This window comes from Aphidius gifuensis, linkage group LG2 (genome assembly GCF_014905175.1).
Source record: "Aphidius gifuensis isolate YNYX2018 linkage group LG2, ASM1490517v1, whole genome shotgun sequence".
In the NCBI taxonomy this organism is placed as follows: domain Eukaryota; kingdom Metazoa; phylum Arthropoda; class Insecta; order Hymenoptera; family Braconidae; genus Aphidius; species Aphidius gifuensis.
Genome location: NC_057789.1, coordinates 22,864,427 through 22,936,515, shown reverse-complemented (window position 1 = coordinate 22,936,515; position 72,089 = coordinate 22,864,427). Strand labels below are relative to the sequence as shown.

General features: G+C 27.6%; 1 protein-coding gene and 1 non-coding gene across 2 annotated transcripts; one reads left to right on the top strand and one right to left on the bottom strand.

The window, feature by feature from the left end:
- The first annotated feature begins 49,882 nt into the window (after nucleotides 1-49,882).
- LOC122850545 (SET and MYND domain-containing protein 4-like) lies at nucleotides 49,883-50,830 on the top strand. The gene has a single exon (XM_044149676.1). The coding sequence runs from the start codon at nucleotides 49,883-49,885 to the stop codon at nucleotides 50,828-50,830; it is 948 nt and encodes a 315-aa protein (XP_044005611.1).
- A 1,033-nt stretch (nucleotides 50,831-51,863) lies between these two features.
- LOC122850755 lies at nucleotides 51,864-51,959 on the bottom strand. The gene has a single exon (XR_006373662.1). It is a non-coding gene; the product is annotated as a U6atac minor spliceosomal RNA (small nuclear RNA).
- Nucleotides 51,960-72,089: the final 20,130 nt, after the last annotated feature.

Below are 72,089 nucleotides of genomic sequence, written 5' to 3'. Positions count from 1 at the left end.
ACACACAAGCATATAATGTAGCTGTGTACTGTACTTGCTTGCTAGCAGTTGTGTTAGTGTCTGTCTGTATATGCACGGACACACTTAAAAGCCGGTTTTTGAGACAGAAGCGCAACAAAATTTTGGGTACCCGGGCATGAAATATAGCGTTACGATAAACGGGCCCCTCAAACTACAAATATTGGTTCGACGATGTCTTTTACAAACAACCTTAAGAACAAAATACAAATTTATATAAGGAATTTATTCATCATAATTGGTTTTTTATTTAATAATAAAATTAATGATTGATTATTACAAAAACAGCTTATTTTAATAATATATTTTTAACTGGAAATTAATTTAACACACATCTATGCATAGTGTTTTATTGAATACAGTAAACGTTTGTGGTTTGATTAAATTTTTTTATTCAATAATTCACTACTTCCAAAACTGTAATATGAATTTTTTTAAAAAAAAGATAAAAATAATTATTATTTAAATTTTCTTGCACCTTTAATTTTCTTTCTTCAATGGTTTACAACCTTGAGATGAGAGAAATCTTACAAAACCTGATGCCTCAGCAAGTGCTCAATAACACCCGTAAAAAAAAAATAAATTATTTGACATAACAGCTTGTAAATTTTTTTTTATAAATTCTAAATATTTTATAGTCCATTTTTTGAGATTATATCTATCAGAACAAACAAGTGTACTTGCAACATTATCAAAATTTATTGTTTCGCAAACTGATTCTTCAGAAACTTTTTCAAGACAAGCCACCTGATATTTTTCAGCAGCAGCAAGTAGTTCCATTGGCAAGTAGTTCATGATCAAACATTGCAAAAAAAATAGGACTGCGTGCTCTCAAAATGCCTTTGATGGCATGAAATAATTTTTAACCCACGTGAATGATAACATCAGCTGATTTTTCACTTCAGTCTTAAGGCTGATCTTTCATTTATATATTTTTTATATAAAATTTTTTCTAGAAATTTACCGGCTTTGTATTCTTTAGTTTCTGCTTTTCTATTATTCATTGATATTTCACACTTTGCTTGTAGAGGATTATTATGAATGCATGAATTTGTATCTCCACCGAAACATATCTGTCAACTGATTTAGAATCGTCATATTTAGAACTACAAAAGTGAGTATCAGATTCAGAAACAATAAACTTATTGATGAATTGATTAATTAATTAAAAAATCTTTGTAATGGATCCATTTTATAAACGTTGATGATTATTAATGATTAATTGAGATAATAATGTATAACATTTTCTAACGTATTATGAACATATTTATTGAAAAAAAAAAAAATATATTTCTTCGTGAAAAATGAACAAATCATTTTTTTTTTAATTTTCAGGTTTTAAAACCTAAATCATTCTATTATTTAATTAATAATTATTCACTTTTTTATTTTAAGTTTTCAAATCGATTTGGAGCTTTAATCATTTTTTATTATTTAAAAACCAATATTATAATAAATATTTGATATTTATAAATTAATAAGCTAAATAACTGTGTCACTCACAAACCAACATAGTACACTAGCTAGCTAGCAAGTAGTCGGTAATGCTGGTTTCATTCCATCATTATAATCTAGGTACTATATATTTAGCATATTGACTTTCGTCAATGTCAACTATAGCTAGTGAATGCAACGTAAAAATTATTCATTATTATTAATTCGATAAAAAAAATAGAAATATATATTAATTTTGTTATTTAAAATTTGTTTTAGGGAAAGAAATAAAGAATGAATGAAAATATTAATTAATTGCAAGTAAATATTAAAACTAAAACTGTTTTTTGTTGTTTATTAAATTAATATAATAACATTTTTCTTATTTATTTAACTCTAGACTCAAAAAGAAAAAAAAACATTATTTAATTCCACTAATGGTTTGAAAATAATCAATCATTATTTTTAAAAGAATGATGTACTTTTACTGGTTTTTCACGTTGTTTTGTTAATTTATATATTTCTTCGACAGCTGGACGAGTTACCTTTGTATTTTTAACATATAAAGATCTCAAATTTGGTAAATTTTCCACAAGTTTAAGTACTGATTTATCAGTAACATTAATGCAATTTGATATATTCAGCGTTTCCAATTCTTGATTAAATAAACATTGAATTGATTCATCAGTGATAAATTCATTTTTTGCTGATCGCGGATCAAAAGAACTAAAAGTTAAACCAAGATCAAAATCATGTAATTGTTCTAAATTATTAATTGCTTATATCAGTGCTACTAAGTTGTCAAAATTTTAAAATTACCTCTTTCCATCACAATCAATATGTAAACTCCATAGATTTTTCATATTTCCAATTGGATACATATTGATTCTTGTATCAAACATTGGATGATTTTTTGGCCAACGAGACTTTAATGATAGATCACGCAAATTTTTTATTTCACTTATCGACTGGATTAATAGTTGACTTAGTCCAAATTTCCATATTTTTAAACATCTCAAAGCAGTGAGCCGTGGACATACCTAAAAAATGAATAAATAATTTATTAAAAATTTAATAACATTTTTTTATTGTAATGTAATATTTATTAAAAATTTAAACATACTGAAGCCAATGAATCTGGTGAGAAAATATCATTTCCTTGTAGTAAGTAACATGAAAGTTCTAAATTTGTCAAAGTTTTACCAATTTGTTCTAATGACTTGGCTAAAGTCATTGGTAAAGTTGAATTTTTACATTCCCATTCAATTGACAGCACTTCAAGCTTAGACATATTAGAAAAACAATTTTCAAAATCTTGACTCATTATTTCTTCAAATTCTAATGCGACGTTCCAAAGATTTGGACAATTAGCATTGATCATTGGCATTAATTGAGAAGTAGGATAAGTTGATAAATCTAGACTTGTCAAATGACTTCCACAGAGATTAATTAGGTACTTTATATCATTTGTTTTTTCATGTATTTCATCAACTGAATCATTTTCATTGCTTCGAAATGTATATTTTCTAAAGGATGAAGAAAGAACATCGTTCTTCCAATCTTTACATACTGAAAAAATAATTAAATATTTTTATTAGTATATTTAGAGTAATACAAAATTTTGTTTTTATCATTACAAATTATAGTGTTGGTATTTTCTTACTTCTTTCGAGTCGTGGTTGACTAGCAAATAGAGGACTCGTGCGAATCATACGCAAATAATACTGTGCCCTTTGTCGTTTTTTATATTTATTGTAAACTTCATCATTATCATTATCATCATCATCATCATCGGTATCATCATAATCATTTTCATCTTTATCATCAGAATCATCGTCATCATTTTCAGAATCATCTTGTCCATAATCATAATAATCATCATACTTCATTTCCATAGATTCTATTACTTTATCATCTAAAGGTGGTTCTAATAACTCATCCTATATATAAAAAAATTAATAAATCATTATTTTATTCAATTTACAATAGACAATTACCGTAGCTACATAATACAAAACTTACTTCTTTTTTTAAAAATGTAATGAACTCTTCATGCCAATCGGAAGGAATTAAATCTGCACTCTTTACATTCATCCCATTTGAATTAATCCCCATTTTTTATTTTTGGTTAACTTAAAAAAAAAAAGAAAAATCACAATCAGTTATTATACTGGCAAATATTAAATTTTAAAAATTTAATGGAAAAAACTTGATCTAAATTGATTGCACTTTATGTCTTTTTTCTAATGCAGGCGAATGGAATAAAATAGTATTTAACCTTACATACCTTATCAAGTCTATTGCCACGTGGTGTGTAAACTTGCTATCTGTTGCTATCTAACTGATCTGCAATACGTGCAATACTGCAACACGCAGCGTTGCCAACTCTGAAAACAGCAATATGGTATAAAGTAGGAGAAAATATGGTAAAATGGACGGCAATATGGTAAAAAAAAAAAAAAATTTAGATTTTTTATTGAAATCAATTAAATGAAACCAATTTTTTTTTTTTTTATTATTATTTATTTATTCAGTCATATTTATTTATTTTTATTATTGATATTTTTCAATTTAATTTTTTTCAAATTCTTTTTTGTTTAACTTTTATCATATCAATTTTTGTACTTTCTCAATGCAAAATATATTTTTAAATATAAAACAATATATTGTTACGTTTTAGGGTTAAAATAAAAGATATCTCTTTTCTATTTAAATTAATAGGTCTTTATTCATTTGCTATTCTATTGCAACTGCCAACTTAACTCTTTCTCTCATCTCTTTCCCGTCATTTGTTCTTAACTAATTCTATTGTCTGCCTCTGTCTATCATAAGGGAGGAGGGAGCGATCAACTTCATATTCGTAACACTACTCTCCGCCCAATGAAGATTGTCGTCCCGACAATCCGTAACCTACAGCTCAAGAATGTTCAACAATCCGATTGTATCAATCAGATCCTTGACCACTGGGGATTCTCGAGTTATCCTAAGATGTTGTACACTGAGAGAAATATTAACTAAGAATTACAAATGTAAAAGAAAAAATTACAAAATAAATAGTAAAAACTGCGTTCCCCCGTCATTTATAAGAATTATTCGTATATTGATAGATAATTTTTACAATAAAATTATGTAAAAAATCTGGCCATTGACTATATACAATACTAAGCCATAAAATTTACACAATTTTATTGTAATTTCTGTTTAAAAAAATGACTAAATTCACGACACTCACAAGTAAATTCTAGCAGACTGAGAATTTACCCACTACCGGTTTTAGAATTTACTAAATTTTATTATAAATTTTATTTAAAAGTTGGACATTTTTTGTGTTAAGTTCGGCAGTTTGTGCTAGATTCACGGAGAATATCAATCAATTCCCGGCAACATTTTTTCTTTTCTGTTTACACGCTCAAAACTCGAAAACTAATTGTTAAATAGAAAAAAGTTATTCTTGATAAATTGTTTAAAAATAAATAAGCAATAATAAACCTCGCTTAACCCCATACCTAGCTTCAACAGATAAGGCTGTAGAAATGCTTGAAATTACATGACAGTTTAATCATTTGTTCAATCGGTCGGCCATCTTTGTGTTATAAAGCTATATAGTAAAAAATATTTAAGTCTATGCTAACTTTTATATGTCTACATGATAATTTTTATTATATATATAAGAATATTTATTAAATTGTGCAGTATTTTTCATTCAAACATATAATAATTTTTATTGTTTTCACTAAACATGTATGTTCTTTATTTAATTAACTCATAACTCATAATCTAAGAGATTAATCAAAAAAAGTTATTCTTCATAAATTGTTTAGAATTGAATTTTCAATAATAAACTTCACTCAACCCCATGTCTATCTGCAATGGATAACGATGTATAGAGGCTTGAAGTAACCTAGCAATTTTTTGACATTTTACACATTTTACATAATTTTATTGTAGAATTCCAACTCTCGCGGCCAGTCCCAGAATTAAAACAAAAATTACAAAGTACTATAGTAATTTCTATTCAACCATGATTTTAATTTTTAGTTAAAATTTCTCTCAGTGTACAGTATTCACTCATGGTTCAGGGGAAAACCCAATGTAAAAACCCTGAACGAACAACATTTACAATTATATTTAATATCTACAGTCAATTTTGTTCAGTCAATCGAATATCTTCATTCAATTTATCTTCTTTTATTGATTTATTCTTCTCCTAGATACCTGACGATTTGCTGTATTTATCATTGAGATTTAATTGTTCCTCGAAGTAATAATATCAACCTAAATAAATAAATTAAGAAAACCTAAAAAAAAATTTGAATAATTACAGTTATTATTATTTATTTATTTTCAAAGCGTCCCTTGAAAATAAATAACATCAACCGTTATTTTCACAAGTATTTTAATCTGTGGTGTACACCCATCAATAACCAAGTCACATTCATGCTCTTATACAGGCCATTGATGAGAATTTCTCATCAAAGGGACAACACGTCCGCCATGATTCCAAGGAATCATGCCAAGGCAGTGACTAAAAATTTTACCTAGGATTTTTATTTATTTATTTCTCAACCTTGTTTCCTACTCGAAACAAGGAACCTCAGTCCATCGAGGGTCATTTTTTTAAATTCCAAAATTTACTTCTAATTTTTATTTCATGTATGCATAAATTCTGTTTACATGTAAACTATTTAGTTCATTTTATTTTAATGATTCTTTTTATTTTTATCACAACTATTTGCATAGTGGCCGAATTTTTTGCATTTGAAACAAACAACTCCAGATTTATTTTTATCAATTTTTTCTCCATTTGTCTTGTTTTTATCACAATAATAATTATTTTTTAGAATAGTTCTTTCATATTTATAATGGTACTTATATTTGTTTATATTATAATTATTATTTTCTTGATGTGAATTATTTTCTCTAAATAACTGTATTATTTCTTCTCTCATTATTTTTCTTGATTCTTCTAGTTCCTTTCTGATTAAATTTCTAAATGCATTTAATTTATCGTCAAATTCTTGTAAATTTTTTGCCATTTTAATTCAGATGTTTGTCACTTTTTTAATATTGATTCAAATTAATCACTTTTTTTTTTTTTATTAATCACGTTATTTTCTTTGTATTTTTATTTTTGATATTACTTCTGTGAGCGTTTCACTATTTCAAAAATAAAATAGAATTCAATTCAAATATCTTAATGAATTTATATTTTTTATTTTATTATTTAATATTTTTTTTCTATTTTATTTTTAATTTTTCTTCTGACACCAATGTTACGTTTTAGGGTTAAAATAAAAGATATCTCTTTTCTATTTAAATTAAAAGGTCTTTATTCATTTGCTATTCTATTGCAACTGCTAACTTAACTCTTTCTCTCATCTCTTTCCCGTCATTTGTTCTTAACTAATTCTATTGTCTGTCTCTGTCTATCATAAGGAAGGAGGGAGCGATCAACTTCATATTCGTAACAATATATTGTTTGATTTTAATTATAATAATTAGTTTATATCAAACAAAACCTCCTGACTCATCATCATCAATATAATTTTCTCTTTCTTTAATATTTGGTTTATCATATAATACACTAGTAGTTATACGTGAAAGCATTTCTTCGGATGGCTTAAATTAAATGAAATTTCCATTGGGAAGAACATGTTGACTAGCTAATAATATTCCACGCATTGTTGGTACAGCTAATTTATTTCTAATTTTTTTTTTGGCCAAGTTAATTTTACTGAAAGCTCTCTCACTATCAGCATTTAAGTGTGGGAGTGCCAAAATATTTAACATACCTCAGATAAATTTTCAAACAAATATTCATCACGATCATTTTTGATTTTTTGGTGGAAAAAACAAATTATGGTATATGGTATGGTCGTTATAGTATATGGTATGGGAGATCAAAATATGGTAAACATACCATAATTATGGTATGGTTGGCAACGCTGGCAACACGTGCAATACTGCAACATTGCTTGGATTGCTTGACTGCTACCACCCTCACACATCGACAGGTACACAAATACACACCAACATTAGGTGTATTCTTTCATGGCGGATTTTCTGGCGGATTTCCACCTCCACTAGATGTCCCTTCTTTTTTTTACCCCTTCTTTGAGCGTTTCAGCATAACTAGTTGAGAAGGGGAGCTCAAACGCTAGAAGAGATGGAAATCCGCCAGAAAATCCGCCGTGAAAGAATATACCTATTCTGTTTCAACTTTTACTCTCTCTCTCCCTCTCTATGTCTCTATGCCTCAAACTTCTGGTGATGATTTAAAAAAGAAAAGGAAACAGAAAGCAAAAATATTATCCTTCAATTTGTAAATGAATAAAATTTATTAATTTATTGTCCTGTTAATGATGATGATGACTGCATTTCAAAAAAAAATTCACATAAATTTAAAAAAAAATTAAAAATTCAGTGAATATTCAGGGTGATAATATTTTTCAAGGTGGTGTGGCTGAAAAAACAGGTGCATTAACTGCTGAGGATCCGTTTCTTGAAGTTCATGAAACTAATGGCACTCGTATGTCAAGGATTCAGGCATGGTCAATCATCCAGAAATTAATAAAGGATGGACAAGTTCGTCTTTGAGCCAGGCACCCAGCAACCAAGTCATGTAAATATATAGTCAATTTATATATATTTGAAAACAAAAACCATCCAAAAATGTTTAAAATCTATATATAGTAAAAGTACATCATTCTTAATATTAGATTTAAGATATATTGCCTAAATTATTTTAGTATTTAATTATCAATTGTTGAACTTTTTTTTAAAAAAGTTTTTATATTAATTCAGAGCAATATAGTCCTTTTTGATTATTTAATAATTAGTATATTATAACAAATATTTAATATTTATTACCTAATAAGCTAAATAACTGTGTCAATCACAGACTAACTTGGTAGACTAGCTACACTGAAAAAAAATTTTTCTATTTTTAAGACAAAAAGTTCTTAATAATAGAAGTTTTCGTCTTGCAAAAAAATGGATTTGGATTAAGAAAAAGTTGATTTGGATTGAGACAAAGACTTCTTAATCCAAATCATAAAAAACTTCTTGAATCATGAAAAAAACGTCTTGGTTCAAAACAAATTGTTCATGTTTTTAGAAGTATGCTTCTTGGATTATGAACAAAAGTGTCTCGGTCCAAGGCAAATTGTTCATGTTTTCAGAAGTATGCTTCTTGGATTATGAACAAAAGTGTCTCGGTTCAAGGCAAATTGTTCATATTTTTAGAAGTATGCTTCTTGAATTATGAACAAAAGTGTCTCGGTTCAAGACAATATTGTTCATGTTTTTAGAAGTATGCTTCTTGAATTATGAACAAAAGTGTCTCGGTTCAAGACAATATTGTTTCTATTTATGAATATAGATTCTTGATAAGATAAAAAATTGAAACCAAAAAAAAAAAAAAATTTTTTTTAATTACAAACTTTTGATTTTGTAATTATATTTCCTACAATTTTTTTTTTCTTTTTTTGGTGTCTTACGCGGTAAGCTAATTTTTTTTCCTATTTTTTTTTTTTTTTTTTTTCTACCTAACGCGGGACTCGAACCTATGACCGTAAAAACCTATCTAAATCTAAACCTGTGCCTTAGCTCGCTTAACCACGGGCGCGATATGAAAACAGGAAGTTATTTGTTTTACTTTAGTGACAAGATATTTATTTTTCTTAAATTCATTACATGAACAAATATCAATGAAACTACTATATATATATTTTTATCAACAAACTTCAATAAAACAATAAAATAATATCTAAGATAATTAAGGTGTTATTAGAGTATATAATATTTGTTCAAAAAATTAAAAAACGTTTTGCCATTATAAGAATGATGTATTAGTAATTAATTGTTATTTTGAATAAAGATGAGAAAAAAAAATATGATAATTTACTAAAGTTATTGTGTATTTTAATAAATTATATTTAACGTTGCATATACTTTAATTTATTTCTCGAATGTACTCATATAAACTTTTATATAAAATAATGATAACTTTCTTTAAATTTTTCATTTTAATTTAGTTTTCCTTTAAAATCCGTAAATTTTGAATATTTCAACTATTATAACTATTATATTTATATTCTTAAATAATAATAATGATGAAATGTTATTTGAATGTTTAATAATTATTTGGAAAACATAAAATATTTTGAAATAACAAAAGAATGTTGTTATGGTAATTTAGTAATTTATTATTTTATTGAAGTTTGTTGATAAAAATATATATATAGTAGTTTCATTGATATTTGTTCATGTAATGAATTTAAAAAAAATAAATATCTTGTCACTAAAGTAAAACAAATAACTTCCTGTTTTCATATCGCGCCCGTGGTTAAGCGAGCTAAGGTTCATAAGGGGTTACGATCATAGGTCCCCGCGTATTAAAAAAAATAGAAAAAAGAAAAAACATAAAATTACAAAAAAAAAAAAATAGCAGAAAAAAATAGCAGAAAAAAATTGTAGAAAATATAATTACAAAATCAAAAGTTTGTAATTAGAAAAATTTTTTTTTTTTTTTTTGGTTTCAATTTTTTATCTTATCAAGAATCTATATTCATAAATAGAAACAATATTGTCTTGAACCGAGACACTTTTGTTCATAATTCAAGAAGCATACTTCTAAAAACATGAACAATTTGCCTTGGACCGAGACACTTTTGTTCATAATCCAAGAAGCATACTTCTAAAAACATGAACAATTTGAACAAATTGATTTGGATTAAGACAAAGACTTCTTAATCCAAATCAAAAAAATTTTCTTGAAACATGAAAAAAAAGTCTTGGTTCAAGACGAACTGTTCATGTTTTTAGAAGTATACTTCTTGGATCATGAACAAATGCGTCTTGGACCGAGACAAACTGTTCATGTTTTTAGAAGTATACTTCTTGGATTATGGATAAATGTGTCTTGGATCGAGACGAACTGTTCATGTTTTTAGAAGTATGCTTCTTGGATTATGGATAAATGTGTCTTGGACCGAGACTGTTTTTTTTTACCTAACGCGGGACTCGAACCTATGACCGTAAAAACCTATCTAATCTAAACCTGTGCCTTAGCTCGCTTAACCACGGGCGCGATATGGAAACGGAAAGTTATTTGTATTACTTTAGTGACAAGATATTTTTTTTTAAATTTATTATACAAATGAACTGAAACTACACGTATATATATATTTTTTTATAATTAATTATTAAATTACTATAATATCATTCTTTTGTTATATCGAAACATTTTATGTTTTCCAAATAATTGTTAAACATATAAATAACATTTTATCATTATTATTATTTAAGAATATAAACAACAATAATATAATAGTTAGAATTATTGAAAGATTTAAGATTTACTGACTGTAAAGAAAAACTAAATTATAATCGAAAATTGAAAAAAAATGTATTATTTTTTTTTTAAGTTTTATATCAGTAAGTACATTCTAAAAATAAATTAAATCAAATAAATGTTAAATTTAATTTATTAAAATACAAAATGTGTCAATATTGAATTGACTCAAAATACTAGCATTTAAATTGTTTATATTCTTAAATAATAATAATAATAAAATATTATCTAAATGTTTAATAAAATTTAGAAAACATAAAATAATACAATAGTACACTAAAGTAATACAAATTGATACGTGGTAGTTTTAGTTCATTTGTTCATGTAATAAATTTAAAAAAAAAAAAATATCTTGTCACTAAAGTAATACAAATAACTTCTCGTTTCCATATCGCGCCCGTGGTTAAGCGAGCTAAGGCACAGGTTTACATTAGATAGGTTTTTTACGGTCATAGGTTCGGGTCCCGCGTTAGGTAAAAAAAAAAAAAATTGTAGGAAAAAAAATTATAAAATAAAAATTGCAGGAAAAAAAAAATTACAAATTACAAGTTTGTAATTGAAAATTTTTTTTTATTTTTTTTATTTTCAATCCTATTAAGAATAAATGTTCATAAATAAAAACAATATTGCCTTGAACCGAGACATATCGATTCATAATTCAAGAAGAATACTTCTAAAAACATGAACAGTTTGTCTCGGTCCAAGACACATTTATCCATAATCCAAGAAGCATACTTCTAAAAACATGAACAGTTCGTCTTGAACCGAGCTAGAAAAGAAAAAGAGCTTTTGAAAAAAAAAAAAAGATAGTCAAGTTCCCCAAGGTGCACTTTAAGTGTTCCGTAGGATTTTTTATTTTTTTTCTTGCTGTTTACAAAAATATTGTAAAAAAACAGTTTGTGACACTACATATCGTTAAATAAAAAAAAAATAAACGACCGAAAAATTTGTAAAAAATATCGTAGAGTCTACAGACGAAGCGTCGTCGATTAAAACATTGCGGGAATTAATCGATCAATATTTGGAATCGCGCCATGTCCAACAATGGGCATATTAAGTCTAATAAGGCCCAAAAAGTTGAAAAAAAAATCATATCTGTTTTTGGAAAAAAAAAAAACCTAAATTTGTTTTAACATTGACTAATTCGGTTCAGCGGTTCAAAAAATATTGTAAAAAAACAGTTTGTGACACTACATATCGTTGAATAAAAAGAAAAATAAACGACCGAAAAATTTGAAAAAAATATCGTAGAGTCTACAGATGAAGCGTCATCGATTAAAACATTGCGGGAATTAATCGATCAATATTTGGAATCGCGCCATGTCCAAAAATGGGCATATTAAATCCAATAAGGCCCCAAAATTGGAAATAAATATGACCATTGCTTTTGGCCAAAAAAAATAAAGAAAATGAGCATCTCACAAGCCAATTCGATTCAGGACTTCTCGTTTTATCTCAAAATAACAAAAAGTTACAGAAAAGCGAAAACATAAGTGTCCTACGGAACACTAAAAACGATTTATATACGGCCCAGGTAGGATCCCACAAGGGTGAACGGCCGTGCCAGGCTTGTTACAAGCTTGTGTTTCCTAGCCTTGGTGGACTAGAATGTGCCTAGCTTGGCACAAAGAATTTTTCTAGTCATTGCACAAGACTTGTTAATCTAGGCTTGTACCAAGCCTGTGTCGATTGTTATTTCCAAGCCTCACACAAGGTTAAAAATTCCAAGCTCGTGTCAAGCTTGTATTTACAGTCATTGCACAAGACTTGTTATTCCAGCTTGGCTTGCCAAGCCTGTGTGAATCGTTGATTCCAAGCCTCACACGTGGTTAAAAATTCCCAGCTCGTGTCAAGCTTGTATTTACTGTCATTGCACAAGACTTGTTATTCCAGGCTTGTACCAAGCCTGTGACAATCGTTAATTCCAAGCCTTACACAGGGTTAAAAATTCCAAGCTCGTATCAAGCCTGTATTTACAGTCATTGCACAAGACTTGCTAGTCCAGGCTTGTACCGAACCTAAATCAATCGGTAATTCAAGCCTCACACAAGCCCCTTGATTTTTCCCGCCCTCACACGAGCCTCGTAATACAGCCTTGTTTCAAGCTGGTGCCCATTGTTTCACCAAGCCCGACACGAGACTTGACTTATGCATATATTTAACTCAAAAAAAAAAAAATTATAGTAATTAGATATATAAATTTAATATAAATTTCAAATAAAAATTATTAGGCTTTGACTATTGTGTAAGGCATTCGCGAGGACTGTGTGTTTAGTCTCAATAGAATTTATTTATATAAAAAATTTTGACGACCACTTTTATCAATACCCCGATGGTCGACATGATAGCGTATTGGACTTCCACGTGAGAGGCCCCGGATCGATCCCGCGTCGCGTCCCTAGTTTTTCGTTTAGTTATTATCGTTTAATAGAATTGTCTGAATTAAAAAATAACAATGTCGGAATTATTAAATTAACAATAAACATAGATTAACCATAATAATTTATTTTAATATAAATTAGAGAAACAACGTAAGAAACCATTGAAAGTACATCATTCTTTTGAAGATGATGTTTAGTGGAATCAAATAATGTTTTGTTTTTTTTTTTTTTTGTCTAGAGTTGAATAAATAAGAAAAATTGTTATATTATATTAATTTAATAAACAACACTAAACAGTTTCAATTTAAATATCCACTTGCAATTAACTACTATTTTTATTTATTCGTTATTTCTTTTCCTAAAACCAATTTAAAATAAAAAAAAATAATATGTTTCTATTTTTTTATCGAATTAATAATTATGAATAATTTTCATGTTACATCTATCAGCTAGTTAGCATTGACGAAAGTGAATAAGTTCAAAATCTAGGTATAATATATGTACATATTATGATACCTATATTATAATGGTGGATTGCAACCAGCATCACCAACTGCTTGCTAGCTGTAGCTAGTTTTCATGTTAGTTTGTGACAGACACAGTTATTCAGCTAATTAATTTATAAATATATTAAATATTTACTATATTAGTTATTAACAAATAAAATGATTTAGTTTATAGATTGTAGAAATTTCCAGACCAAGACCTAGTGAATCACTACTTTACAAAGAAACATGGGATTGTGCAAAAAAAAAAAAACATGATATTCAATACATTATATTTCATACGTAAATCACGATACTTAGGATAAATATTTTTAAAATTATATATTCAAATATAAACTGTGTTGGGGCTAGTATACATAGACAATTTTCTTTTACTTCATTTTTTTTCATAATCACACGTAATTACTGATTACATGTCAACTTGATGTATGTTATTGTTACTGAAAGTTTAATTATTAAGAGCAAAAATAAAACAACTGAGCCCCCCTCAAAATGCCTTACCCGGGATTTCAATAATAAGTACTATTTTTTTATAGTTCTTAAGGATACAAGAATACGTTTTCGTTGTTTTTTGAAAATTTCGATTATTTTAATTATTATTAATAAATGAATTTTTTGCTAATGTTAATTGAAAAAAATGATATCTATTGATCTGCTAGAAGGAAATAAATAATTTTTATACAGAATATTGAAAATAAACCGATCTTGTTAAAAAAAATAAAATAATAAATTTAAATCAAAAATTAGCAAAAGTTATTAACAATTTTTATAAACAAATGGAAATTCTACTACTTTCTCCCTCTTTTTTTACATTTTTTTATTTTACCTTTTTTATTCTCCATTTCATTACGCAACTTTTCACGTTAAAAAAACTCATTAACATTAATATTTAAAAAAGTTATCAATATTTTTCTAGTGCGTCGCGCGACCATTAGTAAGGAAAGTACTGCGCGCGAGCCTAACGGTGGCTCTCACTTTGTTGTTAAATTAATAACTCAATAGATAATTAATAAAATACCCAAAAATTTGCATAAAACTTCTTGATATACTGCTCAACAATATTGCCACTGACAAGTTACTCGATTTTAAAATTTCTTCGACTTTTTTTTCATTCGAAGTTAGACAAATTAAATTTTCCATCAGCACAATACAATAAATAAAAAAAGTTAAACAATATAAATAAATAAGTTTTTTAATATCACTATTGCCATCGCGAGCCTATAATAAAGCTACAGTCAAATTTTCAAGTCAATTTATTAATTTTTAAATAAGTTATCACGAGTTATATGTTTAAAAAAAAAGATTTTTTTCAAAAAAAAAAATTTTGTTTTTATTTTTTATTGCATTAACTAATTATGATACAAAAAAATTTACTTGAATGAAAATGTATATTTTTTAGTTTTATATATCACTGTATTTTTTTTTTTTTCGATTTTTCAATTTTAATTTTCCACCGAAACAACGTCGCGTTTTCATGTCTTCGAGCGCTCAACGTGTTATTGCATCTAGACCCTCAATTATCGCGCGACGCACTAGAAAAATATTGATAACTTTTTTAAATATTAATGTTAATGAGTTTTTTTAACGTGAAAAGTTGCGTAATGAAATGGAGAATAAAAAAGGTAAAATGAAAAAATGTAAAAAAATAGGGAGAAAGTAGTAGAATTTCCATTTGTTTATAAAAATTGTTAATAACTTTTGCTAATTTTTGATTTAAATTTATTATTTTATTTTTTTTAAAAAGATCGGTTCATTTTCAATATTCTGTATAAAAATTATTTATTTCCTTCTAGCAGATCAATAGATATCATTTTTTTCAATTAACACTAGCAAAAAATTCATTTATTAATAACAATTAAAATAATCGAAATTTTCAAAAAACAACGAAAACGTATTCTTGTATCCTCAAGAACTATAAAAAAATAGTACTTATTATTATAATCCCGGGTAAGGCATTTTGAGGGGGGCTCAGTTGTTTTATTTTTGCTCTAACAAAAACAACAACAAGAGGTAATTAATTGTTTGACTACTTGTTGGTCTTTTACAAAGAACAATATTTAATATCGAAGTTAATTATAAATATCACCTTAAATTTTTATTATAAATTACCAAAGCCAGGATGTTCGTCGGTGAAACTGGTCGGCTGAGGGTGCCATGGTTACTAGTAACTTAGTTCGTTTATTTAAAAAAAAAAAAACACTTACAAGTTCAATTAGTACGAATAAACTATGGCCGTTTTTTTTTTTTTTTTTTCATAAATTTTATTAACTCCGAGAGATGTCATCAAATGTCTTTTATTTCACATTCAAATATATATTGATAAAATGAATTCAAATGTAGATATATAACCCTGGTTGATAAAATGTTCGGACTTAATTTTTTTTTTTGTGTTTAATTTATTTATGCATATTTTTTAGAATTTATATCAAGAAAAAAAACTAAGTATTTAAATAATTTAATTTAACAACGCTTTATAAAAAAATAACTTTTTAAACTATATTTTCTGTTAAAATAAAAGAGTGTTAATTTTTAATATTTTTATTAGTGTAAAAATAATGTTATTTGCACAATAAATTCAACAAAAATTTCAAAGACTTTTTAAACAAAAATTACACTACTACTTTTACTAGAAAAAGTTCTAAGAAAATTTCTACAAAAAATTCTAGAAAAAGTTCTAAAAAAAGTTCTCAAAATATTTCTAGAAAAAATTCTCAAAAAAGTCCTTAAAATATTTCTAAAAAAAGTTCTAGAAAAAATTCTCAAAAAAGTTCTAGAAAAAATTCTAAATAAAGTTCTAGAAAAAGTTCTCAAAAAAATTCTAAAAAAAGTTCTCATAATAGTTCTCAAAAAAATTCTAGAAAAAGTTCTAAGAAAATTTCTACAAAAAATTCTAGAAAAAGTTCTCAAAATATTTCTAGAAAAAATTCTCAAAAAAGTCCTTAAAATATTTCTAGAAAAAGTTCTAGAAAAAATTCTCAAAAAAGTTCTAAAAAAAGTTCTCAAAAAAATTCTAAAAAAAGTTCTCATAATAGTTCTAAATAAAGTTCTAAGAAAAGTTCTAGAAAAAATTCTCAAAAAAATTCTAAAAAAAGTTCTCATAATAGTTCTCAAAATAGTTCTAAATAAAGTTCTAAGAAAAGTTCTCAAAATACTTCTAGAAAAAATTCTCAAAAAAGTTCTAGAAAAAGTTCTATGAAAAAGTGTATTTTTTAATATGTATTTTTTTAATCCAAAAAATGGATTATTTTCAGGTAAAGGTTTTATTGTTTAAAAGAATGTTAAATTTATTGTTTAAAAAAATGTTGAATTAAATGTTTAAACAAATGTTTAAATTTCTGTCTAAATAAAAAAAAAAAATTAAGTCCGAACATTTTATCAACCAGGGTTATATATCTATATTTGAATTTATTTGATAAAATATATTATTGACTGTGAAATAAAAGACATTTAACGACATCTCTCGGAGTTAATAAAATTTATGAAAAAAAAAAAAAAAAACAACCGGCCATAATTCATTCGTACTAATTAAACTCGTATATCTGTTTTTTTTTTTTAAATAAACAAACTAAGTTACTAGTAACCATGGCACCCTCAGCCGACCAGTTTCGCCGACGAACATCCTGGCTTTGTAAATTACAGATCATATTATTGTTTAAAATATATATATGTTCCATAAATTCAAATTAAATATTTTGTTAATATATAAATATATACTTCCTGATTTTATTTAAAAAAAAAAATTTCATTCATTTTTTTTCCAGCTGATTCGGTATACCACCTTGAAAAAAAAAAGCAACAAAATAATGTTTAATCGTTTAATTATTTAACATAAATTTTTGCTTTCTGTTTTTTTTTTCCTTGTTAAATCATCACCAAGAGTTGAATATTTTTTTAGATACTCATCGACTCAATTTAGCCATCATGTTGTTTTTGTTCAATTAAACTTGAAGTTTAAAAGAGAAAGAGAGAGAGAGAGAGAGAGAGAGAGGGAGTGAAAGTTAAAACAGAATGTTTGTACCTTTCGATATGTGAGGGCCGTGAAGGCAGTTGCAGTCAAGCAGTCTAGCAGTATTGCAGTGTTGCACGTGTTGCAGTTTAGTTGGATAGCAACAGATTACATACGGTCTTGACGGCAAGGTTACAAACCACGTGGCAATCGACTTTATAAAATATGTAAGGTTAAATATTATTTGATTCACGTGCATCGGAAAAAGCAAAAAAAGTGCAATCAATTTATATCAAATTTTTTTAATTAAATGTTTTAAATTTTGTATTTGACAGTATAATAATTCATTGCGATTTTTCTTTTTTTTTTTTTTTAAAGTTAAACGCAAATAAAATATGGAGACTGATTCAAATGAGATGAATATGGAGACTGCAGATTTAAGCGATTCAAGTCCTGCCGAATGGCTTGATGAATTCATTCTAATTTCGAAAGAAGAGGTAAGTTCTAAATTAAATATATTATATTTTTATAGCTATACTGTAATTGTTTATTGTTGATTAAATAATAAATTGAAACAATAAAAAAATAAATTAAATAATAAATTATTAATTTTTTTTTATGTAGATTGAGTCAGAAATAGCTGCAGATGAAGGATTCGTAGAATCTGTGGAAATGGATTATGAAGACGATGCAGAAGATGATGATGAAGATAAAGATGAGGATGATGGTGACGATGATTATGATGACGGTTATGATGATCCATGTGAGAAATTGACCTTATGTATATATAATTTTTGTATTGATGTTTATAATGTTTTGATGAATCATAGTATTTATCTATTATCAAAGATTAATTACAAAATACAATAACATTATGAAGTTTTTAGATAAACTTTATTAGATTTTGTTTTTAAATAGTTACTCTTATCATTTTTTATGATTTAATATCTTAACAAGTACATGCTTTGATTCAAAATATATTTATATAAAATATTTTAACAATTTATCCAGTCATTCTTGTATTTATTTATCAACTTGTTTAATTTATCAAAACGTGTATTCATTGTAAAACGTAAATTTTTACAATAAATTATAAAATTAATAATCAATAATAATAATAAATTTGTCTGAAGTTAGACACTTGTCTTTTTCTTATTTTTTAAGTTTAATTTTATAACTTGGAGTAATTAATTATTTAACAAAATGACGAATGTATTTTCCTTTACATTTTTTAAGTTAAATAAAAATTAAATAATTTATCTATAACTCTTATTTTTTTATTTTTTCGGTTAAAATATTATAATTATTCTCGACAGTTATCTTCGTATATAAACTATTTTTTTTTTTCAAAAGCTCGCTCTCTTTTTTAACCACGTTTTAATTTTCTATACTCGAAGGTAAAATATATTTTTTTGATGTGTAAATCTTTATCAAATATTTCAGTTGCATGAAGCATGAAAAATAAATAATTGAATAATTTTTTTAATTACGTAATTAAAAAAATTCAGTTGTACAATACTAAATGAAATTTTTTAATTTTTAGTCATTAAAGTAAAGGTTTATACAATTATATGTACTACGGATTTGTTGGACATGCACTAAATTACTTAAATTATTTTTATGGAAATAAAAAATAAAAAAACATTATTTAAAAAAAATGAAAATTAAATCCATGGGAAATAAAAGATTTCAAGGTTTCACAAACTTGTTCTAATGACTTGATCGAAGTCATTGGGAAAATTAAGTCTTTACTTAGCTAATGAATTATTAATTTTTAAAAATGAGCCATATTAGAAGAAACATTATCAAAATCTTGGTATCAGGTAGGCCCAAGTCTGAGATTGCTGTCGACCGTACAGTGTATACCTGTCCATACCTGCCGATATGTAAGGGCCGTGAAGGCAGTAGCAGTCGCAAGCAGTATTCCAGTATTGCAGTGTTGCAGTTCAGTTCGATAGCAAGTAGCAACAGATCGCAAGATACAGTCTTGAAAGCAAAGTTACGAACCACGTGGCAATCGACTTTATAAGGTTAAATACTATTCTATTCACGTGCATCGGAAAAAGCTATTATAAAGCGCAATCAATTTATTGTATAATTTTTTCCATTAAATTTTTGAAATTTAATATTTGCCGGATTAATAAATTATTGTGATTTTTCTTTTTTTTTTAAGTTGAATAAAAATAAAAAATAGGGATTGAATCAAATGGGATAAATATGAAGAGGGCAGATTTGATTCCTTCCGATTGGCATGAAGAGTTCATTACATTTTTAAAAAAAGAAGTAAGTTTGGTATTATGTAGCTACTGTAATTGTTTATTGTAAATTAAATAAAATAAGGATTAATTAATTTTTTTATATATAGGATGAGTTATTAGAGACATCTTTAGATGATGAAGAAATAGAATCTATGGAAATGGAGTATGATGATTATTATGATTATGGAGAAGATGATTCTGAAGATAATGACGATGATGATGATAAAGAAGAAACCGATAATGATTTTGAAATAGATACCGATGATGATGATACTGATGATAATGATGATGATGATGATAAATATGAAAAACAAGAAAAGGCACAGTGTTATTTGCGTATGATTCGCATCAGTCCTCTATTTGCTAGTCAACCACGACTCGAAAGAAGTAAGAAAATACCAACACTATAATTTTTAATGATAAAAACAAAAAAAAAAATGTTGTTTTACTCTAAATAGTAAATATTCTAATGAAAATATTTAATTAATTTTTCAGTATGTAAAGATTGGAAGAACAATGTTCTTTCTAAACGCTTTAGAAAATATACATTTCGGAGCAATAAAAATGATTCAGTTAATGAAATACATGAAAAAACAAATGATATAAAGTACCTAATTAATCTCTGTGGAAGTCATTTAACAAATCTAGATTTATCAACTTACCCTACTTCTCAATTAATGCCAATAATCAATGCTAATTGCCCAAGTCTTAAGAGCGTTGCATTAAGATTCAAAGAAATATCAAGTCAAGATTTTGAAAATTGTTTTTCTAAAATGCCTAATCTTCAAATGTTGTCGATTGACTGGGAATGTAAAAATTCAACTCTACCAATGACTTTAGCCAAATCAATAAAACAAATTGGTAGAGCCTTGATAAGTTTGAAACTTTCATGTACCTTAAAAGGAAATGATATGTTCTCACCAGATACATTGGTTTCAGTATGTTTAAATTTTTAATAAATATAACTTTCCATTAAAAATGTTATTAAATTTTTTATAAATTATTTATTTATTTTTTAGGTATTTCCACGGCTCACTGCTTTGAGATATTTAGAAATATGAAAATTTGGACTAAGTCAACTATTAATCCAGTCGATAAGTAAAGCGAAAAATGTGTTTGACCTAGAATTAACGTCTCGTTGGCCGAAAAATCATCCGATGTTTGATACAAAAATCAATATGTATCCAATTGGGAATATGAAAAAACTCTGGTATTTAAGAATTGATTGTGATTATGGTGTTAGAGATGAATTTTTGATTAATCTTTGTAACAATGCTAAAAAATTAGCACTTTTAACTATAACTGGCACAAATATTAGTGATACTGGTATGAGTGCAATTAATAATTTAAAAAATTTAGACAGTTTCAATTTTGGTTTAACTTCTAGTTTTTATGTTCCGCGGACAGCGAAAAAAGAATTTATCACTGATGAATCAATTCAATGTTTATTCAATCAAGAATTGGGAACGCTGAATATATCAAATTGCATTAATATCACTGATAAATCAGTACTTAAACTTGTTGAAAATTTACCAGATTTAAGATCTTTATATATTAAAAATACGAAGGTAACTCGTCAAGCTGTCGAAGAAATATATAAATTAACAAAACAACGTAAAAAACCCGTAAAAGTACATCACTCTTTTAAAAATAATGATTGATTATTTTAAAATCATCAGTGGAATTAAATAATGTTTTATTTTTTTGAGTCTAGAGTTCAATAAATAAGGGAAATTGTTATTATATTAATTTAATAAACAACAATAAACAGTTTTAGTTTTAATATTTACTTGCAATCAATTAATATTTTTATTCATTCGTTTTTTTTTTTTTTTCTTAAAACTAATTAAAAAAAATTTTTAGTAACGGATTCGTTCTATTGAAAATTGAAAATTTTCAAAACTCCGGCGAAAGCCCGTGTAGTTCCTCTTGATTATTCCAAATTCATTTTAGTTTTTAAATTATATGATTAAATATTTTTTGTTTTTTTCGCGCTGTTTTTCACCTGTCAAATTATGTACATAAATCAAAATACAGATGAAAAAAATTTGAGGTTATACCACTTGTAATTAATAATTTTATTAGATTCGTTCAAAAAAGAAATCAATACAAATATAAAAAAAATAAATCGTTCAATTTACTTTTTTTTTAACTAAACAAATCTTTTTTAGAACCATTTTGTTTATTACTTTTATTTATAAAAATTTGTCCATGGTAGTTTTTTTTTTTCTTTTTAATAACATGGTAATATAAATAACTATTTTATCGATCAAGCAAATTGTAACCACAGCAAAGAAAGTTTTACGCATGCGCTTTAAACTCTTTTTTGAAGAAAAAATGTTTAAAATAAAAATCGGTAATTGTTTATATTTTGGATAACTTTTGAACAAATTAACATAAAAAAGTTTTTTTGAGCTCAAAAAATTCGATATTAAATTCCTGAGAGCCACCCTGTCTTGATAAAAATCGCTAAAATCACTCCTTCGTTACTATTTTTCAACTGTAACATAGAGGATGATAGTGATTGTTATAAACAATTGCTGATATCTAATTAACAAATGATCAGAGCAAATTTTATCAAGAGAGGGTGGCTCTCGGTATCGAAAAGACAATTAATTTGAGCTATAAACAAAGCTTGTCAGTTAAAATTTTAAAGAGTTATGCAAAACATAAAAAAACAGCAATTTTGTTTTTTTGTTTATTAACAATCTTCCAACGACATTAAAAACAATTTTCAACTCGATTATTATAAATTCCGTCATTCTTAATATCCTGGCAAAAAATCGCATCCATGATTTGTTCTTAGTTTTCTTATTATTTGACTTTGAAAATTATACGGTGATCGTTTTTTGTTAATAACAAATTAACTAACAATTGAAATTACTTTTAGTAAGTCCCCGGTTTTAGTATTTTCATAGACAAATAATTTGGTCCTAATACGATTCTTCTAACTTTATTACTTTACAAGATATGATCATTTTAAAAAAAAACGTGTATGAATTCAATACTATAGGCTTTGCCTACGTAATAACAAAAATAATATATTTCTATAATTTTTATCGAATAAATAATAATGGAATGTTATCAGCTAGTTGACCTTGACAAAAGTGAATAAGTTCAAAATCTAGGTTTAATATATAATATTATATTACCCAGATAATAATCTATAATCTATCATTATACATATATATAATATTATATATTATATTATATATACCATATGGTGGATTGCAACCAGCATCACCGCCTACTTGCTTTAGCTAGCTAGTCTACTATGTTAGTTTGTGATTGACACAGTTATTAAACTCATTAATTAATAATTATTATATATTTATTATAATATACTAGTTATTAAATAATCAAAAACGACTATATTGCTTCAATTCGATTTGAAAAATTTATAAAAAAAAGTTCAACCATTGATATTTAAATAATAAAATAATTCAGGTAATATATCTTAAATCTATAGATTGTAAACATTTTTGGATGGTTTTTGTTTTAAAATATACATAAATTGACTATATATTTACGATGACTTGGTTGCTGGGTGCCTGAGTAAAAGATTCTCCATCCTCGATTAATTTTTTGATAATTGACCATCCTTCAATTCTTGACATACGAGTTACATCAGTTTCATTAACTCGAAGTAACCGATCCTCAGCAGTTAATGCACCTGTTTTTCCAGCAGCACCCCCTTGAAAAATATTACCACCCTGAATATTCACTGAATTTTTAATTTTTTCTGAAATTTATGTTAATTTTTCATTAAAAGACAGTCATCATCATCATTAACAGGACAATTAATTAATTAATTTTATTCATTTACAAATTGAAGGATAATATTTTTGCTTTCTGTTTCCTTTTCTTTTTTAAATCATCACCAGAAGTTTGAGGCATAGAAACATAGAGAGGGAGAGAGAGCAAAAGTTGAAACAGAATGTTGGTGTGTATCTGTGTACCTGTCGATGTGTGAGGGCGGTAGCAGTCAAGCAATCAAGCAATCCAAGCAATGTTGCAGTAATAGGTGCGTTCTTGATTTCAGGAGTCCTCATTTTCTCTCTACTCTTTTTCCCTTTCTTTTTCTAACTTGCGTGAAATTTCGTTATTGCGCTTCCAATTCCACGCAAATCAGAAGAAAAAAGGGAAAAAAAGTAGAGTGGGATCGTTAGAGGTGGGGATACCCGCAGGCTCCCGCTAGCGAAAGAACGCACCTATTGCAACGTATTGCAGTTCAGTTGGATATGTAGCAACAGATATCAAGGTTACACACCACGTGGCAATCGACCGAGTAAGGTATGAAAGGTTAAATACTATTTTATTCACGTGCATCGAAAAAAAGCTATTATTAAACGCAATCAATTTTTTGTAAAGTTTTTTCCCTTAAACTTTTGAAATTTAATATTTGCTAGTATAATAACTCATTGTGATTTTTCTTTTTTTTTTAAGTTGAACGAAAATAAAAAATGGGGATCAATTCAAATGGGATGAATATGAAGAGTGGAGATTTAATTCCTTCCGAATGGCATGAAAAATTCATTACATTTTTAAAAAAAGAAGTAAGTTTTGTATTATGTAGCTACTGTAATTGTCTATTGTAAATTGAATAAAATAATGATTTATTGATTTTTTTACAGATAGAATAAAGTATTAGAGACATTTTTAGATGATAGGGTAATAGAATCTATGGAAATGGAGTTTGATGATTATTATGATTATGGAAAAGATGATACTAAAGATGATGACGATGATTCTGATGATGGAGATGAAAATAATTCTGATGATGGAGATGAAAATGATTCTGATGATACCGACGATGATGACGATAATGATAATAATAAAGTTTACAATAAATATAAACAACAACAAAGGGCACAGTATTATTTGCGTATGATTCGCACGAGTCCTCTATTTGCTAGTCAACCACGACTCGAAAGAAGTAAGAAAATACCAACACTATAATTTGTAATGATAAAAACAAAATTTTGTATTACTCTAAATATACTAATAAAAATATTTAATTATTTTTTCAGTATGTAAAGATTGGAAGAACGATGTTCTTTCTTCATCCTTTAGAAAATATACATTTCGAAGCAATGAAAATGATTCAGTTAATAAAATACACGAAAAAATATATGATTTAAAGTACTTACTGAAACTCTGTGGATTTAATTTAACAAGTCTGGATTTATCATGTTATCCTAATTCTAAATTAATGCCAATAATCAATGCTAATTGCCCCAAACTTTTGAATCTTTCATTCAGATTTAAAGAAATAATAAGTCAAGATTTTGAAAATTGTTTTTCTAATATGTATAACCTGCATATGCTGTCGATTTACTGGAAATGTGAAGAAACTCTACCAATGACTTTAGCCAAATCATTAGAACAAATTGGTGAAACCTTGGAAGTTTTAAAACTTTCATGTTGCTTACAAGGGAATGATTTGTTCTCACCAGATTCATTGGCTCCGGTAAGTTTGAATTTGTAATAAATATTATATTACAATAAAAAATTGTTATTCATTTTAATAAATTATTTATTTATTTTTCAGGTATTTCCTCGGTTAATCGTCTTGAAACGTTTAGAAATATACAAATTTGGACTAAGTCAACTATTAATCCAGTCGATAAGTGAAATAAAAAATTTGCGTGATCTATCATTAAGGTCTCGTTGGCCGAAAAATCATCCAATGTTTGATACAAGAATCAATATGTATCCAATTGGAAATATGAAAAATCTATGGAGTTTAGATATTGATTGTGATTATGGTGTTAGAGATGAATTTTTGATTAATCTTTGTAACAATGCTAAAAAATTAGTGCTTATAACAGTAACTGGCACAAATATAACTGATATTGGTATGAGTGCAATTAATAATTCAGAACAATTACATCATTTCGATCTTGGGTTAGCTTTTAGTTATTTTGTTCCAAAATCATCAAAAAATGAATTTATCACTGATGAATCAATTCAATGTTTATTTAATCAAGAATTGGAAACGGTGAATATATCAAATTGTATTAATATATAACTGATAAATCAGTAATTAAACTTGTTGAAAACTCACCAAATTTAACAGAATTATCTATTAAAAATACAAAGGTAACTCGTAAAGCTGTCAAAGGAATATATAAATTAACAAAACAACGTAAAAAACCATTAAAAGTACATCATTCTTTTAAAAATAATGATTGATAATTTTTAAATCATTAGTAGAATCGAATAATTTTTTTTTTTTTTTTTTTGAGTCTTGACTTGAATATATAAAAAAAATTGTTATTATATTAATTCAATAAACACCAATAAACAGTTTTAATTTAAATATTGACTTGCAATTAACTATTATTTTCATTCATTTGTTATTTCTTTTCCTAAAACCAATTTAAAATAAAAAAAAAAATATATATTTCCATTATTTGTTATCTAGTTAATTATAATAAATAATTTTTATGTTGCATTTATATGCTAGTTGACATTGACGAAAGAAAATGAGTGCAAAATCTAGGTACATATAATATATAAATATTTTATTACCTAGATTATAATGATGGATTGCAACCAGCGTCACCGACTATTCGTTAGCTGTATAGCTATTGTACTATATTAGTTAGTTATAACATAGTTACTGTACTATGGCATTTTATACTTGACACAGTTATTTAGTCAATTAATTAATAAATATTAAATACTTGTGATAATATTATTTATTCAATAATAATCGAAGATGGTTGAGATTAATCTATAAATTATTTTGTCCTCTTAAAAATTACAATATTGCATTTAAAAAATAAACGACAATTACAACAAAGCATATTATTTTTCAATATATATATGTTCTATACATTCAAATTAAATATTCTAATAATAAATAAATATATATTTTCTAATATTATTTTCAAAAAAAATTACATTCGTTGTTTTTTAAGCTGATTCAGTAAACCACCTTGAAATAAAAAATTACAAAATAATGTTTCCCAGGTAGGAAGTGACGACGGGCACAAGCCTGGGACAAGCCTGATTACCCGGCTCTCGGGCCTGTGTCGGGCCTGAGACACAAGCCTGTGTCAAGTCTGGAATGTTCACGATGTATTTGCTGGTGTCGGACTAGTGTATCGGGCTTAACACAGGCTTGTGTTCCCAGGCTCGACACAGTCTTGTGTTCCCAGGCTTGACACAGTCTTGTGTTCCCAGGCTTGACACCGGCTTGCAAAAAAAATTATAAAAAAATATAAATAAACAATTATTATTAATTTATTAATTTGACATTATTATTTTTTACGCGATACAATTTGAATTAACGATGATTATATGAACGAAAATAAACGGCGTAACGGGGGATCGATCCTAGGTCTCTCACGTGGAACTCCAATGCTCTATCAAGTCGACCACGGGGGATTCATGAAAGCGTCAGTCAAAATTTTTTATATGAATGAATTTATTCGAGAGTCAATACACAGTCCTTGTAAAAGCCTGGCACGATAGTCAAAACCTAATAATTTTTATTTAAAATGTCTATTTACAATTTATAGATCTAATTAATTAATTTTTTTTTTTTAATTGAATATATGCACAAGTCAAGTCCCGTGTGAGGCTTGGTAAAACGGGCTTGACACAAGGCTCGTGTGAGGCCGGGGAAAACAAAAAAAACAGGCTTGACATCGGCTTGAATTATCGAGGCCTGTGTGAGGCCGGTTAAAAACAACGGGGACAGTCTTGTGTCAAGCCTGTGTTAACGAGGCTCGTGTGAGGCCGGGGAAAACAAAAAACACAGGCTTGACACCGGCTTGAATTATTGAGGCCTGTATGAGGCCGGTTAAACACAACAGGGACAGTCTTGTGTCAAGCCTGTGTTAACGAGGCTCGTGTGAGGCCGGGGAAAACAAAAAACACAGGCTTGACACCGGCTTGTATTATTGAGGCCTGTGTGAGGCCGGTTAAAGACAACGGGGACAGTCTTGTGTCAAGCCTGTGTTAACGAGGCTCGTGTGAGGCCGGGGAAAACAAAAAACACAGGCTTGACACCGGCTTGAATTATTGAGGCCTGTGTGAGGCCGGTTAAAGACAACGGGGACAGTCTTGTGTCAAGCCTGTGTTAACGAGGCTCGTGTAAGGCCGGAGAAAACAATGGGCACAAGCTTGTGTCAAGCCTGTGCTCCCCAGGCTCGATACACGACCCTCGCACAAGCCTGGCACAGTTGTTCAAGCCCGAGAACTCCTACCTGGGTTAGTCGTTCAATTATTTAACATAAATTTTTGCTTTCCGTTTTTTTTTTTCCTTTTTTAATCATCACCAGAAGTTGAATATTTATTTAAATACTCTTTGACTTAATTTAGCAATCACGTTGTTTTGAGAGTGAAAGTGAATTTTGAGGGTGAAACAGAATGTTGGGACTTAGTAGCCTCAAGTCTGGGACTGCCATCACCCGTAGTCTCTACATGTGAACTCACAGTACGACGAGTGAGTGTACCTCAGTGTACCTTTATACCTGTTGCAATCGTTGCAGTGTTGCAGTTCAGTTGGATAATTAATATCAACAGATAGCAAGATACGATCTTGGAAGTAAGGTTACATACCACGTGACAATCGACGTTATAAGGTATGTGAGGTTGAATACTGTTTTCTTTACGTGCATCGTAAAAAATCTATAAAGTGCAATCAATTTAGATATCAAGTTTTTTTCATTTTTTTTTTTAGGTTAAACGAAAGTAAAATATGGGGATTAATACAAATGAATTGGATATGGAGACTCCAGATTTAAGTCCTACAGAATGGCATGAACAATTCATTACATTTTCAAAAGAAGAAGTAAGTTTTGAATTGTATATTGTATTTTTATAGCTATACTGTGATTGTTCATTGTTATTTGGATTAAAAAATAAATTATTAATTTTTTTTTTATATAGTGTGAGTTATCAAAAACATCTTTCGATAAACTTATGGAAATTGATTATGATGATTATGAAGATGATAAGGATAAATATGAAAAGGAACGAAAAGCACAGTGTCATTTGCGTATGATTCGCATGGGTCCTCTATTTGCTAGTCAACCACGACTCGAAAAAAGTAAGAAAATACCAACACTATAATTTTTTAATGATAAAAACAAAATTTTGGATAATACTCTAAATAGTGAGTATACCAATAAATATATTTTATTAATTTTTCAGTATGTAAAGATGAGGAGAACCATTTTCTTTCTTCATGCTTTACATCATACATATTTAGAAATGGTTCAGTTAATAAATTACATGAAAAAGCAAGTGATCTAAAGTACCTGTTGAATCTCTGTGGAACTAATTTAACGTGTCTATATATAAATAATTATCCTAGTTCTCAAATAATGCCAATAATCAATGCTAATTGTCCAAATGTTTGGAACCTTACATTAGAATTCGAAGAAATAACAAGTCAAGATTTTGAAAATTGTTTTTCTAATATGTCTAATCTTGAAGTGCTGTCGATTCACTGGCAATGTAAAAAAACTCTACCAATGACTTTAGCCAAGTCATTAGAACAAATTTGTGGAACCTTGAAAAATTTCATACTTTCATGTGGTTTACAAGGAAATGATATGTTCTCTCCAGATTCATTGGCTTCGGTAAGTTTGAATTTTTAATAAACATTACATTACAATAAAAAATTGTTATTCATTTTTAATAAATTATTTATTTATTTTTCAGATATTTCCTCGACTCATCGCTTTGAAACGTTTAACTATACGGAAATTTGGACTCAGTCAACTATTACTCCAGTCGATAAGTGAAATAAAAAATTTGGATCATCTAGAATTAAGGTCTCGTTGGCCGAAAAATCATCCAATGTTTGATACAAGAATCAATATGTATCCAATTGGGAATATGAAAAATCTCGAGTATTTGAATATCGATTGTGATTATGGTGTTAGAGATGAATTTTTGATTAATCTTTGTAACAATGCTAAAAAATTAGAGCTTTTAACTATAACTGGCACATATATAACTGATATTGGTATGAGCGCAGTTAATAATTTAGAACAATTAGAAGAGTTCAATCTTGGTTTAAATTTTAGTTTTTATGTTCCGCGATCAGCAAAAAATGAATTTATTACTGATGAATCAATTCAATGTTTATTTAATCGAAAATTGGTCTGTTTGGAAATATCAAATTGCATTAATATCACTGATAAATCAGTACTTAAACTTGTTGAAAACTTACCAAATTTAACAGATTTATCTATTAAAAATACAAAGGTAACTCGTCAAGCTTTCGAAAAAATATATAAATTAACAAAACAACGTAAAAAACCATTGAAAGTACATCATTCGTTTAAAAATAATGATTGATTATTTTTAAATCATTAGTGGAATCATCATTTTTTTTTTTTTTACTTCTAAAGTTGAATAAATAAGAAAAATTGTTATTATATTAGTTGAATAAACAACAATGAAAAATGTTCTAATTTAAATATTGACTTGCAATTAATTATTATTTTTATTCATTTCTAGTTTTTTTCCATAAAACTAATTTAAAATAACAAAAATAATATATTTCTATATTTTTCAACAAATTAATGAGTATATGTAATTTTTATGTTGAAAATATATATTATTAAAATTAGCTGTTTTCGTTAATAATCAATAATTAATTTTATTATTAAATAAAAAACCAATTATGATGAATAAATTCCTTGTATAAATTTGTTTTTTTTTTTTTTTCAAATAAAAAATTAATCAATAAATTCTATAAATAATTATTCAATGATATAATTATTGATGAATTATTGATATATATATTTACATAGATTTTCATCAAGTTGAAAAAAATAATAATAAAAATAAAAATAGACATTAGAAAAAAATTATAGAATGGTAAAAGGCATATTCATTGTTCTCATATGACACTTGTGATTAAGTTGACAAAAGTAATAATAATAAAGGGGTTTTTCGAGAGGGCGATGAATTTGTTGTTGGTAAAAGGTTTTAGCATGATGCACCAAACAAAAACAGGTAATGCAGTAACGTCTTTAGGGGATAAAATGATACACGTGAAAAATTGACCTATATATATATTTTGTTTTAGTATTTATAATGTTTTGATGAATCATAGTAGTTATTTATTATCAAAGATTAATTATAAAATACAAAAGCATTTTCAAGTTTCTAGATAAACTTAATCAGATTTTTCTTTTAAAATAGTTACTTTTATCATTTTTTATGTTATTTTTAATATCTTAACTAGTACATGCTTTGATTCAAAATATATTTATATAAAATATTTCAGCAATTTAGCCAGTCGATCTTGTATTTATTTATCAACTTGTTTGATTTAGCAAAACGTGTATTCACTGTAAAACGTAAATTGTTACAAAATATAATCAAATTAATAATCAATAATAATAATAAATTCTTCCAAAGTTACACTTGTTTTTTCTTAATTTTTTAAGTTTAACTTAATAACTTGGTGTAATTAATTAATCAAAAAAATGACAAATGTATTTTTCTTTAAATTTTTCAAGTTAAATAAAAACTAAATAATTTATCTATAATTCTTATTTTTTTATTTTTTTAGTTAAAGATATCAATTATTCTCGACAGTTATCTCCGCCCAGGTAGGAGTAAACGATTGTGCCAGGCCTGGCACAAGCTTGTGCACAAGGCTCACATGCTTGTGTCTAGCTTGTGCTACAAGCTTGTGCCAAGGTTGTTAAGTGATTGGAAATGTGCCTCCCAGTTAGGAAGTGACGACGGGCACAAGCCTAGGACAAGCCTGATTACCCGGCTCTCGGGCCTGTGTCAGCCCTGTGACACAAGCCTGTGTCAAGTCTGGAATGTTCACGATGTATTTACTGGTGTCGGACTAGTGTATCAGGCTTGGCACAGGCTTGTGTTCCCAGGCTTGACACAGTCTTGTGTTCCCAGGCTTGACACAGTCTTGTGTTCCCAGGCTTGACACCAGCTTGCAAAAAAAATTATAAAAAAATATAAATAAACAATTATTATTAATTTATTAATTTGACATTATTATTTTTTACGCGATACAATTTGAATTAACGATGATTATATGAACGAAAATAAACGGCGTAACGGGGGATCGATCCTAGGTCTCTAACGTGGAACTCCAATGCTCTATCAAGTCGACCACGGGGGATTCATGAAAGAGTCAGTCAAAATTTTTTATATGAATGAATTTATTCGAAAGTCAATACACAGTCCTTGTAAAAGCCTGGCACGATAGTCAAAACCTAATAATTTTTATTTAAAATGTCTATTTACAATTTATAGATCTAATTAATTAATTTTTTTTTTTTAATTGAATATATGCACAAGTCAAGTCCCGTGTGAGGCTTGGTAAAACGGGCTTGACACAAGGCTCGTGTGAGGCCAGGGAAAACAAAAAAAACAGGCTTGACACCGGCTTGGACTATTGAGGCCGGTGTGAGGCCGGTTGAAAACAACGGGGACAGTCTTGTGTCAAGCCTGTGTTAACAAGGCTCGTGTGAGACCGGGGAAAACAAAAAACACAGGCTTGACACCGGCTTGAATTATTGAGGCCTGTGTGAGGCCGGTTGAAAACAACGGGGACAGTCTTGTGTCAAGCCTGTGTTAACGAGGCTCGTGTGAGATCGGGGAAAACAAAAAACACAGGCTTGACACCGGCTTGAATTATTGAGGCTTGTGTGAGGCCGGTTAAAGACAACGGGGACAGTCTTGTGTCAAGCCTGTGTTAACGAGGCTCGTGTGAGGCCGGGGAAAACAAAAAACACAGGCTTGACACCGGCTTGAATTATTGAGGCTTGTGTGAGGCCGGTTAAAGACAACGGGGACAGTCTTGTGTCAAGCCTGTGTTAACGAGGCTCGTGTGAGGCCGGGGAAAACAAAAAACACAGGCTTGACACCGGCTTGAATTATTGAGGCTTGTGTGAGGCCGGTTAAAGACAACGGGGACAGTCTTGTGTCAAGCCTGTGTTAACGAGGCTCGTGTAAGGCCGGAGAAAACAATGGGCACAAGCTTGTGTCAAGCCTGTGCTCCCCAGGCTCGATACACGACCCTCGCACAAGCCTGGCACAGTTGATCAAGCCCGAGAACTCCTACCTGGGCTATGTTACAAGCTTGATGACAAGCCTTGTGCCAAGGCTCGTGTCCCAGCCTCGTGTCAAGACTCGTATTCCAGCCTTGTGCCAAGGCTTGTGCCTCGGGCTTGACTCAAGCTTCCAAAAACAATTTAAAAAAAAATATAAATAATTGCAGCTTATAATTTTAAAAATATATATACTAATTATCGTGATTCACGTGTAAAATGTAATGTATTTAATATCATGTTTTTTTTTTGCACATTCCCGTTTCTTTATAAAGTAGTGATTCACCAGGTCTTGGTCTTGAAATTATTTATAATCTATAACCCAAATCTTCTTTTTATTCAATTATCAATTGTTAAACTTTTTTTTTTTTAAAGTTTTCAAATCAATTTAGAGTCTTAATCATTTTTGATTATTTAATAACTAATATTATAATAAATATTTAATATTTATAAATTAATTAACTAAATAACTGTGTCTATCACATATTAACATAGTACACTAACTAGCTAGCAAGTAGTCGGTGATGCTGGTTTCATTCCAAGAAGCGAAAATAAATATAAAATGAAAAAAAATAATAATTAATTGCAAGTATTTATTTAAATTTAAACTGTTTATTGTTATTTATTCAACTCGACCCTGGTAGAAATATTTCTCCAACTTTTTCCAACTTTCTCCGCCTTTTTTCCAACTTTCTCCACCTTTTTACGAAAATGACCCATGGTTGGAGAAAAGTTGGAAAAAAGTTAAAGTATATTTTTGGTTGAAGAAAGGTTGGAAAAAACTTGGAAAAAAGTTAGAGTACATTTCAGGTTGGAGAAATGGCGGAAAAAAGTTGGAGAAAAGTCGAAAAAAGTTGGAGTAAATTTTTGGTTGGAGAAAGGTTGGAGAAATTTGTCCGCCATTTCTCCAACCATGGGTCATTTTCGTAAAAAGGTGGAGAAATGGCGGAGAAAAGTTGGAAAAAAGTTGGAGAAAAGTCGGAGAAATATTTCTACCAGGGGAGAATTAAAAAAAAATATATATATATTATTTGATTCCACTAATCATTTAAGGTATAACCTGCCAAAATTTTTGGGGGCGTGTCCTAAATATACTGCCTATGCTTTTACATGGACAGTTTTTGCGTTGCCAACCCCAAATAACTAAAAAATGGATCTTTCTCGGTGGTTTGTGGCTTATTAATAATACTTTTTGCTAGAGAATCTTATCATTTCGTCTATGTTATTGCATAATAAATCATATTCTTGTAATTTAAACAATTTTAATTAGTTTTTATTTTCTCGTAATGACCCCGGCAATAGTGCTTTTTTTGTCAGTTTGCAACACTGATCTTGACGCCATCTTAATATCTATTTTATGAATGTATATGTGTGTATACTGTATGTCAGCTGTGTAAATTTTAATAAATTTGCTGTTTAAATTTTCCCGCTTCAATGCGCTGTTGCCAGAGCCTCAATACTCGTTCTCATAAAATTGCTAAAAATCGTGTTTTTAGCTTATATTTTTATTAATTACGCGAGAATTAGTCTTATAAGCCCATTTCATCCTGATATCAAAAAATTCCTTATTTTTTTTTTTATTACCTATTAGTTTTTGGGAAAGATCTCTTCATTACAAGTATTGTTTAGTTAAGTTCGTAGATATTTTCTAACACCTCCTCCCATAAGAGCCCATGTTTAACCTCTCTAAATTATGTCAACTTTGAATAATTATTTAAAAAAAAAAAGTCTTATAACATAAAAACTGAATTGACAAAAAGATGCATTATTATTTCATTTATCTAAATTATTAATTTCATAAACTTCCCTTTATTTTTCATTTTGGCAGGTTATACCTTAAAAATAATAAATGATCATTTTTTAAAAAATGATATACTTTTATTGGTTTTTTACGTTGTTTTGTTAATTCATATATTTTATCGACAGCTTTACGAGTTACCTTTGTATTTCTAATAGATAAATCTGTTAAATTTGCTAAATTTTCAACAAGTTTAAGTACTGATTTATCAGTAACATTAACGCAATTTGATATATCCAAAGAGTCCAATTTTCGATTGGATAAACATTGAATAGATTCATCAGTGATAAATTCATTTTTCAATGATTGCGGACCAAAAAATCTTAAAATTGATCGAACTTGGAAATGGTGTAATTGCTTTAAATTATTGATTGCGCTTATACCAGTATCTGTTATGTTTATGCCAACTATATCTAATTCCGTTAATTTTTTAGCATTATTACAAAGATTAATCAAAAATTCATCTCTAATGCCATAATCACAATCAATAACTAAACTTTTGAGATTTTTCATATTTCCAATTGGATACATATTGATTCTTGTATCAAGCACTGGGTGATTTTTCGACCAACTAGTCATTAATTGTAGGAAATGTAAATTTTTCATTTCACTTATCGACTGGATTAATAGCTGACTTAGTCCAAATTGCAATATATTTAAATGTTTCAACGCGATTAGTCGAGGAAATACCTAAAAAATAAATGAATAAGTTATTGAAAATAAATAACATTTTTTATTGTAATATAATATTCAATAAAAATTCAAACTTACCGGAGCCAATGAATCTGGTGAAAACAAATCATTCTCTTGTAAGCTACATGAAAGTTTTAAAACTTCCAAGGTTCCACCAATTTGTTCTAATGACTGGATTAAAGTCATTGGTATAGTTGAATTTTCACATTGCCATTTAATCGACAGCAATTTAAGTTTAGGCATATTAGAAAAACAATTTTCTAAATCTTGACTTATTATTTCTTTGAATCCTATTGCAAGATCCCAAAGTTTTGGACAATTAGCATTGAGTATTGGCATTATTTGAGAATTAGGATAACAAAATAAATTTAGACTTATTAAATTAAATCCACAAAGATTCAGTACGTACTTTAAATCATTTATTTTTTCATGTATTTCATTAATTGAATCATTTTCATTGCTCCAAAATCTATATTTTTCAAAGCATATAGAAAGCAACTCGTTCTTTCCATCTCTACATACTGAAAAATTAATTAAATATTTTCATTACTATATTTACTATTAAGAGTATAATACAAATTTTTTTTTGTTATATATATCATTGAAAATTATAGTGCTGTTATTTTCTTACTTTTTTTTAGTCGTGGTTGACTAGCAAATAGAGGACCCATGCGAATCATACGCAAATGACACTGTGCGTTTCGTTGTACCTTAAAATTATAGGAATCTTCATCATCATCACTAGAATCATCAGAATCATAAGCTTCATAATCACTATAATCCATTTCCATAGATTCTATTACATCATCATCTAAAGGCTTTGCTGATAACTTACGCTATATATTAAAAAATATTAATGATTTATTATTTAATTGAATTTACAATAAACAATTACAGTAGCTACATAAATATAATGTATAATTCAAACCTTACTTCGTTTTTTAATAATGTTACGAATTTTTTATGCCATTCGGTAGGACTTAAATCTGCGCTCTCTATATTCATCTCTTTTGAACTAACCCCCATTTCTTATTTCGTTCAACTTAAAAGAAGAAAAAGAAAAACCGCAATGAATTATTATACCGACAAATTATAAATTTTAAAAATTTAGCAGATAATATATGAATAATTGATTACACTTGTTAGCTCTTTACCGATGCACGTTACATACTTTATGAAGTCGATTGCCACGTGGTATGTATTGTTACTGCCAAGTTCGTATCTTGCTATTTGTTTCTATTCAACTGAACTGCAAACCTGCAATACTGCAACAGTGCTACCACCCTCACAGCTATCACCTATTGACGGTCACACTGATACACTGAGGTACACTCCAGTACAGTCACTTGTCGTATTTTCAGTTCACATGTACATATAGGTAATACGAGTGATAGCAGTCCCAGACTTGAGGCTACCAAGTATCAACATTTTGTTTCACTCTCTATTTTTCTCTTCTAGTTGAACAAAAACAACATGATGCGGGCTATATTAAGTCATAGAGTTTTTTAAAAAATATTCAATTTCTGGTGACGATTTAAAAAGAAAAAGAAAACAGAAAGCAAAAATATTCTTCTTCAATTTATATATGAATAAAATTAATTGATTAATTGTCCTGTTGGTGATGAATCGCCAAAAAATTCCCATAAATTTCAGAAGAAAAAAAACATTCTTGTTTTATATTTACAACAGCTTATTAAATAATTAAAATATATATTTTTTTTTTGTATCAATTTCTTTTTATTCAATATTAAATTTTCTACGAAAAAATGTTTTTCATAACATTATCAAGTTTTTTAAAATTTGCCTAATACCAATATGTCTTTTCAGGAATTCGATCTTCTTTAATTCCCATTTTTTCAGCTTTGAAAGTGTCCTTTGGTTGATCATTGTAAAGATGAAGATGCTTGTTGTAAGTAAGTTTATGTAGACTAGCCCCCACACTGCTTATATTTGAATATATATTAATAATAAAAATATATAATCACTATCACGATTCACCAATAAAATGTATAATGTATTTGTCATGTTTTTTTGTAAAGTGTTTCACCAGGTCTTGGAAATGTTTACTAAGTTTTTAAAATGATTTGAAGCCTTAGTCATTTTTGATTATTTAATAACTAAATTATAATGAATATTTCATACTTATTAATTAATTAACTAAATAATTGAGTCAGTCACAAACTAACATGGTGAACTAGCTAGCTAGCAAGCAGTCGGTAATGCTGGCTTCATTCCATCATTATAATCTAGGTAGTATATCTTTATAACATATTCACTTTCGTCAATGTCAACTAGCTGATAAATGCAACATAAAAATTATTCATTATTAATAATTCAATAAAAGTTATAGAAATGTATTATTATTTTTTTTTTAAATTAGTTTTAGAAAAAGACATAACAAATAAATAAAAATAATAACTAATTGCAAGTAAATTCTCAAACTAAAACCGTTTATTGTTGTTTATTAAATTAATATAACAAATTTTTTCATTTATTCAACTTTAGACTCAAAAAAAAAAAAAACATTAGTTGATTCCACTAATGATTTAAAAATAATCAATCATTATTTTTAAAAGAATGATGTACTTTTAATGGTTTTTTACGTTGTTTTGTTAATTTAGATATTTCTTCAACAGCTTCACGAGTTACCTTTGTATTTTTAATAAATAATTTTATTAAATTTGGTAAATTTTCAACAAGTTTAATTAATGATTTATCAGTGATGTTAATACAATTTGATATATTCAAGGAGTCTAATTTTTGATTGAATAAACATTGAATTGATTCATCAGTGATAAATTCATTTGTTGTTGATCGCGGAACGAACCAACTAAAAGTTAAACCAAGATCGAAATCCTGTAATTCTTCTAAATTATTAATTGCACTCATACCAATATCAGTTATATTTGTGCCAGTTATAGTTAAAATACATAATTTTTTAGCATTATTAGAAAGATTAATCAAAAATTCATCGCTAACGCCATAATCACAATCAATTCTTAAACACCAGAGATTTTTCATATTCCCAATTGGATACATACTGATTCTTGTATCAAACATTGGATAATTTTTTGGCCAACGAGACGTTAATTCTAGTTGACTCAAATTTTTCATTTCACTTATCGACTGGAGTAATAGTTGACTGAGTCCAAATTCCCATATTTCTAAGCGTGTCAAAGCGATTAGTCGAGGAAATACCTGAAAAATAAAGTAATAATTTATTAAAAATAAAAAGCGTTTTTTTATTGTAATATAATATTTATTATAAATTCAAACTTACCGGAGCCAATGAATCTGGTGAGAACAAATCATTTCCTTGTAAGCGACATGAAAGTTTTAAAACTTCTAAGGTTTCACCAATTTGTTCTAATGACTTGGCTAAAGTCATTGGTAGAGTTCCTTTACATTTCCAGTAAATCGACAGCAATCTAAGTTTAGGCATATTGGAAAAACAATTTTCAAAATCTTGACTCATTATTTCTTTGAATCCTAATGCAAGGTTCCAAAGTTTTGAGCAATTAGCATTAATGATTGGCATTATTTCAGAAGTAGGATATGTTGATACATCTAGATTTGTTAAATTAAATCCACAGAGATTCAGGAAGTACTTTAAATCATTTGTTTTTTCGTGTATTTTAACAACTGAATCATTTTTATTGTCCCAAAATGTATATTTTCTGAAGCGAGTAGAAAGAACTTGGTTATTCCTATCTTTACATACTGAAAAATTAATTAAATATTTTTATTAGTAAATTTACTATTTAGAGTATAATACAAATTTTTTTTTTTATGTATATCATTGAAAATTATAGTGTTGTTATTTTCTTACTTTTTTTTAGTCGTGGTTGACTAGTAAATAGAGGACCCATGCGAATCATACGCAAATGAGATTTTGCTTTTTGTTGTCTTTTATATTTATCGTAAACTGCACGAGCTTTAGCATTATCATCATCATCACCATCGGTATCTGTATCTTCTACATAATCACCATCGTTATCTACTACATCATCATCATTATCAGCATCTTTATCAGCATCATCATCATTATCTTCATAATCACTATACTCCTTTTCTAGAGACTCTATTACTTTATCATCTAAAGATTTTCCATATATATTTAACTGTATACATAGAAAAAATTAATGATTTATCATTCAATTTAATTTACAATTAACAATTACAGTTACCTCAAAATTATAATATATAATTCAAAACTCACGTCATCTTTTAAAAATGTAATGAATTTTTCACGCCACTCGGTAGGACTTAAATCTGTGGTCTCCATATTAATTCCATTTGAATTACTCCCCATATTTTATTCTCGTTAACTTATAAAGAAAAAAAAAAAAATTGCAATGAATTATTATACCGATAAATATTAAATTTCAAAAATTTAATGGAAAAAACTTGATATAAATTGATTGCACTTTATAGCTCTTTACCGATGCACGTGAATAAAATAGTATTTAACCTTACATACCTTGTAAAGTCGATTGCCACGTGATATGTAATCTTGCTTTTAAGACTGTACCTTGCTATCTGTTGCTATATCCAACTAAACTGCAATACTGCATTACTGCTCGACTGCTACCATACTGCCTTCACGGCCCTCACATATCGACAGGTCCAGACAGGTATCGACAGGCCCGGACAGGTATCGACAGGTACACAGTTTGGTCGACAGCAATCCCAGATTTGAGGCTACCAGGTACCAACATTCTGTTTTAACTTTCTCCCCCTCTCTCTCTCTCTTTCTCTTGAACTCTAGTTCTCTAACTAAACAAAAACAATATAATGGCTTAATTGAGTCAAGGTCTATTAAAAAAAATATTGAACTTCTGGTGATGATTCACAAAGGAAAAAAAGAGAGAGCAAAAAATTATGTTAAGGTGGAAGGTAAATAGAATTTCTAACTATATGATTTTCGAATTTTTGGTCTCATATGAAAGCCAGAATAATTATCTATTCTGTTGAATTTTTTTTAGAATTTTGTACCTCGGTTTTTTTTAGATAATTAATGTCAAAGTTGACAACTTTAACACATAGGGACTGAACACATATTTTCTTATGTAACTCAAAAAGTTTCTATACGATTTTTCTCAATTTACTATCAGTTTTCACTTCTTTACAATACGGATTTTTTAAGCCCTCAATGATCATTTTCTACCTCGGATTTTAGAAGATATTCAATTATTAGGATCAAAATTTTCTATCATTAGCGGTCATTCTCTTTCTTTTATTCGTCGTTCTGTCTCATGTTTCTTGGCTATGTAGTATGTGTGTGTCTATTCAGATAGACTGCATACACACATACTACCAAGAACCTGCCAGTATAGTGAATATATTTTGGACATAGGGGCACTGAAAATATTTTTTATAACAATATGTAGATGCGCACCCTCTCGGGCCCAAACTTCGTCCACCGATGGGACTTACCTTCCACCTTAAATGATCAAACGATTGAACATTATTTTGTTATGTTTTTTTTTCAGGTGTGGTTAACTGCATCAGCTTAGAAAAACAATACATGTAATTTTATTTTTTAAATAATAATAGCTGAATATATATATTTATATAAGTATTATTAGAATATTTAATTTGAATTTATAGCACATATTTATTTATATATATTTTTTCAAGAATAACATCCTTCGATTTAATTGTCGTATATTTTTTTTAAATGTAATATCGTAATTTTTAAAATGACAAAAAGATTCAAAATAAAAATTCAAGATGATGTTTATAAATTATTATTAAATTTCGTGTATTGAATATTGTGCGTGTGAAATTTGTATTTGTAATGATTTCTATAAATTGTAAATATTATCATGTATATACTCGACATTTGAATTTCCAAAAAGACGCAATAACTAAAAACAAATAATGAGGTTTTCAAAAAATTAAGTCTATTGGTTCGTCTTAAAAAGTTGTAAATACTTACCACAACCCAAGTGGAAAAAATATATTTAATGAAAATATAAATTAAATTTAAAAGATATACAGTTTTGGACATACTAAAATTAAATTTAGAAAAAATTTAGAACAAATATAAATTAAATCTAGAATATGTACAAGTTTGGACATACTAAAATTTAACTTGTTCTAAATTTTTTCTTAATTTTTTGTAAATTTTTTACGGAAGCTAGGAGCCAAAAGGCTTAGCCCAAAAAAAAAAAGTTCATATCTTCTAAACTAATTGTCGTAAAGACTTCAGATTTGGCTTAAAAGAAGCGGCTCTGAAAAGTCTAATGCCCCTAATAAAGAAAGGCATTATCTATTCGACCATTTTTTTTTTCTCCAAAAAATGAGAAAAAAAAAAAAGTGTTTTTTTTTACAATTGAACAATTGAAATTTATTATCAACAAATAGAATACAACACGGCCCTAGCCGGAGTATTGAAAATTTTTAATTTTCAAAGGTAACGCGGGCCACACGCCCCAACAAACGTTACCAGATCTTTTTCTTTTTTTATTTTTCAAGCTGGTTGTTATTGTTGTTGTTGTTATTATTTTTTATATTTTATTTATCTTGCTATTTTTATTTTATCTGGATTTTTTTCTTGTGTATTTTTTTTCTATTCAACGATGAAAAGTATGCCTGAGCATTAAGCCTGTCCGATACACACTATTTTTTTCTATTTTTTTTTCTATATAGTCTTTTTTCATTATTTATTGTTACTATCATTATTATAAATTTTTTATAATGACTCTACATTAATCAATATACTGATATCAGACTATAAAAAGTGTCAGCTTTAACCACCATGTGAATTTTTTATCAGGTTTGTTGCAAGATTTTTTATTTTTTTCGGCTTTTTCTTCAAGTACAGATTTCAAGTTTTTTTTTTTTAATTTTAAATTCATTATGTATTTATATTTTTTTTTTCGTTTAATTATTAATTTATAATGAGCATTTTTTTTATTTTTACAGAGTTTACAAATTGTTTATAATTATAGTGGTTAATTGTTGTTGAAATAAAAATTAAAAAAATAAAAATATCGAATAATTTTGTTGACCTTGAAAATGGAGATATTTAAAAATAATAATATAAAAAAAAATAAATTTACTTTAGTTTAAACATTATTTTTTTCCGATATCTCATACAAAATGTTATTTTATTTGAAACTTCAAATTTAAAAGATTATAATTTGACCTTTTGATTTGTCAAATTTGTGATATAAAGAAGATCTCAACAAAAAAAAAAAACAAGTTTTTTTTACAAAAAAAGTGTCAAGTATTCGAAATTGTCACTAATTGTGTGTATTAATTAAGATGTGATACCAGAAAGACAAGAAAGAAATATATTTTTGACGTTGTAATTAAGTCTGAGCTATTGAAAAAAAAAAATTTTAAACTTGACCCCACCTGATGTAAAATATATGTTGTTACGTCTTGGTATATTTTCAATTAATAATCAATAATAAATAATAAATTAACAAATTCAATAGATGCCGAGCAAGCAATAAAAATTTTCTTTTTTTATTTTTTTTATTTTCACACGGAATTAAATTCAAATTTTGCATTTTTATAAAACAATTTATTTTTTTCTTTTTTTATATAAATTTTGGTAAGCAGTTTACAAAGTCACCTCTGCAACGCGAGACGCCACATCCGTTGAAGTTGCTAAATTATTATTTATTAAATGTTTAAACAATCTGAATATGCTGACTACCATGGGAACCCTTAAATCCGATTGGTTCAACTATGGTACCACTTTTCATCCCTACCTAATAATTAAATTTTTATGGGAATAATTTTATTTTTAATATTAAGGAGCGTCACTCTTGCGACAACTTTCGTTCTATTCAAATCATTGAAACTAAATTCAAAATTAAGATTAAAATTAAATCAATTACATCTGATAAAAATTAAATAAAATCAATTGAACTTTTACGTTTTAAATAAATAACATTTTTCGAGTGAATTTAAACTAATTAATTCTTGTGATAAATTATTATTTCCTGTGTTATTTAACCTTCCCTAATCCTATATAAAAATTATTGACTGTGACATTTCTCCGGGGTGTTGTTTTCTGTGCTTCGAGTTTATTTTACCGTTTGGATTATTCGAGAATACAAACATCAACAGGCGACCATCCAGATTGACACGCTCTCAACAATTGTTTCGGATTATTCTTACATCAAGGTACATCTACAATCATACACATTCCCTCCTAACCCGTTACCCTAGAATAACAAAATAAAGGATTTTTAATTTTAACGTGAAATACCAAGTTGATTTATTTTAATTATTCTATGATTATTTGGTTATTTAATTTTGATTTTACATATTCTTTCTTTTTCTTGTTATTTCATAGTTAAATTTTAATTTTTCAACTTGGTACGTAACAATGTCTATTAAATACTGTAATTTTATTTGGGAAAAACCAGGTGGGGTCAAGTTTACAATTTTTTTTTTTCAATAGTTCAGACTTAATTACAACGTCAAAAATATATTTCTTTCTTGTCTTTCTGGTATCACATCTTAATTAATATACACACAATTAGTGACAATTTCGAATACTTGACACTTTTTTTGTAAAAAAAACTTGTTTTTTTTTTTTTGTTGTGATATCACATCTTTTTGTAGAGTAAACAATTTATTTATGCTGTCAAATTAGTTTAGAGGTTATGTCATGCATACAAACAAATAATAACATACTGCAGTGCAGCCAAAATATAAACACTAAAAAAGAGAAGAGAAGTAATTGTAAAGTTTTACCAACTGAACGGAAGAAATCTGGTCGATTTGATAAAAACGCAAAGACCGTAAATATCAATTATGCTTCAAATATATATTACCGCAATGCAAAAATCTGATTTTTTTTTCAAAAAAAAGCTTGACATCGATTTATGGGATCATTACCAAACCTCAACATCCTCATTGAACTCTATCATATTTTAATTAAATTTCTAAAAGATTTGAGACGGAAGGGGACAAAATATTTGATGTATAATAAGGCACGGTAGTAGTAGTTAATCTCATCTCACACATATTCTCATCAACACATATATATTTCTTTCTCATACTCGACTCGAGGCACTACCGTGCCTCTTGAATAGATGTTTTTGAATCCGACTTTGACTGCCAAGTTTTCATCATTTAATATGAATCATAATTAGTATTAAATATTGAAAACATATTAATAAAAACAGAAATGATATAATTTTATAGAAAACATAGCTAGCAGCCTTGGAAAAATTGTGAAAACATCGAGTAATGTACGAAATCCAATGGACGATGCCTATCAACCAATGGACACGAGTGAACCAAGCAATATTAAAACATCTATGTAAAAAATTCTTAAGTTCTAGAAGAACTATTTGTTGTAATAACAAAATTTTTTTCTAAATATATATTTACATTTCATTTACAAAAAAAAAAAATATTACTAACTAAATTAACAATTTTACAAATATTTGAATTACTTGTTTATTTGTATAGTTTTTTTTAAATTCAAATTTGTTTTGCATATATGGCTAAAAAAAAGATTAAAAAAATTTGATAAAGCTATATTTTTTTTAAAAATAATGAAAAAAAAAACACTTTTAATTTTGATAGATACTTTTTTTTTTGGCTTAAGAAGCTCGATCTTGGGTGGATCAAAATTTTTCATTCCAGGTATGGGTTGTTTTTTGTTTTTATCTTCAATTGCTTTAAAAATTAGAAAAATATGTTCATTAAAATTGTTAGTTGAAACAAAAAAATTACTTCTTCTTCAACTAGTACTGAAAACTTATCAACATTAGTATAAAATAAACACTTTTTAAACAACCCGAGTGGAAAAATTTTTAGGATGCCTTATTTGACCTGAGAACCTGATAGGAAACGGATCAGGATTCCTTATTCAGGAAACCTGACTCATTTCTGGCTTGAATCTGGTCAGGATACCTGAAGATTTCCTTAAGTCAGGTGACCTTATTCAATCCTGTTCAGAAAAGGAACAGGAAACCTTAACATATTCTGAATAAGGTTCCCTGATCAGATTCTGACTAGAATACTATCAGGGTGAATGAATAAAAAAAATATGATTTTTTCCATTCAGTTTTCCTGTTCAGAAAAGGAACAGGAAACCTGAGCATATCCTGAATAAGACTTACTGAGGGTCTATCTTCTGACTATTAAAATATTTACTATCATGTTAACAAAAGAAAACAATTTTTGCTTTGAAAAATTGAAATGTACCATAGCAATTTATATAATGTTTTTTTTTTTGCTATGTTCAGAAAAAAAATTACAACGCATTAAGAAATTTTTACCGAGGCCAAATTTAAAAGTTAAAATAATCCAGCCTAAAAATTACATTGTACCATAGCAAAATATATATATATTTTTTTTTGCTTTGTATTCATAAAATTTTGCTTTGTTGTTGTGGACAAAATTAAAATGATCCTCTGAAAATTTACAATGTGCCATAGTAAAAATTTAATTCTCTTAGAAATCCTATAGGTGTCACTGATAAATACAAAGCAACATGGTTAAAATTACAATGGGCCATAGCAAAAGCAATGACAGACTCAGAAATGTCAACCACCCCCACTTTTTAGCCGACTGCGCAGGCGTGTCTTTGCTAATGTTTAAGTTGTTAATGAAAAACAAACAAATGTTAGCTTTTGTAAATGTTGTTGTGGCGCAGCGGATAACGCGTAGGAATTCTGTTCGGAAGGTTTGGGGTTCAAACCCTGGTTTAGGTTAATAAATTAAAAAAATAAAATAAAATAAAAAGAAATAAAAAAAAAACAAATAAATAAATTATAGATATTGACAATAAAAAAAAAAATTTTTATAATATTTTCAATAAATGGAATAAATTTTGCGTTTGACCATAACAAAAATTACTATGGTACACAAAAAAAAAAATAGCCACGCCCACACGATATTTTGCTATGGCCCATATGAAAATATCATGAAACCGATAGATGGCGCAGCTCAGCTATGGGCCATTGTAAAATTTGCTATGTTTTTTTCGTAAAAAAAAATAAAAAATTCTCTCCGTGTGTCAGGATAAATATATCAAATAAATTGACTTTTTTTACTCAATTTTCCTGTTCAGAAAAGGAACAGGAAACCTTAACGTATTCTGATCAGAATACTATCAGGATAAATATATCAAATAAATTGACTTTTTTCACTCAGTTTTCCTGTTCAGAAAAAGACCAGGAAACCTGAGCATTTCCTGAAAAGAAAATCCTGATGAGATTCTGACAAGAATACTATCAGGATAAATATTTTTTGGATTCAATTTTAATTTTAATTCTAAAACAAAAATGACAACGGACAATTTAACAAATTGTTATATTTTATTATTCAGTCCGAAATATATGAATTACTCTATCAGTTTAAGATCAAGACATAATTACAATAAAAATATGAAATTCACCCAATTTTTAAATACATAATTACATATATATACATAAATAAAACGTTATGTTTATGTATAATAAATGTATATGTTGAGGGTGTAATAAGTTATCCTGATACTTTCTTTAACAAGAACATGGTGAAAAATTAACTTATTCTTTCAATATTTTTACTTCAGCAAGTCTGGATCAAGATTGGATCAATATATCCTTAGTAAGGATAAGTTAAGGTTATCCTGATCTAGAATGAATCAAGCAAATGGAATTGATAGTTATAAATTATGTGATAATTTTTACCTGATCAAGACTGGATCCAGATTGGATCAAGATGTCCCTGTTAAGGATAAGTTAAGGTTATCCTGATGCTATCCGGATCAGGCAAATTGTATTTTAAAAATTAATTGTGTGGTAATTTTTACCTGATCAAGACTGGATCCAGATCAGATCAAGATGTCCCTGTTAAGGATAAGTTAAGGTTATCCTGATCTAGAATGGATCAGGAAAATAGTATTGAAAAAATAAATTATGTGGTAATTTTTACTCGATCAAATCTGGATCAAGATTGGATCAATATGTCCCTATTAAGGATAAGTTAAGGTTATCCTGATGCTATCCGGATCAGGCAAATAGTATTGAAAAAAATAAATTGTGTGGTAATTTTTACCTGATCAAGACTGGATCCAGATTGGATCAAGATGTCCCTGTTAAGGATAAGTTAAGGTTATCCTGATGCTATCCGGATCAGGCAAATTGTATTTTAAAAAATAAATTGTGTGGTAATTTTTACCTGATCAAGACTGGATCCAGATCAGATCAAGATGTCCCTGTTAAGGATAAGTTAAGGTTATCCTGATCTAGAATGGATCAGGCAAATAGTATTGAAAAAAATAAATTATGTGGTAATTTTTACTTGATCAAATCTGAATCAAGATTGGATCAATATGTCCCTATTAAGGATAAGTTAAGGTTATCCTGATGCTATCCGGATCAGGCAAATTGTATTTTAAAAAATAAATTGTGTGGTAATTGAACACATTTCTACTCGGGTTCCTGTTCAGGTATCCTGGCTCTAACCCTACAATCTGGCCAGGTTTCCTGATCCGGTTCTGATCAGAATCCTAAAAAAGAGCGTTACATTCTGATCGATTCCTGAACAGGATTCCTGATCCGGTTCTGATTTGAAATCAGGTTCCCTGATCCGGATCTGATCGGAACCTTAACTAAATTTCCACTCGAGAATTTTTCTACTATAATTTGTTGAATAAACAAATGAAAACGATTTTCATAAAACTTGGCCTCATTTTTTTTTTTGTTTTTATCAATAAATAATCCTTAGAATATAAGAAATTTTGAAGTAAATCGTTAGCTTAGCATTTTCATAATTTTTCGAGATATGAATAAATAAAGAGCGAAAAACACGGTCCCGCGCGCTGTTTCTCATGTAAGTGCATGTATAATATAAAAATTTCGACTTACACACTAGATGATTATTTTGGGCTCATTGTCGGTGAAAACAACGAAAAAATTGCTCAAAATAAAAGACACTTTGGCTGAAATCACTGTGTTTTGCCAAGAAGCTTCGGTTATTCTCGATGTTAGAAAAATGGTATCATCAACTTGTCAATCAACCTCGTATTATTCAGTGATTATTTTACAAAAAAAATAATTATGCATTTTTTTTTATTCTTTATGGAATATCATAATTTTTTTTTTTTTTTTTACTGATAAACATGAACATTGAAAACGATATTCCAGGTTCATGTTTATCAGATTCCCTTTGAAATATTTATTTGAAAAAAAAAAAATTATTTTTTTTTTAGATTCTTTTTTTTTTTATTTTCAATTCAAATTATTAATTTTTTTAAATAATATTTTTATTATAAATACAGTGTTCAAGTTTCGTAATTCAAAGCAGTGCCGGCACTACAAAAAAATTATATTCACCATGATATAAAGTATAAACAAGGCTATTTTTGGGGAACCCCCAGTCTTCTACCAAAACGCACGAAAAGAAAACAGCTGTTTTTAATTTTCTTGGGGTGCGTTCCGTAGAGGACCGCGGTCTACCAAAAAAAGGCGTGGTTTATCATGGTGAATTTAATTTCGTTGTAGTCTCAGCACTGCTATGTATTAGAAAACGTAAACAAACATAAGCAAACGTAAACATCGAAAAATATGATTAACATATTATAAAGAAAAAAATAATTTGGCATCAAAAAAAAAATTGTCAATTAAAATAGTAGGTGTATATTGTTGTTATCTCAATTATTTAGCCTGTAAATTGTATTTCTTTTCAAAGTTAATGCTTCAAAACCTATCATAACTCAAATGTAAGGTTAGGACAGCACTCATATTTTTGTTATCTTTCAAGATCTTAAACTGGCTGATGTTGCTGTTCATTTTCAATAAGAACATTACATCAGTCAATAGATAATGTGTTTGAAGTGGAATTTTTCTTTTCATTTTGTTAACTGTTATTAACAAATTTATTGTTTTAATAATTTTATTCAGTACAAAATTCAGTAAGCACCACATCCACAACATTAACAATACATGCATAGAAAGGTGTAAAAAAGAGTATACATGAGACTGGTTGTTTTTTAGGGATTCCTAGGGAGATTTTTAATTTTTATGGATCCACTCTGATTATGGCCAAAAAGGACCGCGGTCCCCCTACGGAACGCACCCTTGACGTTGTTTTCAGTTGTTTTATTATCAAAAGTTTTTATGGTGCTTGTTGTTTACTTTTATTATCTATTTTCATCGAACTAACGAAATTGCAGACACAGATTTATCAGCTGGTCAATAATTGAATGAGAAAAAATTTATTGCAATTTAATGTACATGATTATCATATTGTTCAAAGAAACGCCGCCGAGAATCAAGTAAGTTTTCATTGATGTTGTTTCTTATTGAATTTCTATTCATTTTGCAATTATCAGTTGTTCAAATAATATATTGCAATAATAATAACAATCAAAAATAACTTTATAATATTTGAAAAATAATTTTATTTTTATGAATTATTATTGTTATTTATTTATAAATAAAAAATTTATATTTTTTATTGTAGTCATGTATTTTGATCAACCGCCTTCTGATGACATAGTAGTTGCCAGACAAAAATATTCTCAAAATAAAACATTTAAAGGTAAATTCGAAGTGACATGGAAGTTATTAGCTCCATATATTATCGAAAGTCGTGATAAACTTTACAAAACGAGTGGTAACTCAATGCTCTGGAGAGAAATTGGTAACAAAGAATACACTACTGCAAAAAATAAAGATTATTTACGCAAATCAATTGAAGCATACACCAAGAGTATTGCTTTTGCACCAGTTGGATCCAAAGAATTGTCATTGGCTTATACAAATCGTTCAGCTGTATTATTCAAAGCAAGACTCTATGAAGATTGTCTTCTTGACATTGAACGTTCATTAGAATCAGACTATCCAGATAAATTAAAAACAAAATTATTTTTACGTCAATCATTGTGTTCCAAAGCATTGAAACCAAGCTCACACATTGAGACAGGTATTTCAAAAGCTAATGCAATCCAGTGGCTTCCTTATTTAAAAAAATATAATCCAACATACGACATCATCGAGGAGTATCCAAAAATGATCAATGAGCTTAAAGAACCACGTGAAATTATTAAATGTGTACCAGAAATAAAAACTGATAATGCAATAATTGTTGGTGCATCTGATGCAATTGAATTGAAAAAAACAAATGATAATAATCAACATATTGTTGCAACAAGAGATCTTAAAACTGGTGAATTTATCTACATTTCTGAGTCATTTGCAGCAACTATCAGTAATGAACTACGTTTTACTAATTGTTGGCATTGTTGTCGTCGAACTTGGGCATCTGTACCATGTGATAATTGTCCAAACGTCATTTATTGCTCTGACAGATGTAAAAAAAAAGCGTGGAATAGTTATCACAACATTGAATGTTTAGTATTTGGACCACTTTTAAAATCTGACCAAATTACACCAGACCATTTGTTAACATGAGTATCTGAAATTAATTTATAATTATCAAAATTTAAACAATAAAATAAAAGTATAAATTATTTTGGGAACTCAATAAAATATTGGCTCATATCATTTTTTTACAGAAAAATCAATATTTAAATATTTTCGTTTTTAAAATCCACTACTGATGATCTTGTACCATGTAGATGTACAGCATGTGAAGAAAATTGGCCAGTCATAGATTACGTTTCATCTTATCGGGTATTTATTTCTTTAATTGCTAAAAATTTTAATGTTTAAAACTAGTAATATTAAAAATTATTTATCTTTTATTTGTTTTAATAGAGTATGATGTTGCCGACAACAATAGAGGGAGAATTGGATCGTATGATGGGAACTCTGAAAAAGTGGAGATATATACTTTCATCCAAAAATGCTAAACAATTAACAACAATTAAAAATGATTTGGGTAAGATGAATGATAAGTTGTATCAATACATCACTGGTCCTTGTAAGGAAAAGTCATTATTATATCTATCACTCCAAGGATTGTATTGTGATCTACTGAAAATTTATGATACTCTTGAATAATTATTTTCAACAAAAAAAAAAAAAACAAGATATAGATTCTTAACAATATTGTTTATTTTTAATTTAATGAGCAAGACAAAATCAACAACTTAAATTATCATGTTCTCATAAAATAAAAATAAAAATATTAAACAAATAATTAAAGTAAGTTGGAATAATTAAATTGAGTTCTTTTTTTTCTACGTTTTCAGTAATATCAATAAATTTTTATAAAATAATTATATGAGAACAGATTGATCAAAGTTGAATAACAAGTTTCAGTTGTATTTAAAATAAGCAGTCTTAATTTGTTTATGTCAATGAAAAAAATTGGAATACTTACTTGTTGCTAAAATATTTTTGAAAAAGTCTCTACTAATTTCAGAACATGTTTTTTTAATTTTATCAGAGCTTTTTAAAACTTGTATAAAATAGTATAATAGTTGTATAATAGTTATTGTTATTATTTTCAGCTCGTTTGATAAAAAAATAAAAAAAAAAAAAAAAAAGGGTGGTAATTGTGCTCTCACCATTATATGTGTTGTTCCGTTCTTGTCTATATAGGGGAGTGCTAAACGTCTCTTCTTTCATACTACAGAAATGCAACTGCATACTATATATGCTTATATCATATATGAAATACCTAGCTTCATTACTACTTGCGAAAAACTAAAGAATCTCTTCTAACTTTTTATTTATTTATTTATTTATCAATTTTTTTAATTTTTTCACAGAGAATATTTAGAGTTAAATTATAATTTGACTAGAATAATTGTTTTTATACAGCAATTACTTTTAAAAGAATTTTTCAAACTAATAATTTATTAAAATAATTAATGTTAATATTTTGAAATGTAAATGAAATTATTATCGAGGGACGAAGCTCAGCCTTATTTTCTTTTCTATAATTTAAAATTATATATTTGCAGCTGTGAACGCAGAAAATTAAATAATATTTATTTTTTATTCGCCAACTCTTTAAAGTTGGCCCTGTGATCCATTTAGAGCATTTATTGAGACCACATGATTTCGCTTACTATTTTCCTAGTATCTTCAATACGCTGTGCTCTTCTTATTCTCTTCTATTTTACTGGTATCCAAATGTTCAAGATTGAACAAGTTATTAAAAGGATTATACATAATACTTGTCTGTTTTGTAGCGTTGTAAGATCGTCAACCCTTTACAGCAAATGATTTTTTTTTTTTGATTATTTCGCACACACATATATATTATATACTTGTTCGTTTTATAGATTTCAATTTTACAGTAATAATAATGATTAAGTTAGGTTTTTTTTTTTTTTTTTTCTCGAACGATGACTCATGTAGTACGTCATGTATTTTAGTGATAAAAAAAATACTAACATTTCTAGTCTTCTTGAATGCCGCACCGCTCACTCACGAATCATTCTTTGATGCATACGCATTAGCTCTGTCATCACCAAAATTTCTTAATTGATGACGCACACGTGGTTTTTAAAAAAAAGTTTTATCAGCTGTTGCAATCCAAGAAATTATTTCCATATAGTTTCGAAGAGTGTCTGTTATTATCGAGGTCTTTTACGATAAAGAAATCTATCGTTGTCACGTGAAAGCTGGCTAAATTTTTTTGGCTATTTTCATTATTGGGGTAAGTTATAAATCATTCGATACTTGTAATTTTAAATTTGCATAAAATTTAATTTATATCAATAGTATATTCGTAAATTAATATTGATAGACAATTGAAAATGTGTTCTTGAATCTCGATCTCATTTTAATAACCATGTGACATTCATAGCTTGATCAATATAAAAAAAACAAAACATTAAAGTTGATCGAGAAAAAAAAACAACGTTTGTCATTAATAGATGACACGGTTTTTTTGTCAATAGATTAGTCACAATAAATCTTTTCAAAACGAAAAAAGAAAATAAAAGAAATAAAGTTTTATATATATTATTCTATCTTTGATGACTCATTTCAATAGAAAAAAAAAAAACATTACTATAGATAAATTTTAATACATTAATTATTTAAATAAATTTTGAATTTTTATTATTTATTTCATAATACTTGTTAACATACTATCATACACTTATTTTAGACAATGCAATATATGTATTTGTTATCAGCTTACAAAAATAATAATGATGAATTATTTTTTTTGATTTTTTCAAGTTTTTAAACATCGTCATACTGTAAAACCACCGCATCATCTCCATCAACGAGTCTCTATTAAACACTAAAGAATATTTTCCTAATCAGAGCTGAAAAAGTTGATCGTTATTGAGACATTAATATATCTATTGAGGTGAGTAAATTTATTTATTATTATTCATTTAAAATACCATCGAAACCACGAGAAATTTAATTAATAAAGGTTTCAAATATTTAATTATGTTTTAGTTATGGATAAAAGTATTTCAACTTCAACTATTAAAAACCATAATAAATACTTTTGTAACAAAGAGTCACCTTATTATGATCCGGACATTTATGAGTCGCTGTGTAATAATGATGTAAAATATGAAGTGAACATTGGTGGTAAAGCGTTAACTATTCTTCCAAAAGATTTATTCTATGGTCTCGAGAATCTTCAACTTGAGAATTTAGATATCAGCTGTAACAAGCTGACGACACTTGAAAAAGATATTTTCAATGCTCTAGAAAATCTTCGTAGACTACGAATAAACTCCAATGAACTAAAATATTTAGAACCGAGTATTTTATATGAGTTATTACAACTTAAGGAACTTGACCTCAGCAAAAACAAACTGGTAACTTTATCAAAAGATATATTTAATGGCCTACAAGATCTATGTCGTCTACGTTTAAATTCAAACCAACTGAGTTACCTTGAGCCAGGTATTTTCGATGATTTATTGAACCTAAATGATCTTGATGTCAGTGAAAACGACCTCACAACATTATCAAAAGATGTATTCAGTAGTTTAAAAGAGCTTCATCATCTTAATTTATATTCGAATAAACTGAATAATCTTGAGTCAGGTTGTTTCAATGGTTTATCACAACTTCAGGAGCTCCATATATGCAAAAACCGACTGATAAATTTGTCCAAAGATGTATTAAATAATCTTACAAATCTTCGAGACTTGGATTTAAATTCAAATACTTTAAGCAATCTTGAGCCAGGTGTTTTTAGTAATTTGTTAAATCTTGATACTCTTAATATCAGCAATAACAATTTGACAACATTATCAACAAATATATTTAATGGTCTTGCAAATCTTCGTTGTTTATATTTACAATGGAACAAACTAGATAATCTTGAATCAGGGATTTTCAATGACTTATCAAAACTCGAGGCACTTTCTATCAATAATAACAAATTGACAACTTTATCAAAAGATATATTTAATGATTTACAACAGCTCTGTATACTAAATTTAAGTTCGAATGAACTACAGAATCTTGAGTTAGGTTGCTTCAATAATTTATCAAAACTTCATACACTTAATATTAGTGGAAACAAACTGAAATTTTTATCAAAAGATATATTCAAAGATCTACAAAAACTCTGTATACTAAATTTAAATTCAAATGATCTACAAAACCTTGAGTCAGGTTGTTTCAATAATTTATCAAAACTTCATATACTTAATATTAGCGAAAACAAATTGGCAACTTTAGCAAAAGATATATTCAACGATCTACAAAATCTCTGCATCCTACATTTAAATTCAAATAAACTACATAACCTTGAATCAGGTATTTTCAATAATTTATTACAACTTCAGGAACTTAATCTTAGTGGAAACAAACTGGTAACTTTACCAAACGATATATTTAACGGTCTACAAGATGTATGTGTTAAACGTTTAAATTCAAAGCAACCGATCGGTTGTCAATGTCAATGTCAATCGATTGACATTGAGTCAGGTACTTTTATTGATTTATTCAATTCAAAAAATCTTTATATATTAGTGGAAACAATCTTACAATATTTAGTAGTTTTAGCAGTTATATATATGTATATATATAATATATTTTATTTGCAAACAAACTGAACACAATCTTAAGTTGTTGCAACGTTTTAATAGGATTTTACAAGCTTAATAGAAAACAATCTGACACTATTGTCCAAAGATAAATTCAATGGTCTACAAAAGCTTTATATCCTAAATTTAAATTTAAATTGACTACAAAATCTTGACTCAGTCATTTTTTATAATTTTTCATGACGTTATAACTTGATCTCAGAAATAACGAATTGCCAGTTTATCAAAAGATCTTGCTGAATTTTTATTATCTGAATCAAGATATGAATCAACTACAAAATTTTTGAGGTCCAAGTTTTTGATACAGTCTATCAAATATTAAAAGACTGTAGAGTATTGTAATTATATTAGCAAAAATAATAAAACCATTTTACCAAATGATATATATATTTATAATATAACTTAAATTGATAAATTAAATAATAAATTAATAGTAATCATTAAATATAACTATTGGTGTTTCATTATTACCTTAATTTGAAGTAATTCCTATACATGTATATTATTGTTTTATTTATATTAAATTTGTTTTCATACATTTTTGTTTATTGTATAATGTTATATAAAAAACTGAATACCTGTAAACGCCTTACAATTTATTTGGTTCATCCAATTATATCGTGCAATTGCTCCAAGTATATAAGTTTTCGCATAATCTATACAATAAAAAGACATGGCCGGATCCTTGGAAACGCAGTTTTACGCAAACTATCGGTCCGATTTACATGAAATTTAACTTAGATATTCAGTTTGAGCTCAGGAGGGTTTAAGTCCACGAAAAAAATCCCCCAGGTTACCTTTTACGATCACCAGGAGGTCAAAATGATTTTTCCAATTATCTTTAGGGTTTTTCTTATTATTAATATATTTTTTCAAAAAGAAGAGATTAAAAATATTGCTGTAGTTTGTAATGTTGGTTTTCGGTTCACCAGGATGTAGATAATGAATTTTTTTATCATCTCCTGGGTTTTTTTTGATCAAACAATATATTTTATCGAGAAGAAAAGAAATAAAAAAATGCATTGGTTCCTAATTTTGTCCGGTTTATCAGAATGTAGAAATTGAATTTTTTCTACATACCTATTTCGCCTATTTCTTTTGTTTTTAATTTTTTGAAGAATCAAAAATAGATATACAACTGAGTTCGGCGAAGCCGAACACGGCCGACTCGTCTATATAATAAAAAGACATGGCTGGATCCTTGGAAACGCAGTTTTACGCAAACTATTGGCCCGATTTACATGAAATTTAACATAGATATTTAGTTTGAGCTCGGGAGGGTTTAAGTCCACGGAAAAATCACCCAGGTTACCTTTTACGATCACCAGGAGGTCAAAATGATTTTTCCAATTATCTTTAGGGTTTTTCTTATTATTAAATATATTTTTATAAAAAGAAGAGATTAAAAATATTGCTTTAGTTTGTAATGTTGGTTTTCAGTTCACCAGGATGTAGATATTGAATTTTTTCATCATCTCCTGGGTTTTTTTTGATCAAACAATATCTTTTATCGAAAAGGAAAGAAATAAAAAAATGCATTGGTTCCTAATGTTGTCCGGTTTATCAGAATGTAGAAAATGAATTTTTTCTACATACCTATTTCTTTTGATTTTAATCTTTTGAAAAATCAAAAATAGATATACAACCAAGTTCGGCGAAGCCGAACACGGCCGACTCGTGTTACAGTATATTTTATTTTTAAAAACTGTTCTTTATCAATAAACTCATAAAAAAAATATATAATTAAAAACAAATTAACACCCTGTGAGTGGTTTATCAAAAAATTCATTAAAATTTTTAGATAAACTTGATAATATTGTATGAAAAGTAAATCAAGTAATTACCCAGGTAGAAGTCCAACCTCATTTTGACGTCGATCGAGGCTAATTTCCGAGCTGGACGCTCGAATCGATGTCGGAGGTTGAAACGTGGTTGAAACGAGCCAGAAAATAAAACATACAAAATATAACTTAACGTACAACGCTAGTAAACTTGATGGAATGAGGATGTTATGAAATTTTGAGATTAGATAAATGAAATATTAATGCATCTTAATGTGCCCTTAGAATTATAGGTACTGGTATTCGTTTTTTTTATATTAATTTAGGTAGGTAATTTAGATAGGTAACCCCATACCTAGCTTCAACAGATAAGGCTGTAGAAATGCTTGAAATTACATGACAGTTCAATCATTTGTTCAATCGGTCGGCCATCTTTGTGTTATTTCGCCCCACAAACAGAATTTTTACAAAGCTATATAGTAAAAAATATTTAAGTCTATGCTAACTTTTATATGTCTACATGATAATTTTTATTATATATATAAGAATATTTATTAAATTGTGCAGTATTTTTTATTCAACCATATAATAATTTTTATTCTTTTCACAAAACATGTATGTCTTTATTTTAATTAACTCATAACTCATTATCTAAGAGATTAATCAAAAAAAGTAATTCTTTATAAATTGTTTAGAATTGAATTTTCAATAATAAACTTCACTCAACCCCATGTCCATCTGTAATAGATAAGGGTGTATAGAGGCTTGAAGTAACTCAACAATTTTTTGACATTTTACACATTTTACATAATTTTATTGTAGAATTCCATCTCTGGCGGCCAGTCCCAGAAATAAAACAAAAATTACAAAGTAGTATAGTAATTTTTATTCAACCGTGATTTTAATTTTTAGTTAATATTTCTCTCAGTGTGCAGTATTGTACTGCATAACAGTTCTTCTTTTTAATACGATTCGTTACGAGAAAGAAAAAAAAAAAAAAAAAAATTCGATCTGAAATTTTCATAGTCTCGCGATACCGGCGAGACTTTCAGTCGATACTCTCGGTCTCGGTCTCGGTCTCGGTCTCGCGTCTCGCGAGACGACGCATGCGAGACCGAGACTAGTCTTAAAGTCTTAAGTTTTAAACTGTTATTGAGAGAAAAAAAAAACCGTAATGCCGTCACTAGATTTTTTTTAGGCGCATAATTTGAGCCTAATACGAATTCCCTATCTTGATTATAACAAAAGTTATGGCTCGCCGAAAAAAAAATAAAAAAAACGGACCAAAAAATGTCATCATAGAGTTGAAATAAAATGTTTATGAGGCTCCAAAAAAAGCTTTGAAAAACTCTATTGCCTTTCTTTTAAATATGAATAATGTTTTCGTTAATTAACGGTTAAAATATGTCTAAGCAATAAAAATAACAATGGCCCTAGCCGGAGTATTGAAAATTTTCAATTTTCAACAGGTAACGCTGGCCACATGACCCAACAAATATTACCAGGTCTTTTTTTTTTATTCAAATATTGAAGAGATAGCTACTAAATTAAAATTAAATTTATTTCCATTATAATTTGTATTGATTTTATTTATATTTTTCAGGCTGTAACATGTCAGATTACGAGGCTGAAATTGACTCAATATTCAAAAATATTGAAAGCATAAGTCATCTAAAGTTGATATATCGGGAAAATATTAAAAGATATCATCCCGACAAAAATCCTGAAGATAAAAGAGCAACTGAAAAAACTCAGTATTTCATGAATCCTATATAAAAAAGAACAAGGTACTAATAGCTAACTTCATGTGTCGCACCTTTATTCGTGATTCTATTGGCTGACGCTGTCGACACATTCATTTTCATTAGCTCACACACACATACACGTTATACGTTCGATACATTCAATAAATCGATATATTTAAAATAGTGGTTAAGTTAATTTAATATGCAATTTAAGGGCTATGAATACTATTGAGTAAACTGTAAACAAAGTAATAGACAAATACCTTGCCTCATTGTCATAGATGCAGTAATGTCAAATATATTTTATTTATTTATGAAATATTTTCAATAAAAGTGCCATTGGAGTATATTATTAAATAACATTAACCAGATGCAACAATTAAATCAACGTCAAGTGTCATTGTTATTGTGTCGTCGTATTCGCGGTGTTAACATGTTGTTCCAACTATTAATACATCAACAACACCATATACAACATTAAAATGGTCAAAACTTAATTGAAAATATTATTAAATCAAACACATTTGATAAATAATTTAGTGAACTTAAAGCAACGTTTAGTTGATCAGTAATGCCATCAGTTGATAAAAAATTAAGATAGGTTATAATTTGTCGAAAAACATAAATGAGAAAGTAATAAATATTTACACACATACATTGAGTAAAATCGAGCCAAAATAATGGTCAAATTGTATTGACTAATTTGATAATCATTGAATAACACCATCAGCACCAATAATACAATTGGAACAAAAAAAGATTGGCATTCACAAAGGTGCGTGAACCTGGCCTGCATAAGTTCTAGAAAAGTTATCTAGGATACTCATTAGAAGCGTCTTAATTTGTACTAATTTGTACCGCCATTGATTTAATTTGTACCTCAAAATTAAAGGGTAAAGAAAGGGTTAAAAATCGACTTTTTTTCTAGATGACTTGAGGGGGAAAAAAAAATTGCTACAGACGCAGAATAATTTGTACTAATTTGTACCATGAAGCCCGGAACTCCAAAATATCAATTTACAATACTTTATTATTATTATTGAGGTACAAATTCTAATTTTATCGGTACAAATTAGCTTACATTGTTTTCTTTAAAATAAAAAAAAATTATTTAAAAATATCGATTTTTAAAGACACCATGTATTTGTTAATAAAAATGTTTAACTAACAATTGCATGGCACCTTCAAAAATCAATATTTTTAAATAATTTTTTTGTTTTGGCAGAACGTAATTAATTTGTACCGATTAAAATTTATTACACCAATAATTGAAGCAGATATGCAATTGTTAATTATCATTTTGGAGTAAATAATTTTTTTTTGTTGTTATTTTTGAGGTACAAATTCCGGGCTTGGTGCTACAAATTAGTACAAATTATTCTGCGTATGTAGCAATTTTTTTTTCCCCCTCAAGTCATCTAGAAAAAAAGTCGATTTTTAACCCTTTCTCCACCCTTTAATTTTGAGGTACAAATTAAATCAATCAACAAATTAGTAAAATTAAGACGCAATGAGCCGATAATTTTTCTAGAACTTATGCAGGCCAGGTTCACGCACCTCATTCACATAATAGTTTTTTTTAAAAAACGAATAATAGAAAGTCAAGGGTTGAGTGCCCGAAGGGCACGATCTACATGTCATTTTCTGATTTTCCTTTAACATCACATGTTGATCAACATTACAATAATTAAAATTATCTATTGAAATAGAACTTTATAGATATTAATGATTTAAGTGAAAGATAAAAAACTGTCACTCATTCGGAATTAATATTAATGAAATTGATATAAAATATTTGCACTGAATATCGGAATATTCATCATATTTCTTTTTGTTTATTTATTTTTATATATATGTACAGTTAAATGAAAAAGGCCATTGATACAATAACAAACTTAAAGTATATAAGTGCATATCCAATTATTATATGTATACAAAAAAACATACGAAAAAACGTAACTATTCCCAAACATATGACATCGACATTCAAGAAACGAGCGCGCAAGCGGGCGCTCAGTCTCGTATATACATAAAACAGAATGAATGTATACATAAAATAGAAATAGAAGTGTTCAGCTGACTAGTGGTTCAATAAATAAATATTTATATAAAATTATATTCTGTGTTAAGTTTTTAAATTAGAATTTCATTTACATAGAACCTTAATATTATAACTAATCAATAAATTTAAAAATTTCTATCATAATTGTTAATGACTGAATGAACATAATAGTTCACTCGGAATGAGAGCGAAAAAGACAACTAGTCAAAAATATATTAATGCAACGAGAGATCTTTCAATTACTATTTATTACACTGAGAAAAAAAATGTCTGCATTTAAGAGAAAAGTTGCTAAAATATAGCAAAATTTTGCTTGAAAGTTTTAGGCTTTAATTTAAAAAAAAAATGTATTAATTTAAACAAAATATTTTTTAATTAAAGCAATTTATTTGCTTTAATTTAAGACAGTTTTTTTTTTATTTAAGAGAAAAGAGAATTAAATTAAGAAAAACTTTACTAAAAAGGAAGCAAAAATATCCTTTAAATCAAGCGAATAAGCGGTCTAGTTAAGACAAAAGTTGCTAAAATTGAATGACATTTGATTTTACTTAATGGGTAAATCGTTTAATTTAAGGATAATATTGATTGAATTAATAGAAAATTGTTTTTATACAAATGATAAATGAATTAATTTAAAAAAATTATGAATCAATTCAAGACAAAAAGCGATCTAGTTAAGACACAAGTTGCTAAAATTGAGCGACATTTCATTTAATTTAATGGGTAAGTCGTTTAACTTGAGGAAATTATCGATTAATTTGAAAAAATTATGAATCAATTTAAAGCAGAAAAGCGTTCTAATCAAAACGAAAGTTGCTAAAATTGAGCGACATTTCTTTTAATTTAATGGTTAAGTCGTTTAATTTGAGGATAATATTGATCAAGTTAATAGAAAATTGTTTTTATACAAAAGAAAAATGGATTAATTCAAAAAAAATTATGAATCAATTTAAAACAAAAAGCGATCTAGTTAAGACACAAGTTGCTAAAATTGAGCGACATTTCATTTAATTTAATGGGTAAGTCGTTTAACTAGAAGAAATTATCAATTAATTTAAAAAAATTCTGAATCAATTTAAAGCAGAAAAGCGATCTAATCAAGACAGAAGTTGCTAAAATTGAGCGACATTTCATTTAATTTAATGGTTAAGTCGTTTAATTTAAGGAAGTTATACATAGATTAAATTAATAGAAAATTGTTTTTATTTTTGATGAAAAGAAATGAAAAAAGAAAAAAAAATTATTTTTTTATTTTTTCTTTTTTTTCAGGACTTATTTTTATTTTACACTTGAAGATTCAATTGTTTTTTTTTTTTTTTTTTGTCCTAACCGAGCCTCGAACCTCTGCCTAATCTAAACCTATCTATACCTATACTTTTAAAAGCCAGTGCGTTACCCCCTGAACCATCGCGCGTTAACGTACCAGAGACAAAATTATGAGGCCCTTGAATCAAAAGTTTCATCACATCTCGATAGGCTGGTTGGTTTTATTTTTTTTACATGCGATTTTGCTTGTAATATATATTATTGTTAAATACACCTAACAAATGATTTTTTTTTTATATATTATATCGATAAAAATAGGGCGCAAAATATAATTTTGCCCGGGGCGCAAAAATTCCTTGTTACGGCACTGGTTCGTATTAGAACCAAATTAAAGCCTAGAAGAAATACTACAACCGAGAATAGAAAAAAAAATATTCTCATTGTTGATAAATTAGTTATCAACAAAAAATGTTTTTGCGAAAATTTTAAAATCAAAATATTAAGAAAATTAAAAACAAATGGTAGATGCGATTTTTTGCCTAGACATTTAAAATTGCAAACCTATATAATTCAGAGGTAATTTTTTTTTTAGGGAATTTTAATTTTTTCCTATTGTTTTCGCTTTTCTTCTGGACCCCCCCCCAACCATGGTAGACACCCCCCCTAAAAAATTTTCTAAGTCCTTTAATCTCAACCATGGTAGACACCCCCCAAAAAATTTTCTAAGTCCCTTAATCTTAACCAATACGATATATATGGGAAATATAAAGAAAAATATAGAAAACTCACTGAATATAAAGAAAAAAAAGATAAATATGGGAAAATATCAAAGAAAAATCGGTAAATATAAAGGAAAATATAGAAAAGTGACTGAATATGAAGAAAAAAACGATAAATATGGGAAAATATCAGTAAATATAAAGAAAAATATAGAAAAGTGACTGAATATAAAGAAAAAAACGATAAATATGGGAAAATATCAGTAAATATAAAGGAGAATATAAGAAAGTGACTGAATATAAAGAAAAAAAACGATAAATATCGGAAAATATCAGTAAATATAAAGGAGAATATAAGAAAGAAAAAGCGGGAAAGATAAACGAAAATAAAGAAAAGTGAGTGAATAAAAAGAAAAAAACGATAAATATGGAAAAATATCAGTAAATATAAAGGAGGATATAGGAAAGTGACTGAATATAAAGAAAAAAACGATAAATATGGGAAAATATCAGTAAATATAAAGAAGAATATAGGAAAATATCAAAGAAAAATCGGTAAATATAAACGAAAATATAGAAAAGTGACTGAATATAAAGAAAAAATAAATAATATGGGAAAATATCAGTAAATATAAATGAGAATATAGGAAAATATAAAAGAAAAATCGGTAAATATAAACAAAAATATAGAAAAGTGACTGAATATAAAGAAAAAAACGATAAATATGAGAAAATATCGGTAAATATAAAAGAGAAAATAGGAAAGTGACTGAATATAAAGAAAAAAACGATAAATATGGGAAAATATCAGTAAATATAAAGGAGAATATAGGAAAATATCAAAGAAAAATCGGTAAATATGAAGGAAAATATAGAAAAGTGACTGAATATGAAGAAAAAAACGATAAATATGGGAAAATATCAGTAAATATAAACAAAAATAAAAAAAAGTGACTGAATATAAAGAATAAAACGATAAATATGGGAAAATATCAGTAAATATAAAGGAGGATATAGGAAAGTGACTGAATATAAAGAAAAAAACGATAAATATGGGAAAATATCAGTAAATATAAAGGAGAATATAGGAAAATATCAAAGAAAAATCGGTAAATATAAACGAAAATATAGAAAAGTGACTGAATATAAAGAAAAAAACGATAAATATGGGAAAATATCAGTAAATATAAAGGAGGATATAGGAAAGTGACTGAATATAAAGAAAAAAACGATAAATATGGGAAAATATCAGTAAATATAAAGAAGAATATAGGAAAATATCAAAGAAAAATCGGTAAATATAAACGAAAATATAGAAAAGTGACTGAATATAAAGAAAAAAATGATAAATATGGGAAAATATCAGTAAATATAAATGAGAATATAGGAAAATATAAAGAAAAATCGGTAAATATAAACGAAAATATAGAAAAGTGACTGAATATAAAGAAAAAAACGATAAATATGGGAAAATATCAGTAAATATAAAGGAAAATATAGGAAAATATCAAAGAAAAATCGGTAAATATAAACGAAAATATAGAAAAGTGACTGAATATAAAGAAAAAAACGATAAATATGGGAAAATATCAGTAAATATAAAGGAGAATATAGGAAAATATCAAAGAAAAATCGGTAAATATAAACGAAAATATAGAAAAGTGACTGAATATAAAAAAAAAAAACGATAAATAAGGGAAAATATCAATAAATATAAGGAGGAATAAAGGAAAGTGACTGAATATAAAGAAAAAAACGATAAATATGGGAAAATATCAGTAAATATAAAGGAGAATATAGGAAAATATCAAAGAAAAATCGGTAAATATAAACGAAAATATAGAAAAGTGACTGAATATAAAGAAAAAAACGATAAATATGGGAAAATATCAGTAAATATAAAGGAGGATATAGGAAAGTGACTGAATATAAAGAAAAAAACGATAAATATGGGAAAATATCAGTAAATATAAAGAAGAATATAAAAATATCAAAAGAAAAATCGGTAAATATAAACGAAAATATAGAAAAGTGACTGAATATAAGAAAAACGATAAATATGGGAAAATATCAGTAAAATATAAAGAGAAGGATATAGGAATGACTGAATATAAAGAAAAAATGATAAATATGCGAAAAACTCAGTAAAAATAAAAGAAAAAATAGAAAAAAATAAAGGAAAATCGGTAAATATAAACGAAAATATAGAAAAGTGACTGAATATAAAGAAAAAAACGATAAATATGGGAAAATATCAGTAAATATAAATGAAAATATAGGAAAATATAAAGAAAAATCGGTAAATATAAACGAAAATATAGAAAAGTGACTGAATATAAAGAAAAAAACGATAAATATAGAAAAAATCAGTAAATATAAAAGAGAATATAGGAAAGTGTCTGAATATAAAAAAAACGATAAATATGGGAAAATATCAGTAAATATAAAAGGAGAATATAGGAAAATATCAAAGAAAAAATCGGTAAATATAGAAGGAAAATATAGAAAATGACTGAATATAAGAAAAAATAAATATTATAAAATATCAGTAAATATAACAAAAAATAAAAAAAGTGACTGAATATAAAGAAAAAACGATAAATATGGGAAAATATAGGTAAATATAAAAGGAGGATATAGAAAGTGACTGAATATAAAGAAAAAACGATAAATAGGGAAAATATCAGTAAATATAAAAAGGAATATAGGAAAATATCAAAGAAAAATCGGTAAATATAAACGAAAATATAGAAAAGTGACTGAATATAAAGAAAAACGATAAATATGGAAAATATCAGTAAATATAAAGGAGGATATATAGGAAAGTGACTGAATATAAAGAAAAAAACGATAAATATGGGAAAATATCAGTAAAATAAAGAAGAATATAGGAAAATATCAGAAAAATCGGTAAATATAAACGAAAATATAGAAAAGTGACTGAATATATAAAGAAAAATGATAAATATGGGAAAATATCAGTAAATATAAATGAGAATATAGGAAAATATAAAGAAAAAATCGGTAAATATAAACGAAAATATGAAAAGTGGAATATAAAAAGCGATAAATATAGGAAAAATATCAGTAAATATAAAAGGAAAATATAGAAAAATATCAAAGAAAAATCGGTAAAAATAAACGAAAATATAGAAAAGTGACTGAATATAAAAAAAAAAACGATAAATATGGGAAAATATCAGTAAATATAAAGGAGAATATAGGAAAATATCAAAGAAAAATCGGTAAAATATAAACGAAAATATAAAGAAAAGTGACTGAATATAAAGAAAAAAACGATAAATATGGGAAAATATCAGTAAATATAAAGGAGGATATAGGAAAGTGACTGAATATAAAAAGAAAAAAACGATAAATATGGGAAAATATCAGTAAAATATAAAGAATATAGGAAAATATCAAAAGAAAAATCGGTAAATATAAACGAAAATATAGAAAAGACTGAATATAAAGAAAAAATGATAAATATGGGAAAATATCAGTAAATATAAATATAGAATATAGGAAAATATAAAGGAAAATCGGTAAATATAAACGAAAATATAGAAAAGTGACTGAATATAAAGAAAAAAAAGATAAATATGGGAAAATATCAGTAAAAATAAAGAAAAAATATATAGGAAAATATCAAAAGAAAATCGGTAAAATATAAAACGTAGAAAAGTGACTGAATATAAAGAAAAAAAATAAATATGGGAAAAAATCAGTAAAAAAAAAGGAAAATATAGGAAAATAACAAAGAAAAATCGGAAAATATAAACGAAAATATAGAAAAGTGACTGAATATAAAAAAAAAAACGATAAATATGGGAAAATATCAGTAATATAAAAAAGGGAATATAGGAAAATATCAAGAAAAAATCGGTAAATATAAACGAAAATATAGAAAAGTGACTGAATATAAAAGAAAAAAAATTGATAAATATGAGAAAATATCAGTAAATATAAAATATATATAGGAAAGTGTCTGAATATAAAAGAAAGAAAAAAATAAATATGGAAAATATCGAGTAAATATAAAAAGGAGAATATGGAAAACATATCAAAGAAAAAATGGTAATATAAGGAAAATATAGAAAAGTGACTGAATATGAAGAAAAAACAATAAATAGGAAAATAATATCGAGAATATAAAAATAAGAAAGGAAAAGTGACTGAATATAAAGGTAAAACGATAAATATGGGAAAATATAGTAAATATAAGGGATATAGAGAGTGACTGAATATAAAAGAAAAAAACGATAAATATGGGAAAACATATTAAATATAAAAGGAGAATATAGGAATATCGCAAAGAAAAAATCGGTAAATATAAACGAAAACTATAAGAAAATATAGAAAGAAAAAAAGTGCTTGAAGAGTAAAAATAATAAAGTACCAAAGAATGAATATGAAAGAAATAAATATAGGGAAAATATCAGTAAATATAAAAGAAGGTATAAGGGAAAATATCAAAAGAAAATATCGGTAATATAAGCGAAAATATAGAAGAGTGACTGAGATATAAAGAAAAAACGATAAATAAGAAAATATCAATGTAAATATAAAGGAGAATATAGGAAAATATCAAAGGAAAAATCGGTAAATATAAACGAAAATATAGAAAAGTGAATATAAAAAAGAAAAAAAACACGATAAATATGGGAAAATATCGAAGCAAATACTGGAAAATATAGAAAATAAAAAGAAGAAATGGTAATATAAAGGAAAATATAGAAAAGATTTTCAACAAAAAGATTTAAAAATTACAGCCAATGATATTATTAAATATTCAGTTAAACAAAATATATACGATCATTGAGGATTAGTGAAAAAGAATGTGAATATGCATAATAAATAATAAAGAAATAATGATACCAGTAGAAGCCTAATATAACCTAGATGACAGTAGGGAAAATGAAAAATATACCAAATTGTTTTCAGGAATTAAAAAAACACAAATTACATTTATCTAAATTAAATCATTTGCAGGCAAAATATTTTAAGAACTATTCAAAATAATAAATAATATTTGTAAATACTCATAATCATGGCAGCGATAAATAACGTGGAACTATAATGCAATAATAGTACGTTATAAAATAAAAATTATAACATGAGAGACGACAGTGATTATGAAGTAAAGACATAAAATTTAAAATGAAAAGAGTTTGATTAAACTAAACAAGATAATAATAATTACCGAAATTATGTTTAGATTGGACTAAAACTTTTAAAGAATGAAAGAGGCAGAAAATTTCTAGCGAAAAAAGGGTGATGTGATAGCATCAAAGGAATTGAAAATAAATAAGTTTCTTTGCTGTGGTTATAATTTGCTTGATCGATAAAATAGTTATTTAAATTATCACGTTATTAAAAATTACGGAAAAATTTTTTATAAATAAAAGTATTGAACAAAATGATTTGAAAAAAAAAATTTGTTTAGTTAAAAAAAAAGTAAATTGAACGATTTATTTTTTTAATATTTGTATTGATTTATTTCTTGAACAAATCTCATAGAATCATTGATATCAATACCTACATAAAGTATAACCTCAAATTTGTTTTATCTGTTGTTACGTACCAAGTTGAAAAATTAAAATTAAACTATGAAATAACAAAAAAAAAGAAAGAATATGTAAAACCAAAATTTAATAGGCAAATAATCATAGAATAACTAAAACAAATCAACTTGGTATTTCACGTTAATATAAAAAAATCCTCTTATTTTGTTATTCCCTACAGGGTAATGGGTTAGGAGGGAATGTGTATAAATGTAGATCTACCTTTGTTGTAAGAATAATCCGAAACAATTTATGTTGAGAGCGTGTCAATCTGGATGGTCACCTTTTGATGTTGATAGTCTCGAATGATCCAAACAGTAAAATAAACTCGAAGCACAGAAAACAACACCCTGGAAAAATGTCACAGTCAATAATTTTTATATAGGATTAGGGAAGGTTAAATAATACAGGAAATAATAATTTATCACCAGAATTAATTAATTTAAATTCACTCGAAAAATGTTATTTATTCGAAACGTAAAAGTTCAATTGATTTTATTTAATTTTTATCAGGTGTAATTAATTTAATTTTAAATTTTAATTTAATTTTAAAGATTTGAATAGAACGAAAGTTGTCGCAAGAGTGAAGCTCCTTAAAAATTATAAATAATAATTCCCATAAAAATTAAATTAAAAAGTAGGGATGATCTTAGGTGGAAACATCTTTGACCAATCAAAATTGATGGTTCTCATAGTAGTCAGCGTTTAATTATTGCTGCGATATTATTCTAAATAATTGTTAATCTCAACGGACGTTGAATATCGAGTTGCTGATTTAAAAATGCAACTGCGGTTTGAGAAAATAAAATTTAAAATGAAAAATTATATTGAAAAAGTAAATGTTCCGTCGGAACATTGACAAGGAAAAAGTCCGCCTGTCTCTCTCGCACCTCGCCAGGCGAGGAGACAAAAGGGATAGAGTTTTCGAGGAAACACAAAACCCAGGTAGGAGTTCTCGGGCTTGAACAACTGTGCCAGGCTTGTGCGAGGGTCGTGTATCGAGCCTGGGGAGCACAGGCTTGACACAAGCTTGTGCCCATTGTTTTCTCCGGCCTTACACGAGCCTCGTTAACACAGGCTTGACACAAGACTGTCCCCGTTGTCTTTAACCGGCCTCACACAGGCCTCAATAATTCAAGTCGGTGTCAAGCCTGTGTTTTTTGTTTTCCCCGGCCTCACACGAGCCTCGTTAACACAGGCTTGACACAAGACTGTCCCCGTTGTCTTTAACCGGCCTCACACAGGCCTTAATAATTCAGCCGGTGTCAAGCCTGTGTTTTGTTGGCCTCACACGAGCCTGTTAACACAGGCTTTTAAGACTGTCCCCGTTGTCTTTAACCGGCCTCACACAGCATTCAAGCAATTATTAAGCCTGTGTTTTGTTTTCCCGGCCTCACACGAGCCTCGTTAACACAGGCTTGACACAAGACTGTCCTTTTCTTTAACCGGCCTCACACAGGCCTTAATAATTCAAGCCGGTGTCAAGCCTGTGTTTTGTTTTCCCCGGCCTCACACGAGCCTCGTTAACACAGGCTTGACACAAGACTGTCCCTGTTGTCTTTAACCGGCCTCACACAGGCCTCATAATATAAGCCGGTGTCAAGCCTGTGTTTTGTTTTCCCCATTTCGGGACTTGGTGTGCATATATTCAATTAAAAAAAAAAAAAAAAATAGATCTATAAATTGTAAATAGACATTTTAAATAAAAATTATTAGGTTTTGACTATCGTGCCAGGCTTTTACAAGGACTGTGTATTGACTCTCGAATAAATTCATTCATATAAAAAATTTTGACTGACTCTTTCATGAATCCCCCGTTGCGCCGTTTATTTTCGTTCATATAATCATCGTTAATTCAAATTGTATCGCGTAAAAAATAATAATGTTAAATTAATAAATTAATAATAATTGTTTATTTATATTTTTTTATAATTTTTTTTGCAAGCCGGTGTCAAACCTGGGAACACAAGACTGTATCGAGCCTGGGAACACAAGCCTGTGTCAAGCCCGATACACTAGTCCGACACCAGCAAATACATCGTGAACATTCCAGACTTGACACAGGCTTGTGTCTCAGGCCCGACACAGGCCCGAGAGCCGGGTAATCAGGCTTGTCCCAGGCTTGTGCCCGTCGTCATTTCCTACCTGGGAAGAAAACTCGAAATCTCAACAAGTATGTAGCTCACAGCATACTTGCAACTTACCGTTTGTACTCGCCGAAATCGTAGTACAAATGGATGAACTGAGTGCATGATGGCATGTACGAAGGTACTATATTTATTTTAAATAATATTCCAACATGGAATATTATTTAGACATATTCAACAGGGGAACAAAATCTCCCTTTTTTTAGCATCCTAAATACAAAACTTTTCCTAAGTCGAACCTACAACATCTTAACCATCCTCAAAGATAAATAATTTACAGAAAAATTCCATCTTTTAATGTAAGGGAAAATGGGGAGACAAAATATATCTTGGAAGCGTCTCAGCAACACAGTCTGATACCGACTTAGCGTACCACACTTAACAAGTGGTCGAGCTATTGGATCTTGCTACAATATTTCGTATTTTTAAATGATTGCACTACACATATCTCATATATATTTCACCACCACAAATAAATAAACGATAAAATTTAAATATAAAACAGAGCGAGTTCGCGTGCATTAACAACAACATGTACTTCCTAAATCTGAACCTCGAATTTAATTATTTGAGTTCGATATATACTACACAACAGTAAATAATATTTAAATAAAAAATGTCCATGATGCTAAAAGTGAAATATAATTATTAAAAATAAAAAGAAAAAATTTATGTGCTACTCGATATTGTTTATCAGCATTGACTTTAACAATTATTATTTATTAATTAATTAATTTAAGTATTAAAAATACCAGTACGTAACACTGTATTTTGATTTGTGTACATAATTTGACAGCGCACGTCAGGGCAAAAAAAAAAAAAAAATTCAATCATATAATTTAAAATTGTAAAAAAAATTAAACTGTAATGAATTTGGAATAATCAAGATAAACCACACGGGCTTTCGCCGGAGTTTTGAAAATTTTTAATTTTCAATAAAACGAATTCGTTACTAAAAATTTTTTATATTTTCATTTTTCTCATCGTCTTTGAATTTTATATTAGCCTCTGTTTATTATCTTTTGTTTATTAACTTTTCTCACTAATCCTTCAATGATCATATATATTTTGTTCAACTTGAATATTTAATAATTTATCATATGTTAATAATTTTCCTTTACGTTTTATACCATTGATACGGTGCCTCAATAAATCCATGATCTTTATTTGCAGCTTCTCCAAAAAAAAAATACATCTTATTTTGTCACTTTCATCACATATATCCATCGTAAATTTTTTACCAGTTCCTCATTCGTTTTTCCATTCCTTTATTTCACTTTCATTTATAATTCGTGCTCGAAAAAAGAATAATCAATATTCCCTGGTAGAAATAAACTCTCCGGATTTTCTCTGATTTCTCCGGATCTCCGGATTTCCTCCCGATTTCCGGATTTTCCGACTTTCTCCGGATTTTCTCCGGTTTTCTCCGGATTTTCTACGCAA

Coding starts and splice junctions, on each gene's coding strand:
- LOC122850545 (XM_044149676.1), top strand. CDS start 49,883: ATGTATTTTGATCAACCGCCTTCTGATGACATAGTAGTTGCCAGACAA.